Here is a 72,089-nt window from a genome sequence, read left to right on the forward strand (position 1 = left end):
GATAAGATTAATTGGAAAAATAAAATGTTAATCCAAAATGTTAATTTTCGTAACGCAACAGTGATTTTCTTTACAATTTCTTCAATGATTTGTTAAAATACCAGCAATCTACGCAATCGTTTCTAATTATTTTTACATATAGTCTATACTTGATACAAATTAGAAGAACATGTATGAAAATGAAGATATTTTTACAATAAACTTTCTTTGTTTGAATTTTTATATATTTTTTTTTAAATAATTTGACAACTTCATTTCCTAGGTAATTATCCTTTTCAAGTATTAAAATTGCTATCACGACGCTTATTTATGAACTGCTAGTATTCTCGTTAGTCGTAGTATTTTCGAGAGTCGGTCAGGTTGATGAAAGTGTTTGATGTCAGGCTATTTAGAGGCTTTTATCAACGATGAGAAAATCTACGACTGCGTCTTAGCAGGCTTGACTATCGTGGCCGCTCGTTTTCATAAGCTTTTCCCGCGATCCTCGGAACTGGGTCCGACCATAATCGTTCTGGAACTCCTAATACCGCTTCGCTCGCAAATCCCCATTGCCGCCGCTTTACCTCGTGCCTCTTTCGCTACGTCGTGAAAATATACGTCCTAGATAAATGCTGGAGTAAATGCGTTTTCGGCCCCCCCGTTTATTTCCGACGAAAATCGTTAAAAAAGCCTGCGGCTAGCAGATCGTAATTACGATTAACGATTATTAACGTTTCAACAAATCGCATTTATGCCGGTGCTTGATGCTGATAGCGTTCACGACTTGGTAATGACAAATGTGATAATATAAACAATGAAATTATTTAAACTTGAAATAAATAACTAAAAAAATTATATTAAATTAGCGAAGCTTGCAAATTTTGCTAATTGAAGTATATCAAATCATTATTTTCATTGTAAAATGAATCTTAATTTATATCAAAATTATATATTAGAAAAACTTATTTAACATATAAAATGTGTCGAAAATGTCAGGATTTTTAAATTTAATTTTATATTGATATTTATTATACACTAAATTAATAGCTATTAAATTAGTAGCATTATATACTAAATTAATAGCTAGAAGAGTAAAATACAAAATATATAAGTGTAGAAAAAAACGTATTGAATTTGAATAGGTTTAAAGTAACTTATTGTTAGATTATATATTGTTTCGTATATCGTATGACATCGTGCTTTAAATTAAACCAAGAATCATAGTTCTTTCGAAGTCATAAGTTGCAGCTTCCTGAGAAAAAGAATAATGTGATAAACTAAAAGGAAAAGTTCAGCCAAGCGACCGGAAGCACACTTATTTTTGTTCCTTAAAGCCCACGGTGGGGAAAGGTCGAGGCTAGAAGTCTTTGGCGCTTGTGCTCCAGTCATCTCTCAATAGAAAGACGACCGCAAGCTTTCTAAACATAGTTCTTTGCTCCAACCTCCTCGAGAAGAGGCCACTTCCCTGAGCTTCGGGGAAAGACGTAAAATAGAGACAAAAGGAGTGTCAGTGGCTCGTTTATTAGTTTTGCTTTCGTAAAATAATTTGCTTTGTCGCACTACTGGATACTTAAGTCCTTTCGACGTATTGTTTCGAAGTTTTCCTGAGATTGTTATATAAACGATAATTGGAGTCGTCTTCGAAAGTCAATATATTTACATCAATTTAAAAAAAGAATCAATATAAGCTATCAAACAATATTTAAAATATTTTATTGAATAATTCTTTCTTCAAGTTATCAAAATCTCCGAAATTGTGATCAAAATAAAAATAACTTGTCTAATCGATCCGGTGTATCTCTTCGTATTATTGTTAAAAAATAATTATTCATTACGTTCATTTTTTTAACCGAAAATTCGTGAAATGCTATTAACGGTATAGCTGCAAGCATGTTTGTATCTCACTTTAATTAAGATAATGAATCGTCGTTTATACGTTCATAATAGAATAAGTGAAGTACAGCGTAAATAGAGATCACGGGGCGATAGCTTGTCTGGTGACTATTTAGACTTTCAATAAAAAAAATTTTTTTACAGGTACGCGCGCGATTTGCCGCAACCTACGCTCCGCTGAAGCGATTCATGCGTTATTGCATAGTTGACATTCCCGTGAGATGCAGCGAGCAAGCGTGAATTCAACAAGAATATAATTAGCAGTGCGAGTTGTGAATGTTTCTATTTATACGCTACTGTCGTTTATTTTGGTGCCGCGGGATCGTCTCTCAGTGGTGTTCAACCATTTCTAATAGAATCTATTAATTCTTCGAAAACTTTTACTTGAAATGAACGAAATATTCCATTACTGCCACTCTGCCTCTTTCTCTTTTTTTCTCAATGAATTTTTTGATTAATTTCAAGATCAATTTTTCTTTAACAGACAAATAGCTTCTTATTTTAATTTAAAAATTTCCGAGAAAAAGAACAAATATCATTAAATACAAATGACACTTTGAACGTTATTTGACTTTTAATTAACATATTAAATTATGATTTGATTATAATGTTAAATGTATTAAAAATTAAAAAGAAAAAAGAAAGAGAATTACCATTGAAAGATAGAATTATTGGCTCTATAGTATTATTAACTCTTTCCATAGTTTTATAAAAATATTACTCTTTTTACCGATCTTTAATCGAAAAATAAAAAATCTATTGCTACAATAAAAAACCTTTTGCTACAATAAAAACTGTAGTGTTTTTAGATTTTGTTTATAAACTATTCTAGTCAGTGTCCGCATGAGCGCGTCTTTAAAATATATTCACGCACGGTACACGCGTGTCAACGACTAAAATTACAGCGCTGTCTGGACAAGTTGCAATTCCGCCTTGAGTAACATATTCTTCCTTTTTATTGGTATCGTCCCGTTATTACAATTCCCGTTATTACATATTTCCAGCGCGAAAAATTTGCAGCTCTTTCCCGAGCGCGGTTTAATTATTATACGTACATACATACATGATGTTCGATCAAATGTTCAATCGTTAAAGAACGATTTCCTGAAGTGATGTCACGCTGTAACTTCAATGGTTCTTCATTGCTGCAGAATTCTCAGGATGAAAAGGGACAACTGTAGTTAGATACCTCACTAATCGTGAGCTCTATTATACAGGCGCTAAAGAGCTACTCTCGCATCCTCGCAAATATTCTGACGTCGCTCTTAAACATAGCACTTCACGACTTGTTTTCATGTCATGGATCGATATCGCTGAGACGCGAATAGACATCTCATCCCATCAACGAAGAGAAGACGTTTGTGCTAAACATTTACGTTACAGAAAATTGCGAACACACAAATAACACCAAATTACAAAGCTTATAGTAGTAAATTGCATAATGACACATAGATCTGCTAACAATTACAGTTTTTTTATCTATTATAATTGCTTCTATGTTCACAATGGATTTTTTCTGATATTTAACAATTCATCAAGTATCATGTTTCGTCATGTTTTAATTTTTGATATTAAACAACCTGAACTGAAGTTGAAAATTATTAAAATTAAGGTTTCATATCTATAATCACAATCGTTTATCACTTAAAAATTATTGATATTTTAGCAACATATTTGAAAAAAATGTCATTCGTTTTGATTTTACAATACTTGATGCATTTAAATAGACAGTGAACAAGCCAGAATAATTAAAATTGGAAAGAGATACATATTGCTATATAATATATCGAAAATTTGAAATACAAGCGTCAAATATTCATCATATTTTTATTTTACCGATATAAATCACGTAATGATTTAAGCGTCTTTCAAAGAGGAAATAATTATTATCAGTTCAAAAGCAAAGTGATATAAATTTAATTCAAACATTCGAAGTGGTAAAATTCTGTTTTATGCGTAAATCTTTTTTTTTCTCGTAGCTTTTAACCAGTTTAATATGTTCTGCGATACATCGGTTATTTACGTCGAACTTTTGGAATATCGGAGGTTTTATCATCGTCGCGATCCCGTGGAATATTCGATGAAGCTCAAGTCATATGATATTCGTCGTATACGATCGTTTCTGTGCATAGTAAGCGGGTACGAATATCCGCATGGGGAATACGCATGGCCAACCTGAAGAAAATTATCGCGGATCTTCCATCCTTTCCTTTATATCTCCTTAGAGACGAATACTCGACTCTATTTCCACGCTTATGCCGATTGGATTCGATTTTTCTTACTCTATTAAGTAGAGGGTCTCTTATTATACATTTGAATGTTATTTAAATGCTGCGGGTAACATTAGAAGCTGCGCACATTCTATTTTACATAATATCTAGAATTTCCTTCATATATGGAATACAAGTTTCTCAAAAATACAATGCTTTTCCTCAAATTTTATTATTTTGTTAAATGTTATTAAAGTATAATTTATAAATCTATTGTGTTAATAAAAGATTATTGCTATACTACATTGTTTATTAATGCATAATAAATTAGATGCGTATATAACATTCAAACAATGTTATGATACATTTTTTTACGTGCAACTTTAATTTTTTCCACGCGGTAACTATAAAAGAAACTCGTTCCCGAATCACTAAAGAAATTTTACGTTTCAAAAAGAATTTTACGTTTCCGTAGATTTAAGCAAGCTACTTTTGATAAGTGTGTAGTGGTTTCTTGTAGCTTCGGAAAAATTGTAATACCACACGAAATGAAATTCCGTCGTCATTTTAAAATACGAAGAAAAAGAAACATCGTAAAAGGAAAATATTTCATGTTATTGCATTACACGCAATTATATATACTTTCACTACAATGTAATTTTCCGCATTCATTTTCCTTCACTATGACAATCGCTACTAGCTATTATATATCAGTAATTTGTTCCGTTCTCGTAAAGTAACTTTACCCGTTTTATCTACAATTTCTTAATTATAAGTTTTCTTACGACATTTCTTCAACTCCATACTAACTATTATGCAAATGTATAATTATTGCATTAAAAGAGAATTAGTTTCAAGTTTTTCTCTCAAATTAAAACTTGCATTTAATGCTGTAGAAAGTAATTTCTCTCAATTAAATCCGTATACATATACAACATTTTAGATACTGCGCAAGCAATAAAAGTTTAAAGCAATTTTATACTCGTTACTATAAATTTTATTTGTTTAGCTATTTTCAACTATTGCAGACGTTGTTTCCGTTCATTATATTATCAACGGAATCGTTCACCCTTCTCGCGTTCTCTGCGTATCATCATTAAAGGCGATAGCTACACAGGTGCTGTGCACGGATAAACGAGCATTACATATACCCGCATGCACGACCTGGTTTCCATGCAAACAGTTTCGCGAACGCACAAAGGCTGTGCGTGAACGCATAATATGTATGCGGAAACAAAGAAGGTGCAGCTTGTATATCTCTATAATGTGTAATTGCAATCGTGGTTGATTGTACTAATGGACCAATTTTGACACACGAAATAATAGAAATTGAAATAGATATCAGAAAACTATGGTTTACACATCATGTACAACATTTCTTCCCTTTTATAAATATATATTTATGTATGTGGAATATTTCTTTGAAATATAAAAATTTTTATATTAATCATAATTGAAGAATTTAAATGATTTATAAATGTTTATATAATTTGAACATTTTATTTAAAAAAGTCTATCTTATTTATACGCTACTATTAATTAGCTTCTGCCGATATAACTTCATTATATAAAATAAGATATTTTTTTAGTCATCATAGTGATTATGGTAATTCGCTACTTCTTTTTTTTTCAGGTGAGATTAAATTTTTATTTAAATATAAAATTTATCGAATATACGCGATATTTAGTTTAACGGAAAATTCCGTCAAACTAAATATCGTTATCCATTATCGTTTCTCGCCGTAAGTACCGGTTCATTCGCGTAAAGCAGTCGCTGGAAAACGTACCGTGAGTTTCGAGTATTACCAAGTAACGTCGTATTTTCTAGCAGAAGAATTTTCATAACAAGCACGGCAAAGTATCGAATTTTATCCCGGTTCTTCTGCGGATCTGCACGGGAATATAACGGGGATATTATCCGCAAGCAGCTTATGCTAGTTGCAACATGTTAACAATTTATACACGGGTGATCATAAATCTCCTTGTCGCACCTTGAACCAGTTATAGCCGCCTTACACGCCCTACACAGTGTCCCGCTCTGGAAATTAATATACGGTAACGCCGTGCTGTACAATAATAATACCGAAGTTTATCGGCTGAGAGATAAACTCATGTCGCTTTGAATATTCACAACAATTTTGAGTCTGTCTTGCAATATCCGAAGGGTATGCTGTTAATATGCGGATAAATTTGAAACAATGAAACTCGAGACAATGCTTATAAGGCAATGCTCATAAATGCTTATCGCTTAAAGAAATTATAATATTTCATACGATATTGAAGCTCGTGCAAAAATGTTCGAAAATATTATATATTTTCATCATTAAACATCAAATATAAAATACAATATGCATGCGCAATAGCCGTCGTCTTTCATGATGTTTCAAGTTCTTCGTGATTATTAACAGAAAGAACGTAATGTTGTTTACGCCGAGACATCGCCTGTAGCAACACGTTGGCCATTTATACCGGCGATCATTAATTTTCCTTGTTGTTCCTTGAATCAGTTATAGTCCCTTTTGCACATCTTACGATCTCTCGTGACGAGAATTAATATGCGGCCGTGTCGCAGCGTACTATGGTAATAACGAAGTTTCCGTTGAAGAAGATAAACCATGGACGCTTTAATGTCTCGTAGGAGATCTATCGTAATCGCACGATGCGGTGAACAAAATGTAGAACCACGTACAAATTGCGTTACGATAAATTAATTCATCTGTCGCAAAATTTATAGATAGAAATGCGCGTCATACTTTCAGAAAAAATGTAATTTATATAAAAATATGAACACACATGTGCGTTTAATAAAAAGACGTAATCACGAGATATATACGAGTGCATAACAAATCTTGTAAATTGCTGTTTAAAATAGATGAACGCGGATTACAATAGGAAGTATTTAAGATTTAAGGTTCCTGACCATTCCTGGATATTCAGATGACGTCAAAAGAAAATATATAATGAAATTTCTTACAAAATATATTAAAACAGAAATATTTTTCCATAAAACAATATTTGTATTTAATAATTACAAAATATGTCAAAACTCTCCTTTTTTTTATCTTGGATACAATCAAATCATAATTATCTCAATTCGACAAACAAACTGTCATACAGTTTATTTCGTTTTCTGGTTAGGCATAAATCAATTTCAAATATACGCGGTTATCTATTGATTACCGTATAACAACTCAAAGAGTTTTCGACTATTCTATTGATTGCAAATGTTATTTTATGAAATAAAAAAAATTTTCTTTATGTATTTCTTTATATTTTTCGCGTTTTTGATTATTACAATCCAAGATGGCTGCAATGAGTAGGCAGGAGTTTGCTTTCAAATTATTAGCCGGATACGAAGGTGTTAATCGATGATCGCAGTTTTATCGGTTCGTCGCGCACAAACCACGAGATCTCTTGTTTTCTCAGAGACAGTAAAGCGGAAGAATCGGGTAAAGGGAGACGATGTCGCAAGTTACAAAAAGGCGAGCCCCGTCTCGTAGTCGTGAAAGCTTCTTTTGCAGTCCTTACCGCTACGTAAGCCGTGCTGGGGGAGACCTCCCAAGTCTCTCGCAGAAGGCACGTCATATTTACGCATCGTGTTTGCCTCCGCTGATTACTGTTTGACGTGCTCGGTTGCCCTCTCGTGCTTCCGCGGCTCTGGTCCTGCGCTTCTCGTGTTCCGTCGCGTGTCTCCTGTTCCGTGCAGCGTACACATCACACATGCAAAGACATGTGTTCTTACGTTTGAACACATATGCGCGTACATGATGTATGATGTCCTTTTGGTATTCATTCGTGAGATCCTTATCGATTTTGGCGAATATCCACGATCGAAATCAAGTTGAGCAACAGCCATCGAATGAAAACTTGGCAAAATTACAATTGCGTGAATGTTCCGGAAATGCGTTCCTCCGATCATCATCCACTACTAGGAAATATCTCATAATCTGGTTGGAACATTACAAACAATTACACGATTCGACGAAGCTCTTGTATCGAGCCATGAGCTGATTACGCATCGAAGGTAGAAATGGTAACAGCCCTGTAGCTAATCAGAATAGATGATCGACTCTGTTCCAAAGATGGAAACTCGTTAGATCTAGAATATGTAGAATACCGATAATTTAATTATTTCTCGTTTCATGCATTCTCAATCAATTATAACGTCTATTTTCACGTGATTAAAATTATTTACTTCACGTTAAATTTATCATTATGCTATTTTTCATGCGTTGCCGTTTCAACCATGAAATTTACTTAATATAAGTCAATATTAGTTTGAAAATTGAGATAAATTAATGTAAAAATAAATAATGCTATATGAGCAAAATTATTAAAATTAATCAAAATTTTTATGAGACCGTTTACGATAAGTTGCGTAACAGATGTAAGGAATCATTTTCTGTCTCTAAGTTAATATAGTTATTTTCATAAAAATTATTTATAAAATTAAAACAAAGAGATTACAAAAATAATTTTTTGCGATTATTGTTATCGTATAAAACAAAGAAGCTTATTTTCGGTCAACACAAATGAGTGAAGAAGGCCATATTCGATCAAAGTGGGTCTTGGTGCCTATAATAATAGTAATAATAATGTGTGAATTTTTACAATTTCCAGTTCAATCTGCGCGTCGATTATTTATCGATCTTGAAACACAGTCTTGGACTGAAGCTGGAGTACGCAATATTACAAATTAAACTGTTGATAATTTAATTTGTTATATATGTACTCCATTTTCAGTCTAAATGCGAATTCGGTTCGACGCACTGGTGTGCACTGATGCATACTAAAGCTATTGCACGCTGATTTAACCTGAACATAAAAATTAAATGCAAATATTTCGAATTATAAAATACATATTTTATCTAACCGGTTTTTATGTTTATAATAAACACATATCTTTATTTATGTCAATTTGTGTACAATGGCTTTAATGTACACCAGCGCGCACTAAGTGCGTTCAGTCGAATTCGCTATAAGAGTTGCGTTTCAAGACTAATAATAGCGCAGTTTGAACTGAAAATTATAAAAATTCACAATATTAGTATTATTAGGCACCAAGACCCGCCTTAACCGAATATGGCCTTTATCCTTATTTGTGTTAAACATTTCTTGATCTATTTTCATATTGTTTATTATTATCAATATCTTTTATTATCAATTTCTTTATTATAATACTTAATACGTTTTCATTCATTAGGTACAGCGTTCTCGTTTCAAGTTTTGCCGATCTTTTTCAATTGACTATCACGTTGTAAAATATAAGCTTTTAGTGAGGTAAAACGAGATGCGGGATAGCATAAAGACGGCACGCAGAAAGCCTTTGGAAGGCACTGGAGCTTGTTGTAGATAGATCCGAGTATGATATGCAGACGCAATGAAAAGATTTTAAAAAGAGAAGAGTTCGTAAAAAGAATTTACATTCGCACTTATGTCGAGAAGCAACGTTGAAGAAAAACACACATAGTAATTCTGTAGGCTTTCATTGGGCTCAAGTACGCAGAACCTCACGTAAAGTTCGAGTTTGAAAAGAAGTTCGGTAATAAGTTACCACTTTGACTTATTTTTACGTTCTCCATATCGTTTCTATGGAGATCAAACGACTGACTCTGCCTACGTAATTAATTTGTCCTTTGAGGAGTATCAACTTCTTTAAATAAAAGAAAACGAAGAAAAAACAATCTCTAATCAAGCTATAATTACCAGACCTTTCCACATATTTCAACTAATTAATATTGAAAAATATTGAATATGTATTTATAACGCATGTGCCTTCTAATAGAAGTATAAAAGTCTATATTGATGAGTAGGACGAAAGTATAAAATACATATTGATGGAATTATAAATATTTAAAGCGAACATAACTTAAATATTTAAAGCGGTTTTTCATAGTTTTAGTTAACTTCCTAATAAACCATTTACATTCTTATTATTATAATTGTGTAATAACTCATTGAAAATTCTTTTTGTTTCAGGTGAGTGTGTATTATGGTTCTGATAAACATCTTTATTGGTTACTTATTTCTGGTGAGTGTTTTGTAATAAAAATATGTTTAAGTGATGTAATATGCTGTTAAAACGTTGAACGATATATAATATTTGGTTTCCATCTTGAAAACCTCAAAACTGCAATGACAATGAGACACGATTTCGGAACAAAATAGAATCAAGATTCAGGACGTACCGCCGAGAACGGGATTTTCATGACAATGAAAATCACGGAGAAAATCCGGGGAAAGACGCGTAAAGCCGCCGGGAGAGATTCGAATTCTGCTCGACGGCGACGCAACGACAGGAAGTCGATCGATCGAATTTTCACGTGGTGTGCGTCGCGCGCTGAATTTCGACGATGAATTTATTTATTCTATCTTGTTCGTCGCGCATGAACATTTTGAAATTCGTGATATGATCGTGTTTCCATGAGCGACATAAAACGTAAGTAGTTGTCAATTTAAATTGCGTATACGAAGAATTCTCGCGGAGCTTGTCTCTCTGGAACAAATTCTATATTGTTATACTACTTTCTGATTGAAAGATAGTGTTTTTTTCCTCCTTTTCGGACGTGCATTCTACCGAGCGTAATTCGAGTAAAAAAATCAATGCGACACGCCGTTAGGAAAGTAATATTTACCTGTACACGTGCTACACCACAACGTTGTCTGCACTTAATATGCATTACTATGCCAATGCCAATCCCTTGACACGCACACCCGCCACCCACGCCGCCCTCGCTCTTCCCACAACCACCTCGTTCGAGGGCCTCAATTCGTTCTCGTAAATATTTACGCGTCAGGCGTTCGATCGCATTTGCATGCGGCTTTTACCGCGACTTCTGAGCGTAAGTAGGTGAGTAAGCACGAATGCATATAATTGCCTTTGCGGAGGCCGCGCGGCGATAGATTTACCTGCAGAAGAAGTTACACAAGACGAGACTTTGATCTATTAGAGACGGCAAAAAGTTTATATAAAATTTAGTAAAACTTAAATTGTTATTCCTGCACGTTTATTGAGCCACTTTACGTAATAATTATAAAATAGTTACATAATATAATCGTTACGTAATTTTTTAAAGTTATGCATTTATTGAAGGAAATATTTTTACCTTTTTCCTTCTTTCTTTTTTAGTAGCTATAAGTAGAACGTATTCAACCAAATATTATTGAAAAAGATTTTATATAAAATCTTTTTCAATAATTATTAAAGATGTTTTACCAGATTTGTATATATTTTTTACAATATACAAATAATTGAGGAGTTGTTGGAGATAGAATATTGATTTTTTTTTGTTATACGGAGGTAGAATCGCCACAATCGATAACGAATTAAATCTAAATGTTCTTCGAAATCCGGCGGGCAATCGTTAATTACGAGTCGTAAATATTTACGAGCTGGCTGATCGCATTTGCATATCGGTCTCCGAGCAGGACTTTGTAATGCGAGCGTGACAATTGCGCGACCACGGAATTCATTGGTTATGCCGCTGCGAAGCCATTAGAAATTATACACCATCGAAATGCACTGAAAAGGTCGCGCGTATCCTAAAGCTCATAGTTTCCCTCGTGCGATGAACTCGTTTGCTTCGGGTAGTAAGCGAAATTAAATACCATTTTACTGATATTCGAAGTAATGGCATGCCTCGTCATTCTTAACGATCGCCGTAAACTTTACGTACAATAAAGCGTTTAGCTGGATATAATGGCGATAAATTATCCTCAACTCCCCACAAAGACCATGACTTGATATTGAATTTCGCAGAACGTCTTCGATTAAATTGATTTAAACCAATAATTGAGTTCGTTCGTATTAAAAAAAAAATATATATATATATCGTATCTGGAGGTCTGTGAATTAAATCTTAAATTAAAGTCTAAAAGATGTATAAAGAGAATAGCAGAAACTCGTAGTCATTCCTTATATATATGACATCCACTTCCAATTCTACACTGAGTTCGTAGAAATTGTATGTAATTGTTTTGATTGCTGCTTTATATCTACGACTCTATTGTTAGAAACGATTAAACGTATAAGTGCTGAACATTTGCAGAAATAGGAGTTTTGCATTACGTCGTGTGTATAAAGACGACAGGAATTTCAAGGCGGCAAGAATTTTAGGAATATTATACGTTCCAGCTTCGCATAAATTTAAATTGTTAAATAATTTCTTCAAATTAGCGTCTTAAAATTTCTTTTCTCTCCTCATTGTACTGATTGAATTCGAGTATTCGACAAAATTGACGAAGTGGGTCGAAGCGGAAATCCAACGTCCGTCCAACAAACCACATTCGCCGGGTGACCGGCGAAATCGCAGAATCGTTGAAACGTCCTCATTGGACTGGATGGCCCTCTTAATTAATATGCACGCGCTTTCAGCGTGGTGGAACTGTGCGAAAATTGATTTGTCGAAGCGAATGTTACCCGAGCGATCGAGTTTCTGGTTTACATTTCACATGAGATATATGATCGTCCGCATTTCGTTGTCAAGCAAACTCATTTAGTTCTTTACTTTTGTTTTTTTTTATCCAGGCAATATATCATCCAATTTGATAATCAAACTCGGATTTTACTAAAAATAGTGTTTTAATGTATTATTTTTAAATTTGATATATCACTTTAAACGTGACTCTCTCTTTCGCGTTTAATTTGTGCACTTATATTTTTAGTAAAAAAGACTAAAAATAAAAACTTTTATTATAAACATTTTTCAATAATTTATACAAAATACTATTTCTTCCATTTAAATTTGCTTTAATTGATTCAGTCAATTAAATCTCTATCCTTCACACGTATTTCGTTATTCTTTTCAAAATACGCATTCTTTTAAAATTTTTACGATTAAGATAGACCGTCCGGAAACACAATTGAATCGACATTACGCGATACGGAATTACAAAGTAAGTAGAAAAAAAAAATTGAAACTTCGGAAGTAAAAGACAAAAGTTACGCTTTCTTTTCCGTCAGCGACGGAGTTGGCGCGAGGAATGCAACATTTCCACTTGCAACAGCACGCGTCCGCTCGCTACAAAATCAGAGAAGAGAGATAAAGATAGAAAATGGTAGTCGGTGGTTGGTAGACGGCGGCGGACGACGTTTGAGGTCGGGGGCTAACTCGTAGAGAGTAACTCGCGGTGGTAGCACGACTCGGGCTCACGAGAGTACCTCTTCGGTGTAAGTAGGCATCCGAGTAGTACCGTCGCCCCGAGTAAGTACGCCCTCACCACTACCTGCTCACTTGGCTACCTGTTTGCCTGTGCACGGAACAGATTCGCCTTCCTGCGGGTACCGCAGCGGCCACCGCGGCCTCTTTCTCTCTCTATACGCATACCACGCGGTCGTATTTCACAGGCGTCGCACCCTCTTAAAATTCAGATTTTCACGACTACCCACGCTACCTCCGCTTCCTTTACAATTCTCTTCAAAAGCATCCCGCTTTCTCGCTCTCTCGCGTTCTCCTCTTCTCTCTCCCTTTTTTTTCTCTTATCGTATGAAATCATAAGGGACCTTCCTTTTAACCCTGATTTATATATTCCATTTTATAAAGAAAGAAAAGAGAACAAATGTGAACATGCCGATATTACATTCTTAAATTCTTGACTTTTCGACGTAATTATTAATTTTGGTTAATAAATGAAAGACTTCTTCCAAATCTCAAAATAGAATGATTTTAACTTGAGAAATATTCCGAAGGATTTCAAATCTTACTTGAAGTCAGAAAGATTGAAAAATTTTCGTAACTCTACCTTCTGATTTTAAGATGCGCGATCTCGAGTTCAAACGTTCCGTGATGCACTTTGCGTTAAAAAGGAACGTGTACCTGAGCGGTAGTCGGGCAAAGAGGAAAAGAGAGTGGCAGAAAAGACCGGGGGAGGGGGGAGGGGTGCACGGGAGAAGAGTTCAAGGCGCACGTACGTCGGAGAGACGTGATTCCGTCACCTGCGCGCGCGACTCGCCGCGCCATGTAAATCGCGCTCCCGCTCGCAGGCGGCAGCGAAACCGGCGAAAGAAAGGTCGACGAACGGCAGCCCTTGTCAATGGGCGCTCAATGGACGCCGGACATTACTTTCCCGGGCGCGAAACGAGAGGCGGAGGGAGAGAAGGAGACCCGACACGACAACTCGGCGCGCGCCGGCCTACGTCCGGGCGCGCGCCCGTCGCGAGTGGGATAAACGTGCAACCGTACACGCGCGATTCCTATGGTGGGTAGGTAAGCGTATGCGCGGGCGTATACGCGTGTATGTATGCACGGACAGGAGGAGCCCGGGTATTACCTGCCTGCCAGAGTCGAGACGCGACGGAGGTGACTCATCGCCGAGAAACGCGCATAATATCGCATGACCGGGCTCCAAAGCCCGTACCGCCCCTCTGCCGAGTGCACACGGGGTGTTCGCGAAAAATCTAATCAAAAAATATTTTTCGGCCCGCAGGATGTGTCAAAATTGTTCCTTTCGTTAATCCTTGTAGGATGGAAAAACTGCACTATAGAAAATATTTCTCGATCTAATGCTATTACTTTTCGATCTACCATAAAATAAGATCGACATACAATCATACTTATTATTGAAAAAGGAATATTTTACTCTTAAATAAAAAATTCTGAAATCTAGAATAAAATGATCCAGCATATTAATTTCGCCCTAAATGATAAGTCGTAACATCTACAGTTTAGAATAAAGATTTATTCTAAACGTAAAAATATATTTTAAATTTATGTTGCTTTTATCTCAAGGCAATAAGTCAGTCTTATTTAATTCGAGAAAAGAATAGGAATTTTAATTTTAATATTGTTTTATTTTCCCCTGGTCAAAAATACTTTTTCTTTCAGAAATCCTTTCTGTTAGAATAGTGGCGCTGAAACAGTGTCATATTTTGAGACAAGAAATAATAAATAATAAATTATAACAAATCTTACTCAAAGAGAGCTAAGATTTAAAAAATAGACCTTCGTCTTATTAAGCATCAATATTCTTTTTCTCGATTTCCATTTTTATTTTTCAAACCTAGACATTTTATTTCATCTATTATTGCTTTGAATCCTAGGCATATTTCAATGAAATGGTACGGAATTTGACGAAGAATTAAAAATTGAAATGTGAATTTACAAACTAAATTCCTTTTTTATCGAATTCTTATACCTGAATTTATTAGTAGTTTATCAGAGACTTCGGCACCGCCCTGTATGAGTACGTCACTCCACCCACGTGTTTGCAATCTAAACCCTCGTATAGTCTTGGCGTTCAACCGGCCTGTCGTGTCGCCATCGACAAAAATTCAACGTGACTGTAGATCGATAATGCTATTGTGCAATAGAGTCTATAGCCTACGTATTCGATTACAAAGTGTAACTTGTGTCTTTGATACAATCGATGGATAGCTAGATTGGTTTTCTATACCTGTTCCAGTGACTGTTTTATACCTAGTGCTGTTAAATAGAATCCTTTGTTATATTTTCTGTCGTATTACAAATATATACATATTTAAATCCTCCATGTTCCGAACGTGAAATATCATCGTTGTATCGATATTGATATTATAACCGATGCAAAACTTGAGTACCTACGACACAAAGTTTTTAAATTTTGACGTATGATATGGAGGATCTAAAAATTCCTTTCCTTTCTTTACTTGCCTTCTTTAAACAAAATGTAAAATTAGGAATTCATGTACGATCCTAATAATATACTCTGATATTAAAATCAATGATAAAAAACAGTTATTCTAGCGTGATTGCTGCGCATTATCAAGTGACATAAACGCATCACGTACAGAAAGTGATACAAAACTCATAAAATTAGAGTGACTCGCGTTCTCCAGACAGCAATGTCATAAAATGGTTCACGGCCGACATAAAACGGGACGATCGTCGCGTTCCCGTTCGACGACGTTATCCGCTTGTCGTCGTCGCGTGAGACAAATGCTCACGATTCGACGACGAGCATAAGTATGCGCGTTACGGTGGTGCTTCGTTTCCGGAGGAGCCGAGACCTCGCCTTCCGCGGGAAGTCGCGTGGGATACGCGAAGCGAAATAAGAAACGACCGTCGACACCGACGCCGCCGCTGTTGCCGTTGCCGCCTCCCCCGCGTTTCTGCCCTTCGCCGGCCGCTACCACGAGTTATGACTTCATGCTCGGGTGCACCCACGATTTATGAAGCCTAAGATCGAGGAGTCGAAAGTGCCGGGATGCATGAGTCTACGTATACATAACGGCGACATGCAACGGTCATAAAAGGATTAGTCGATCTGATGGTTTTCCAGCGTGCAAAACTTGAGAACGACACATAAAGTTTTGAAATTTTGATATGGTATGAAAAATTTAAAATTTTCTTCTTTTCTACAATTAGGAATTGGTTCATATACATATATATGATACTAACGATATACATATTCTGATACATATGTAGCTTTTTTCATTAGTCTGATATTCTAGTAATATTTTAGAAAATTTTTATCATAGATGCACTGAGAAAAATCTGGTTGGATTAAATAGTAATTTTGGTGGAAAATGGACGAATCAGAATTTTCTGGTTAAATTTACTAGAATTCTAGTTAAGATAACTAGAATTTTGATTGATATAGTTATTCTGATAAAAATACGAATTCTAGTAGATTTTACCAGAAATATTGTATCAACCAGAATTCCTATTATCTCAATTAGAATTCTAATAAATTTAACCAGAAAATTCTGATTCATCCATTTTCAATCAGAAATTTTTTTCAGTGTGCATTGTCAATAAATAATTACCGTTGCTGCGTGTTAAATTATTTAACCTTGCGTCGAAATTGCACGACTGCGAAGCTGAACAAGTAAATTAACAGGTCTGGAACCATTTATCGAGTTACGCATGACGTGCGCGCATTAATTCTGCCTTAATAAATTTCGTTGCAATATACGGAGTTAGAATCGATGCTTTCTGCATTGCGACTTTTTCCTTTGTTTTCGCAAGAATGCAAAACGCGAAAATTACATTTGCAAACACGTGAATGGTGATTCTCGATCTGTTTCGCAGTTGCGAAGATCGATAAGCAAATAGCGTAAAGTGCAACGATATGTATGTGCATGGTGCAGCTGGTAATAAATAACGATTAACGTGGCGCTAGACGGCCGAAGACCTGCAAAATTGGTCTTTCCACGGCACGAAAGCGAAACCCGATGTATCTTCGTTTGCCGCCAGATTGGTAAGGGCCAGGTAAGGATCAGAGTTGTTTGTCTTCCATCTTCCGAGCAATACGATTACCACGCTTGTTGCAAGCGAGAAACAAACACCATTTGCGAATCGATCGTCACATTTGCGTTTGCAATACCAGCTGAATTAACGAAAAGAAAACGTACATTCATCCTTCTCTTTCCTCCCTGCGAAGTCGCGATAATTAATTAGTGACATATGCCGATAATTTCTTATTCTCGTATCAGTTCCGCAATTAAGGCGGTACCCCAAAAGTTGTTTTATCGATACATGAATTTTGAAATAAAACGAGAAAGAAATTAGTAATGGATGAGATAAACGGAAGATTTTTAATTCTTATAATCAAGTCGAAACAAGATATATCCATTATAAAACGTAGATAATTTAACTGAAAGGATTGATTTCGCATTCCAGTAATTTTCTGAACTGTCTAAATGCATATTTACGATATAATAAGCTTGTCACGGCGAACAATATTGTCACTATTGTGCCGGTCATTACTCCGAAATATTATTCTAAATTATCCTTCTGCTTTACGACTTAATAATAGGATAGAGAAACAGGAAGACTGGCTGAAGGCGAAGAGAAACTCAGTGGACGAAGAGAGAGGGAGTAGAGGGAGAGAGAGAATGAGAGAGAATATGCCTTAGCTCGTGCAACGTGCTTTAATTAAACGGGATACGTTAGACGATGTAACCGCTGTGAACCACCACAGTATGTACGCTTATTAAGATAAAACAAGCAATTACCAGAGCACAAAGGTCAATCCCATTTCTTCTCTCTCTCTCACTTTCTCTCTCTTCCTCTCTTTTTTCCTTTTCTCTCACACCTTGCGCAGTTTCTAGGATACTTTCGTCACGTCTCATAAATAAAAGTAACCTCTACCGGTTACTCTATTTAGCTTTATCCGCGAATCGTGGTATTAAGTTGTAAATTTAAACAACGCAGTAAATACATTACTGCCGACTTTGCCATATTTTGCATAATCGTCTTTACATGCCCTGACTAACACACTTCGTTAGATAAATAGATAAGTAGATTCATTCTCTAATCTGTAGAATAAATTTCGTATAAACTATGAGAGATTATATAGAGTGTTCCAAAAGTAACGATAAATCTTTCGCACAGGAGAATCGACTAAATATTGAGAAGAAAAGTCCTCTACCATTTTGCAATTTTCGCAATAGTTAACAAGATATTAAAAATTGCCGAAAATTGGTCTTGAATAATTTTTTACTCAAATACTATCATAGAAAAAAATTTTAGATTTCTATGAGAAGAAAATAAACAATTTTTGTCTCTTACAGTTTTTCTGTAAAGTTGATAGTATTTGAGTAAAAAATTATTCAAGACCAATTTTCGGCAATTTTTAATATCTTGTTAACTATTGCGAAAATTGCAAAATGGTAGAGGACTTTTCTTCTCAATATTTAGTCGATTCTCCTGTGCGAAAGATTTATCGTTACTTTTGGAACACCCTGTATATATATATATACCAAGTATAAATATATTGTATTTCACAAACGAATATAATTGTGAATGTAGAAATTAAAATTTACATTTGTATATGATTAGGATTAAGTTTGTCATAAAAATGCATTTATAATTTAATAGACGTCATAAACATGTTATAAATCAAAATAAGTTAAGGATTAATAACTGGTAAAATGAAAATTATTATGTGTTCATGAATCATATAACCCTCTATGAAGTACCACAAATCTTCACTATGTAGAAAGATTGGGACTTCGGCATAATTATATTAATGGGCATAATGATAACACCAGGAAATTGTTAATATGAGCGGCAAACTCGTTTGAGAGCGTACGTTCAGACCGAGTCATTCAATTACATCCACCGGGTAACCACTTTAACTTCAACGACGGTCGGAAGTGCGTAGGTGCGACGAGTTTCTAGGAACGACGAAGTCATTGTGCTTCTCGGATTGGCAGCATCAAACCGCTCGTGCCTAAAGATAATTTAGCAAGAACGATCAATTATTTATTACATTGGAGTATTTGAGTGATGACTTTTGTTTAAGCAAACGATTATTATCAATTGTACAGGAAATTGTTGTTTCTATGTATCTTTTTATAATAGAGTTATTTATAATCATTATTAACTAAGCTTAGTTATAATAAAGCGAATAAACAGCGAGTTAAATTCATGCACGATCCCTCTGAAATAATTTGTTTGCAAAATCCAATTTTGCAAAATCAGAAATATCTTAGAGTGGCTATTAATAGGTGACGAAGGATCATAGTTTCAAGGAATTATTCATTTTAATGCGCTACGGGAATACGCGCTCGTAGCAATATTGTTTTAATTATACATCGTCGTCTATGAATACGAAACGAGAGCAGATACGAGACAGGATAACTTATAACTCGCGCTTGATTACAACACACCTACGCGCGGCCGCTAATCCATATCCGCATTAACAACCCAATTTGCAACTAGCTTGCTTTACGTGTCGCACACGCGAGGGACACAATAGGGAAAAGGGCCATTCCCTCATCGCAGGATATCTCGAACGTGCTCCGCGAATCGACAAATTTCGAGCGTTCCGAACGTAACTCTCGTGGAAGTCCTTCGTGCGTGCATTGTTAATACGTGCGCGATGACGAGACGCAGCACGTGCAACCTGCAAGTGACCCAACAACGTGAGTTTACGTGTTACTTGACGAGCACGTGGTCATAACTTCTTCCTCTCGCGATCTTTCCTTTACCTTCACTCGATACGGTAAGGAAATTGGCTGCAGTCACGTGCCCCACATTTCCACGTCCGGAAATACCGGGTGCATCCTGCCTGGCATACTACTGTGAGATAACGTCGTTTCAACATCGGTGCTCAGCATTCACTCAGCTGCGGACTAACGCGCAGCTTCTTCCCTCCTTTTTTAGCATGACCGTGCTCACCCGTGTGTGTTCGTAATACGCTCTAAACAATAACGTTATTTCTTGAACCGTTGTGCCTTGACCGGCGACGTTTCTCGCGTTCACCCGCCACACGAATTATCACGACGTGGAAAAACAAACTTCAACTTAATTAAAGCGTAGCTAAGCCAAGCGGAGCTCTTTAATCGAGACGACAATGGTCGAGAGATGCACGTTGTCGATGGGCGTTTCCACAGTTTTCCACAAGTTGAATACGGCAATCCTTCGCAAATGCATCTATCTATCCTCCAATTCGAGCTTCCGCTACACTTTCTTCTGCTCGTATAACAATTTTAGTTTTAGCGAGATGGTTATATTCATAGGATTAAACAATCCATAGGATTAAACAAATAGAAACAACCTTGACAGAGATAAACGAGCTTCCAGTAATAAAATTAGCAAAACTATTAATTGTTAGTATATAACGATCTTTTATGATTTTTAAACAAATATTTACTATTTTTGGATATTTTATTAACACTTGGTACACACGATTGGATCATTTATGTCATACCTATTTCTTTTTTTTTTTTTTAATATTAGAACTTGACTAATTGTAAATAATGGCCTCCCTTCTTTTTTTAAATAAACAACTTTATAAATATTTTCTAAAGATGTTAAAGTATATTCATACGAAAAAAGGATTTATTAAAACAACTAAAAATTGATTTAGGGTCTACAATCGTAATATATGGACAGCTACTCTCTAAAAATGAATCAGTGTATTATCACTGACTTCAGTGCTACAATTATAACTGATGTAATCAGTAATAATACACTAATTCACTTTTAGAAAGTAGTTTTCTAAGTAGGTAGTAAAGTTGTACAGTTGAATAAAATTAGATGATTATAGGTAATCATATTTGTTTTAATAGTACAGCAAAAAATTAGCTGAATCAGCACACTGATAATTGCTTACATAATTTCTTTGTTGAACCATCAAATCTTAGTTATAGATGTTGAATTCGCCCAGCAAACCATAGCTTTACTGAACCATCCAATCTATTTTTTTCTGGGCAGAATCATTTTCATATATTTATAAAAGTGATGAAAATTAACCCAAAACACGAACAATCCGTGTGTAGTAAATGACCGGAAAATCATCGTGTGTATTAAGGGTTAACAGCTATCAGTTTTATATCATTAAAAGCTCATTTTCATCCATTTATGGCGTCCTAGATTCATCTAATCGTCCTAATGGAGAATGCAACACCGTTAAATGATCTTACATTTGCCTGATATGTAGCTTACAGAGCGAGTATAGTATATACGCGATGTATTAAGTCTAATATTGCAGTACACGGCTATATACGAACACATTGCGTTTTACATAAAGCAACCTCGTGGCTTCCGCGCATAGCAATTCTGTTTCGCGTTTGCGTTCGTACAGCCCCTTCCTGTTCCTTCACCTGCATTGCCTATTCCCTATTCCTTCGTTCTGGCTTCATTCATCATGGGCCTCAACATTGACGTCTGCACGGACAACGACGCGCCACACCATGACGGTCATTCATGGCGCAGCCACGCGCACAATTGCGGCGTATGCACGCGTGCGAGGCGACCGACCGCGAAAAGGAAGAGTGGCGGTCGACGGGAGCAGCGGAGAAGACGGGGAAAGCCGTCTCGAAGCCGGTCAGAAATAGCGAGAGAGAACAAAGAGGTTGCACCGAGGCTGTCGCCTCTCTCTTTAGCGCGCCCGCCTTCGCCCGACTGTTTCGGCTTGCAATCGTGAGGGCCCCCCTTTGGCGCGCCGAATTTCTTTTCTCGCTCAAAGGCGCAGCGAAGAAATACACCGTCGCGATCTAGTTCCGTTTCGGAACGCGGAGAGACGCGTAAAAATAAATTATGCCGCGTTTCATCGTGGCGATATTTACGCGTCGACGAATTTCGAATGTTTTCACGATGAAAATCGCGATCCGCACGTGTTGCGTGTGGAGAATATCACAAAGATCGCGAACGACGTATACATCTGCGAACAGATATAGGATTCGGACAGTCTACTGCCCACTGTTTCGGCCTATCTGTGCAAGAAGAAAAATGAAAGATTTCAATTATGATATAAAAACATTTTATTAAATAATTATAAATTATAATTAATTTTAAATAAATGTATTCATATATGAGTGCGGTCTATTTTACGTGGGTGGTTCAAGTCCAACTGGGACTTTTATTCTTATGCTCATGAGAATAAAAGTCCCGGTTTGATTTGAGCCCCTCCGTCTACAATTTGACTTTTTTTTTGCATAAGCGAAATTTTACTCTTATATTTTTGCTTAAATTTCAACTTTTATTAAATAAAGGTTTTAACATTGGAATTAAAAAATTATTGGGTAATGTAATAGAGATGTTGAAAAGTAATCCTGAATTCATTTTAAAACTTAGAATAGTAAAAATTTGGACTGAATAAAAAGATTCAGATTATTAAACAGAAGAAATAAAAATATAATTGAAGACAAAGGGTTAAAAATCCGAAATATTTATATCTTCCAAAAGTTTCTGGTCTCACCGTTGATTCGCAATTACCATGATACTTTACGTATAAATTTATCAAACGGAAAGTATTGAACTAATGGTAAATACAGGCAATGACGTCGATTCTCGTATATAATTAAGATATTCCGTGCACAACCGCACAAAATAAAAGCCTATTGGCTCATGTTCGTCTGGCATGCTCCGAACATTCGGACGTTTACCCCATTTTCAGCATAGCGAGAGAAGACCGCACACCCTGAAGCGATGCGGTACATAAACGAGATAGCTGGGACGCGTGGCGCAGCTTGGGTTGCGTTACGATTCGAAATGCTGAGACAGAAATTCTTCGGAATTACCCGAGAATACTGGTATAACTAGTTGTATAATTCGCGAGTTAATTCTAGCGTGTATCTGGCTTTGAATCGCGCAAGCGTTGCATGAAAAAGAATCTCGTTCTATCGTCGTTCGTTTCTTTTTAATACCCATTAAAAGTTCCTTCCTTTAGATGCCTAATTTTTCCTCACTCGCGAGAAACATATTTCTGCAAGAAAGATGCAACTTGTAATGCGTAGAAGATAAGAGTTGCCCGAAAGTTGCATTCGTGACGGAATAAAGTGAAAAACGGATCCGCAAATGATCCGCCTATGGTGCTTTTTTAAATTCTTTTCCGAAGCAGAATTGAACTAAATGCAAAATCTGTAGGAAATCCGTTTTAAATACAAAACCGTTTCCAAAATAAAATTCACGAATTATACATGGTATTATTCTATTTTTGCTATAAAAGCTTCTATGTCTATATTGTATATCTTATCTATTTCTAAAAAATTTATTATCTTTATTCAAATATATTTTTATTTGCTTAAAATAATAGAACACACATTATACACATAATCTCGTCAATTAGCAATTAATAATTTTTTAATTCACCAATTTATAGCAATGGCTGCGTTCAGCAGAAAAAGCAGCTTTGCAATTGTTGTAAAATTATTTAATACAATTAGTCTTACCCTTAGGTCTGCATTCAAATGAATCCAAATGTATAAACCAATCATGTTAAAGAATTTTACAAAACTATTTTTTCTGTTAAACGCAACCAATGATATTTGATAATTTAAACGGAAAAAATATGTTTCGCCGGACCGGACATGCATACATCTCACAAAATCCGTGCGACACGGCCTATAAATAAACATCGTGTGTCGGTTTGTCGCTTATAAAGTGCCGCGAAGTAAAAATACATCTACTAGAAGAGTACGCGAGAGTCGCCGCAACCGTGGCGGCCGACGCGATATTCAATGGTACGGTAGCATGTATGGTGTATGGCGGCCTTTTTTTATCGTGTTACTCGAGCAAAGTTACAGCCGTCCGAAAATAAACTACGGAAGGTTTTATTAACTCATTCGATTTTCCATATCGAACTTTCCCTCGCCTCACTCGGAGTAAACAATACGTACAGAAAAAACAAGTCGATTACATCGTTGTGATATAATAATTGACTCGGTGATATTAAAGAATATTTTTACATATTTTTCCATGTACTCCGCTTTTTATTATCGGAAGTTTTAAATGTCGGAGAGAAGCTCTTTCACATCGCGAGACGGTGAAAAAAGGAGTAACAATGTGTGCATACACTGTTAAATCCATAATGTCAAATTACACTCAATTTGAATTATTTTTAATTATTTCTCTAAAATTTAAGTAAAACAATGGAATTAAACTCAAAAATTTTAACTCAAGAAAATGTATTAAATTTGACTGAAATTTAATTCATTATTTACTAACGCATACATTAATATAGGTATTGTTTACGTCGAAATTAATTGAAGAAATGGATTGATTTACATTGACATATATGGAAGTTAAAAATAACAAAACATTATTTAACTCAAAGGATCAGATTATCATTGATTGACCTTCATACCTGACAGTGTAAATTTCACAATTACATACACTCCGTTTTATGCTTTTACTTAATAAAATCAAATTTAATTAGCGCGTTATCTCTCTCTCTCTCTCTCTCTCTCTCTCTCTTTCTCTGCAATCTGGGCGTTTTTATATTGAAACTTATCATAAGGCCAGATATCAGATTGCTTTTCGACGACTACAACATTCGTCCAAAAAATTGCTCGCCGATTGCAATATTCGAAATTGTATTTTCTGGATACATTATTCTATCTGCAAATAGCATCTCTGGAAAATAATATGCCTATAGTGCATTCTCGAGAGGCGAGCCGCAATATGAAATATTGAGTTTGAGTGAGCCAATCGAGAAGTTCCACTCGTGAAATGGGACTGATGCTGTGTGTCCTACTAGAGTAATTCCCAATTGCAGGTCTTCGACCTCTTTTACGATTGGATTTGTCCGAGAGTTCGAGAGATTCATAGTCTTCGATCGATCAAAAACGTCTTTAAAAAATAGATAAGCGAACGAAAATCGATGTAAAAGTTATGCGATTGCGCCACGGTATTACACTGAATATAAGTTTCATTTTCACAGTGATTTTAAGTTGTTATGTATTAAAACTTGATTTTCTCAATGTTCATGCAATTGTTCAATATCGTATATAAATATGAAAAATGCACACACATTTTATATTATTAAATGCATTTGCCTAAATGTGTTTCGATCTCTTGCTTTAAAATGGAAATGGAATTCATATAATTAATAGGAAATATATACAATACGCGAAAAAATATACAGTAGCTGCAAAGTAATTTATGAAATGGCCATTTCAGAAAATAAATGAGATGAAAAATATACATATCAATGTTATAATAAATGAGAAACACTCCGGTAGGAATGCAGAAAAAAAACGAAAAAGAGAGAAGGAAAGAGAGAAAGTAATGTTAGCGATTTATTACATTTTTCGTAAAACACATGAGAAATATAAAACAAACCACCAAAATTGTTGACATTACTTAAAAATACCATTCTTATTATAAACAATTTTTAACTCAATGCTAACAGCGGAAATAAAGCATTATAAAACGAGAGAAATGTACAAAATGCCTGCAACATAAAGTGCAACAGGAGGAGTCACATGATATGAATTAATTTAAAATCGTGAAAAAAATAGAAATGATATATTTCTTAAGACATTATAAAGTGGATTATTCACGTCGCAATTATGTCCGATGACGTCGTTTATGCGGCATTTTCGTTTTACGATTTTTTTCGCACTCTGTTATTGCGCGACCAATTAGATTTTAACGATATTGCGGTGCAATTCTTTCTCTTTGCCGTGCTCTAAAAAATATTATTAAATATCGAGCGACGAAAAAAAGGGAAATAGAGAGAAAAGTAAAACGTGACTCCAACCAGGTAAATATTGCACCGAGTTTTAGTTTGCAGAACCTATCGATTCTGAATATCTCGTAACTGTATATTATATTGCGCGTGTTCCTCTGTTCTTGTACTTTACATGACTATTTCGATATATATTCTTAGTTTACCACTGCTAAACCAAAATTATTAAATATATTTTATATAATATATATTATAATTAATTCTTTACAAACACATGTGCGCTTTCTCGATATTTTATGAATACTACATAACTCTATAAATACCAAATAACTTCCTAAAAATTCAAACACGCTTTTTCTTTTAAAATTTACGTAGGAAACGCGTTTGGATTATAGTTATTAACTGAATTTTATACATTAAAAAGGATCCACATGAATAATATAAACTACAAAAATGGACATTGCGTTTTAAGATAGTGTCACAGAAAATTTTAAAATTATTCTCAGTCTCTGAAAGGGATATACCTAAAATATCGGGGTAATTCTAAAATATGTCATCTATTCGTCTTGTACATTGTAAAAATTTTATACTCGAGGATTCCCATTTCTCAAGCCTTCGCTCCTTTTCGGCCAGCATTGACGTACTTTATTTTCGAACAAAACGTCCTCGCAATAAATATATTTATTCTTGCCAAATATATTCATCAGACAACGCGTAAAAAAGCGAGAGCCTCTTCTAACACATTTTCGTCCAGAAAATCCGTTCAGGGCAGCTTGAGAAATGGCGCCGTCGTTTTCTCCCCCGTCGTACTATGAATGTCCTTTGCTGGTGAGTGAATCAAAAGGACCATATCACGCCTCCCACGTCGGGAGGCGGTTTTTCACCGACGAATCCGGATTATTAGGTAGACGAAAAATGCGTCGATGGCGTGGGTTGTTGCTTGAAAAACGAGCCTTCGGACGATGATCCGATATATTGATTGTTACAAATAACGCTCGAAGAGAGTGAAGGGAAGGAAGAAAAGGGCGCGGAGGATTACCCCTTTTATATCATGCCATTAATATTACTCTTCATGAATCTTACGAGTTCCGAGCTTACTCGGAAGGGGTAACCGACCTTTTTGTTTTTAGACGAAGGGTGGATTTCGTAGCGATAAATATATTGGACTATGCAACGGATTATACTCTCGTGAACTTTATTTTATTACGTCGACTTATTAATATGTAGCTTGTTAAACATCGATAGTGAAATCTTACAAAATCTATACATACATATAAGAGAAAGAGAAAAAAATGTTCGTCGACACAATATGTTCAAAATTCGTGATTTAATTGTTATATAATTGACAGAATTTTATTAATTTAATTTATTATATATTCAATAAAACTTTCGAAACGGAAAAATATTATTCTTTATTACCTTTATATCCCTTCCGACATGAGAGGCATGATATGGTCCTAACAAAACTTAGATATGAACCACGAATACTTTATAAAAATTTTATTTCGGAGTTTTAATATTTTTTCTCCAATATTCGAACTCTCTCAAGATTTATCTATTAATATTATTATTTAATTAAGAAATCTCTAGCTATATTTTATACAGAGAGAGAGAGAGTGTCCGTTAACTCTCGCATTAAGCGAGAGCTGCGTGGATTAACCCTTTCACGTCCCTTCCGTTCTACAGCTATTAATATTACTTTTTATAAATCCCGAACCATACTGGACTCATCTCTTGCTGGTAACCAGGATCGATAACACATCGAATGAAGATCTTGGACCAGGGATGTCGCAACGCTTAATCATCTACCATCGAGTTTCTTCTCTCTCTCTCTCTCTCTCTCTCTCTCTCTCTCTCTCCTCCATTCCTGAATTCACTTTACCTATTCAATAAGCTCCTTATTATTGATTGGTAGTTAATACCATCGCTCGTTCTGAAACGCGCGTAACGCTTAGTGCATCCGCGGCTTCTGATCCGATTAGATTTAGATTAAGTTGTTTGAGCTTCTTATTCTCTTCATATTATCACTTTCGGCTGTTATACTCTTATTGTCTTACAATTAGTAATGATGTACTTTTGACCACACATACGTACTTAAATAACTGTTCCTTAGCGTATGAAAGGAAATGTTGCTTGACACAAGGTTTCCTTCAGTTACCATCATGTTATTGTCACCGCAACAATAATAATTTCGTTTAGGACAACGGTTATCTGCACAAACGAGTGGAAATGTGTAGCATTTCCATACTTATTGCCGTAAGAATTGTCACAATCTGTTAGAAACCGTTTTCGTAAACTATTTAATCCACATTTCTATTGATTGAATGAAAATACGTATTCTTGTTCACTAAAATCATTCATCCGCGAGCAAAACGCGCCATTGTCACAAAATAGACGCAGTAAAGCTTAATTCTCGTAAGTAACAATCGTATAGGACAAAATAAAAGGCGTATTTTATTTTAATTATAAAAAACTATGTAGAAAATTATAGAGAGGCTTTGTTTAAATATTTATTTTTATTTTAATTAATCAAACGAGGTATCGAACACGACTATAATGCTTTCATTACTGTTGCCACAATTTACATCTTAATCGTAGTACTTCAATTATCCTCGCTAAAGAAAGTAAACGAAGCATTATGAACGTAAATTATGTTTCATTCAATTAATGAAACGCACCTTTTATTTTACTCTCTGTGGTTTTTTAAATACGAGAAGTTAAATTTCCACTACCTCCACCTCACAACGATGTCGCGTATTCCTCGTAAGTGACTTTAGTAAGAGTTTAGTTTTATGTCCGTTTACACAGTGCGAGTTGGTGTGCGAGTTGATAGTGTCAGTAGCTGAAGATCAGCTACTGGCTTCGTGTAAGTAGATTGGCCGAGTTACTGATCGTGCAAGTTGGATAGTATCTGGCAAGGCCAGCTACTTCGAATATTTTTGTTCTACTGTCCACTGGCCTTCTTCCACTATGCAAATAGGCTAACTATTAGCTCTTTGTGAACGCACAAATCAATATGCCCAGTAACTGTCCAAACAGTATGTATATAGGCGAGGACCTATAATTGAGATAACTAGCCATTTAGTTCGGAGGCCAGTACTACTGGTTTATACTATCAAGCTTGTATCGTAAATAACAAGGATTAATAATAAAGGCCGAGTAATTGACCATCCAGTTCGAAGGCTAGCTACTCTTTTACTAGCAAGCTGATAGCTCGCAATGTGAACCAAGCTATACATCTGTTAGCTAAGACAGCAAATTTTCAGGTCGTAATTGATGTGATCATAGCAGATAAGTTTTGTTAAGAAACTGATGTAATAACTGATGTAATAGCAAATTCTTTTGCTATAGCAAATACACTTTTAGCAAATCATGAGTTGCAACGTTGAAAATTTGTTTTCCATGCATAACTTAAGAAATAGAATATTTAACTGTCATTTATTGTATAGTTGAATTTGAGAACACTGGGGGAAAAAATTGTTAACTTGACTAAATGCATGTAGTTCATAATGATTATTTAGTTAGAGGTTTATTTATTTAGATTAACAAACTCTTATAATTTAAAACATATTATTTATTAATTTGTGTGTGTGTGTGTGTGTTGAATTAATAAATATTTATTTGTTTGAATCAACAAATATTTGCATGACAATTCGTGATCGTTACAGTTAAATCAACTAATATTTTTTTGAAACAACTTTTTTCTCAGTTTGGAAAATATTTAGAGGAAACAAGGTTTAAAAATAAAAATGGAATTACAATTTTCATACATGGCCGTAATATTTTTTTAAGTACATCCCGTGATTAGTGATGATATACCAAAAAACCGCCGTCATTTCTCGCTGCCACCGCGATAGCTTGTCTTTCAGCTCTCGAGGGATCTCCGCGAGTTTACCGAATGTCACGTGGTCATAGGTCCTCCGCGTGTCCCTCTCTCCGCTCCTCTTTATAATTCCATTAAAAGGAAACTTGGAAATTTCCCCGGAGACTCGTCACTCTCGGTAACTTTCTGTTTCGCGCGCTCTCACACGGGAAACAGTACGTACGTCCGTAGAGGAGATACACGATCTCGAGAGAAAGCCTCTCGTTGTCTGTGCGGGACGCCGAGTGCACCGAATAAATATCGAACGTAACGCACATTGTCGACCCTAACTTTCGCGATGAGATGTGTGAGCCGTTCAGAGGTTCGTTCTGGGACCGATCGCGAACTTGTATGCATATAAATGGGCACAGTGTTAAATTCGTCACCTGAGCTATTGTGACACCTGTAAAGATTCTCCTCGTAATTCTTACATAGCGCGTTGCCAGTTACTTGCTACATCCTTATAATTGACAAGAATACCTACTGCAAATTATTTAACTAGGCGAATTAATATTTATTATAAAAGAAGAGAGCGAGTAATGAGATACTATTTTATTTTATTGAAATAATTCACAATAAATAAATATTTAGAATACATACCCGTAAAACTGGCTGCTATATACCTCAGCTTTAACAACAATATAAAGATTAATGACCAGTGATCATTATAACGTCTAAGCAGACCGTGAAAAAGTAATTTTACACTGAACCAAAACTGTACGTAAATACAATAAAATGTTCATTGAATTAATGAAAATTAGTCCAATGAATTCTGATAATGATTTAGGTTATAAAACTATTACTAGAATTCATTGCAAGAATACATGAATGTGTTAACGAATCCAGTTATTGTATCAATGAATTAACTGGACATTAAGTTAGACATTGATTAATGATCATTCCAAAAATGACCAAAATTTTTTTCAATATAAGCGCAAACTATATCGTGTTTTCCATAAATCTCCTGTCCATTTTTTTTTATTATAATCAAATTTGTAATAATGTATGTAAGAATAACAGCTCATTAATTAATTTTTTTAGACAAACAGAAACCACATGTCTTAATTCTTCGATTATTTAATTGTTGCATTATAACATTATGGTAATTATAATCTTAAAGAATAAAAATTTTTTATAAAATTGAATATACCCTGTATACCCTGAGATCTGTATTAAGATAAATTTATATACCATTTGTCTATTTCCTTCCAATAACTTATCTTGCTATCGCAATTAAATCGATATAAGACGGGTGATTATTCGTGAAGATCGAGAATCTCTTCGGGAACAGTAATTGCAGATTAGAACGGGGCGCGTGCCGCTCAGAAACGCATAAAACGCGAAGTGGATTTAACGCCCAGACAACTTTGCACTATAAATGCTAATGGGCCAGGCTCGCAGTTAGTTAACCACCCTGAGCTCGTAGTTCGACGCGTCTTTGCTTAGAGCGTCGGCGGGGAACGAGGAGGAAGGACGGAAAGGATCTTCTCGTTCTCCTCGGAAACTGGGCTTGGGGTTAGGTAAACTCCGGAATCCGAAGTGTCTGCGCGGAAGAGACGGCGAGTGCCGCGAAAGGATTTGCACGTGTTCTCTCGCGTGTCGCAGATGTAATCGCCTGACCCAACCGCCTTGAATGCTATCAGGTGCACGAGTGTTATCGAGAGTATCGCATGCATGGAGTTTATATTATGAGGGAAATACGTGGCAGCGTTATCGCGGGAATCCGATGAAAGAATGTTCATTGCACGTTTACGAGAAATTCTTTCTTGTTTTCGCAAATATATTTGAAGAAGCATATTAATTTAAAAAATATATTTAACGACCTTCCTCTTCATTTTCTTTTTTCTTTTCAGTCTCTTCTTCATTTTTCTTCTTCCTATAATTTGTCCTCATACTTTTTCCTCTTCTTTCTATATGGAAAGAATGATTTTGCTGAAGTATCTAAAAGTTTAGCTAGATACAGATCTGAAAATAATTTTGTTGAATCATCAAAATAATTTTGTAGAAATTTCAAGTATGATGAGCAATACTCTCTCTTCAAAAAGTTTGGACATTCTAGCAAACAATTTGAACGATCTACATATACTTATTTTCAGTTACAACTCTAACAAAACGCTTCATATTTCTATATTAAAATAAAAACTAGAACTAAAATAATTTATATTTATTTTTCTGTAATAACATTTTGTTATTTGATTATTACAAAATAATTTTAAAAGATACAATCTTTACTAAGAGAAGTATATATATCTACTATCTGTTTTTTATTTCTCTTACGTTTTTATTAATTTAATATAGAGTTTATCACAGAAACAATTTATTAACCGTTATATTTGTCAATTCACCGCACTTATCAGAGCAAGTTGACTATGATGTAGAAAGTTCGTATTTCACTTACTACAAAGAAACTATACAATTTACAGAACCGTTTCTGAAAGGAAAATGTAGAGGAAGGTTCTCTTTATCACTTACATTTTAATTATAATTACACGTTCCGTGCCAACGTTGGTCACCAGTGAGCTACATTGAAATTTTCGTTCAGGTTGTTTTTTATAAATATAATTTTTAATGAAATACGTTATAAGATACATATTTTAATTAACAAATGTAATAAATAATTATTTATAAATATAATTTGATAAAATACGAAAAATATTTTATTTCACAAATATAATAAATATAAATAAAAATACCGTGTTTATCGATGACTCACGCGGCGTGATGGACAAATTACTTAAAATTGACACGGTATGGAACGTGTTAATGAATGCCATTGCCCTGTTTGCCATTTCCATTAAGTTGTTGCTCGCCCCAAACGTGACTTCAAATCTTAGATGATCAGACGTAGAGTTGGACACACTTTACGGTATTTACTTACAATTGGCGTATGTACTGTATATAATAACATAATAATGTAATAATAATATAATACTGCAATAAAATAATAATATATAATAATACAATATTATATAATATTATATTATTATATTATATGTAATAACTGATTATAATAATTGTTGATTTAGTAATAATAATAAAAAAATTTAGTCTTTTTTAGTAATAAAATTAGTGTCATATTTAACATCGTATATAATTTTTATAAGATTATTATTCAAGATAGTCGGAAAAGAAATACAAATAGGATAAGATCTTAAATTGTGCAAGTATAGATAATACTTTATGGGAACAGACTTTTTAGCGATTAATGAGAGAGAGATCATATGAAGTGAATAAAAGAATTCTTTTCATCGATCTCAAATTGTAATACTGCGGACTCTGGATCGAAAATCCATTATCGAAAAGAAGAAATAAAGAAGACAGCGATTTCTAGCATCTAGTAGCAAGTCTAGTAAAGTACAAGTCGGCTCTGTGAACGAATACGCGTACATTAGGCGTATTGCCTAAGCACTCTCTTGAGAGGGAAATAAGGTGGTCGAGTGCGTGTGTAATCTTCCGCAGGTGCGCGATAGAAGACAATAGCGCATTAACCCAATGCTTGGCATAATGTATGTGTGTGTGCATGCATGACAAGATGCTTCCAATGGGAGAGCGCATCCACTCATGCTCATTGTCAAGTCGGGTGCCGTTACCATTGTGTCGGACTACGTTGCGTACTCACGCTCTGTCGCGTTTCGCATGTCTACGCGCGCGATTCCACTGTCTGCCGCGTGGCGTCGCGTGACAATTTCAACGTATATATCGTGGCTATTATACGCAACCAAGAGCGAATACGCGCTTGTCCTTTACGTTAGTTTCACTTCCATAGTTGTAGATATCGTCGACATGTACGGAGCATTTACGTCCTAATAGTAAGCACTTGTTTCTTATCTATTAGTGATTTAATATTAGAAATTAAAATATAATAACCGTACATTAATAATGCAATAGCAATATTAAAAGGTGACAATAAAGATAGTTTTAATTTTCCATTAGCAAAGTTGAACTTTAAAGGCACAGTCGATTGATTGTGAATTTTGATAGATAATTTAAATGTATAAGAAATAAATAGAATACAATCCAACATCTATAAATGATAGTAAAAACTTATTATTAAAGCTTTCATAAGTATGTAAGAAATTTTTTTAGATTTTTATACATGCCGAAACAATATAAAAATCTGAATTGAAGTTCGAAGATCTAAGTTGCGAACGAAGAGTGAAGACATTACTGACGGAGGATTAAAAATTATATATAATAATATGACACTATTTTATATTAATGTCTTGTGATATAAAAGAAGATTGCACGTATATACACCGAGGAAGCATTTCTACGTTATTTCCAATAAGTTCTAGAATAAGCTGTTCGTTATATTTGAGAAACGCGTGAAGTTAGCGAAAAGCGCCAACGTGAAACTGTCGTCTTCAATACCAAAAGAGTTTAAGTGTCATACTTAGCGAACTTGCTGAACAAATACGCCGCTGGTTGCGCACGTCGTGGCGACAAATTTGTCGTTTGTTTATTTGCGGATGTCAAGCCGGCGAACCGGAAGTTAAGCGAACGGAGAACGAATTTCGCCTAACTTTCGCTAACAAGAGGAATTCCGCAGATCTTTTCCCCTCTCACTCTCTCCCTCCCTCTCTCTTCCCCTATACTTCTGTCAACAACGCTGACTTTCTTACGAAGGTCTAACGATGCAGATTTGAGTGAGTCGTATACAAAAAAAGTGCGAGTTCTTCCGTCAGTTCTCTTAATGACGCAGACTCTAAAAACGTCTAATAATAAGACCCCATCTTATTACTTCCTTTCTTACCTGAGACCTCTCTGTTCGTTACAGAGCTCAGAAATAAAATGTTTCCAACATTGGTCGGATATATAACTAAAGTCCCTTTAAAATAATGATCCGGCGTTCATTACTTCCTCATACATCTAATTTTCGTTATTAGTTTTCTGAATGATACACTTAACATTTTTATTTGTTGAAATAATATCCTACTTCCTCTAAAAATATAAAAGTAATATTAATATAAAAACGCGACGAAACATAAAGATAAAACTGACAAAGTTATACAACTGTTATTATCGCGTGTAAATTTACGAAGTAATAGTCGCCCGAATAACATGTTGAAAGAATGGATTTTTTAAAAATTATTTTTCATAAAGTAACCGAAACCATATATGGTATGACCTACTTAATCTTGTGATTTTTTTCTAATTTTTTGCTGAATCAAAAATTGAAAACTGATAGTCTCAGATTCAAAACAGAAAAGATTTCTGAATATTAATAAAAAAATGTAAAATATTTTCAAATATTTACATGAATGCAGTAATGATTTTAAGAAAAAATAGCATTTAACTATATAATTATCTAATATCCGCTTCTAGTATGTTAATTTTAATCTCGGATTAATTTAATCTTTATCTTCTTCTAATTTGTAGAACTAGAGATTAAAGTTAATCTACATTAATAGAAGCGGGCATAAAACACATAATGTTATGTCTGGTAATTATCAAATAATTTATAGACACAAATACAATCATTTTTCGTAATCCACATTTTTTACTCATATATGTCCTCTATTATTTCTTTGACTTTCTAGTAGTTCATCCGAACTTAACTCGCCCTTTGAAGAAAAGAATATAAGAATACGTCGCAATGCGGCTCGAGTGATGCCCCCGAACGAATTCATTCTCGTTCAGTCAGGTAGAACCTTTCGCGGCTACCTGTCAGAGGGTTAGCTAATGAAAGAGCAACGACGTCTCGCGTTAATGGCCAGGACTTATCCCCGAGATAATCTCTCGCATACAACGTGGTATTGTACGAAGGGACACGCGATTGTTCTTCACAACACGCCCACACGATACTATTTCGGATCCGTTGATTTATGTGACGGCAATTTGAATTTCTTTTGCAGATTTAAGTACTAAAATTGTGACTCTGATCTTAAAAAGTATGCGAAAGAAAATATGAAATATATAAATGTAATTTAATCTTCTGAGAGTTGATCTGAAAGAATTATTTTCTTCAATTATATATATTTTTGTCTTGCTTTTTTTCTTTTCACATATAGAAACTTTTCTATTTAGCTGCGGAAAAAATTCTACTTTTAACTTTGAGACTTTTGTGACGGTTTTTTAAATAGATAGACTTTTTTCTTAAATTTTTCTTTAAATAGTTTAATATTATAGATCTTCCTTGTATCTTTTTATGTGTAGTGGAGACTTTTATTTAAAAAAATATAGATTCGTACATGAAATAGTCCGTTGTACAATAGAATATATGTAGAAAAAAACATCAATATGTTTTTTATTGATTCTAAGATAAAAGGATTCATAATATTATATTGTGTCAGACATGTGATACAAGAACGTAGAATAAATAAAATATTAGAAATTTATTTTAAACGATCATCTCGTATAAGCGTACATAGAAGTCAGCTAATGAAGACGTATTAATAATGAGGATTAAAATTAGAGTCTACGCCGTAATATTTACTCTGTATATTCGGTTAATGGATCGATCGTAAGAGTGTCACGTGACTCCTAATTATCGGTTTCCATCCTCGAACTGTATTAATCCGACTTCGATTAGAACTTCGAGCAAAGTTAGAGAAAGTTTGCGATTGACGAGGTCGATTATACGTGCGATCGGAGAGAAGCTTGAGGCACAATGTACACCGTCTGTTCTCGTTAAATTGGCTTATAACAAATATATGTGCACCTCCATAATAACTAATGTACGCTGTTAACTGCTGGATCCTCGTATGTACCATCCTGTGTCAACCAAGTTCCAAAATAGCGTGTAATTTCAGCGTTATCTTAAGGATACATTAAATCAATTAGGATTATTTTCTAGTAACACAATATTCAAACAAAAATCTTTCTATAGAAATAGCTTGCAAAAAAGGTTTATATTACATTTTGTACGTTTTTTAAATCTTTTTAACAATATGTTGCATAATGTAATTGATAAACTGATAAACGTATACTCTAATATTTTGGATATGGAAAGAAAAAGAGAAATCCAACATTATTGTTAACCTTTAAACGCCGTACTACGGGAACAATGCTCACAACTTTCATAAAAATGAACACATTGTGAACAATTTTTTTTCAATTGAAGTAACATTAAGGAATATAATGGTACTACGCAAACATATGCATCTTTATTAATAAAAAAATTATAAGCGATGGAAAAAGCATCGGAACAAAAATAGTTCGGTATGACATATCGAAAATGCATTTAATATGCTAAAAAAGTAAAAAAAAACTTATGCGTTTATAAGCATTTGTGCAATACATAGCTGCAAATAGAGATTCTCAAAATGACACTTGTTTCACATCAATTTGCATTTGTGACTCTGAAGACTTTAATTCACCTGGTTCGCAATTGGAACAAAGTTATATCGACATGAAATGTCATCGGCGGCTGGCCAGACAAATCTATGTTAGTTCCCACTAGCCACCTGTTTGTCTTCTCTCCCCTCTTTTTCTCTTTTTCTCTCTCTCTCTCTCTCTTTGTCTATCTGTCTCTCATAGCAACTAATTCAACCGTATATTTCAAGCACCCAACTCGCGCGGCAGCCACCGTTACGTTACACGGCGGTCGCGATATAATACGCGCGCTGTCGTAGTAGTTTTCTCCATTAAATTCCCGACATTCATAATGCTGAAGATCTACATAGTCGGTATGGTATAAATGTCGCTGTTTCAAATCTGCGCCCGTTTCTCTTCCTCCTCTCCGCTAGCGGCTTGTTTACCCGCTATCATCTTCCGTTTCATTTTAAGCGATTTCTCACGTGTTGGATAAACGGGTTAAGGAACCGATTAAGGAATACCGCCTGCATCATTCTACGAGATCCATTCTGGCGATGAGAAATAGACTGCTGGGAAACAACAATACGGCGGGAAAAGAGCGTCTGTGATTAGCGATGACAGAAAGAAACTATTTATTTGTTTCACTTCAGAGATGAATTATCTGTGGCAGATACGTAAAGTCTACAAGTAATAATTAGGAAGGGAAAAGTAGCAAGTTTGAAATTAATATAGATTTATGTTATTTTACGTATTAATTAGATAAGTGAAATTTAATTTTAATCCGAAGATAGAGAGAGAAGGTATAAAATCAATTTAAAGAATTCCAATTTATGCCTATTCTGTCAATGTAGATTAACTTTAATCTCGGTTCAACTTACTCTTCATCTTTTTTAATTCTTAGAACTAGAAAAAAATGAAGAGTTAATTAAAGATTAAAATTAAACTATTTTGATAAAAACGGGCATTATTCGTAACTTGTTTCCCAGAGATAACTATTTGTGAAAAATTCGAAGTGCATCACACGTCTCCTTTCAAGTCGCGTGTCGCCGATGATTAAAATGCATACATCATCCCTAGATTCTCATTCAACGACCCATCAGCAGAGGTTGGTCTTCGCGTGGCGCGATAGAAAATACACGAAGTATCCACGTGCCATATCGCGACGCTTTTTCTCATAATTGAATTACCACGTTTCGATTTCTGCCGTATTGCTACGCATGATGGTAGTACATACAATATATCGGTTATCGGTTTTCAATTCTTCTGTTTCTATCCGCGCCAGCGCGGTTCTTCATCGGCATGTTTCTGCGTTGCACACATTTTCGGTCCGATGCATTTCTCTATCAGTGCTCTCGTATCGACGCACCCCATATCATCGCCACTAGAAAAATGATGTTTCATCCTTGTTGCAGATACGATCTCGTTCGCGGACATGCGGCGTGAATGAAAATACCAAACTCGCTCTATTTAATTTCACGCATCGAATATAGTTCAGAACATTAAGCTCTGGAGTTATAGTATACTCTTTCCTCCTCTCCCCTCTCTCTCCTCTCTTTTCTCTTTCCTAGAGCTAATCTTCCTTATAGGAAATTATAATAGAAAACTGCGAAAACTCGTGCTGACACACTGAAAAAAATTTTGTTCATTTTTAATCCAACGAATGATCGTTAATCAATGTCCAACTTAATATCCGACTTAATGTAGTTAATTCATTGATACAATAACTGGATTCATTTATACAACTATATATTCATTTTTGTAATTCTAGTAATAATTTTATAATCTAAATCATTATGAGAATTCATTGGACCAATTTTCATTATTTTTTCATAATTCAATGAATATTTTATTGTATTTACGTACAGTTTTGGTTCAGTGCAGAGAAAAAGAATCCAAACAGCACACACCAAGGATGTCCTGAAGATTTCCAGAGGACAGTCTATGTTCTAAAGACATTCCCAGGATGTCCCTTGAATAAAATGTTGTATGGAAAAGCATACAAATACTTGTCTTTCTTAGAGGCTCTCAAGTAAGAGTTTGGACACTCGAGACAAATATAGCAGCAATATTTGACTCTTTCTTGTAAAGTACAAAAGCTTCTTTAAACTTTACGTGATTCATCCTATACTTTCTACAATGCCACCATATTTGTCTCGTGAAAAGATTACTGACTAGTCTAGACTTTTACTTGAGATTTTACTCTGCTTTCTCTTTCCAACTTGCGGTAGTAAAACAACATTAGTCAATCCAGTAAATCCTTGATAAAGAAAATAATGCAATCTTTACATCACCAGTATCATTGTCTAGGAATTGGGACATTCTCCATTCCTCGATGACTCATTTCAGTATACTGTAGGGTTCATTGATTCAGAACGGTAGTGTTCATTTCGCGAAGGGCCGCGGACAATGAATGCTCTCGAGAAAAGGATCTCATCGGGGAGGTTAGAGAAAGCAAGTATTCGCGTTAATGAAGGAGATAATGGATAGTAATGCTGATGAGGTTTAACATGAGCCGTCTTTCTCTCTCTTCTTCTTCTTCTCCCTCTGCCTCTATAGGCATTGTAATTTATCCGACCGGTGTTTTCTACGGCGCGAGCGAACAGCGGTACGGCGAATGATTGATGAAACTTTATTCGGTGGCTTTCCGAGCCACGGAGTTAAAGCAGATATTTATAATGGAGTTAGTGAAACGCGCGTAGTTTCGCCGCCGCCGCGTGGTTTTGATATTAATGTAACGCGGCGGTCGTTTGAATTTATGAACCACTCCCGCTTTCATAAAGCGCAATTAGGAACGGCCGGACTTTTCTTCGAACACGTTCGGCTGGAAGGAGATACAAGTGCGAAATTGTTTTTGCTCTGTCGCGAAACATGAAATCAACGTATTCTTCAACATATCAAAAAACGAATTTAACAAACGAATTAAATTCCAATTTTATTTTAATTCATATTTATCTTAACGAACGAATTAAATTTAAATTTTATGTTTGTTTGTATTTGTAGCTATGTTTATCAGTATTTTATAAATTTTCTATAAACTTTTATTTAGATTTAGACGAAAAGACGATTTCCTATTTTTAAAACATCAGCGCACGAGTACTTCTTATCTCTTGCTCTGGTCTGGCATCTTAAGACGTTCTTTCATCCTGCAGCTCCTATTTCCTTCAACTTTGACATATTTCTTCGTTGGCTACGTCGACGAGCGTACATTTCTACACACTCGCTCGACTGATTTCGTTGAACATGGAAGTAACTATAGAAGCCTCTCCAGCGCGCGGCGTGTGCTCGTCGGGCCCTTCGCCAGAATGCTCTTCCCTCTCCGACCGTACGTGCTGTGGGATCCAAATATTTGGACACCGCGTGGGATCATCGGCATTCATCGCGGGCGTCTTAAAGCGCTTCTTGCAGGAAGGAAGAAAAAGAGAAACGAAGGAAGTAAGAGAGGAAAGGCGGAAGGAAGGAAGGAACGAAGTAAGTTCGTTCGTATGAACGACTTCTACCACTATTGACTCATAATACGGCAGTCTACCGGAAAGAACCCTCGGGTTTGAATAATCGAATGGATCCTTCTGCATTTATTTCACCGTCGGAATAATAGCCAGCCCGCGGCTGGAATAAAGAAGTAATGGTTTCGCCGATACGCCGCCACCACCGTCGCCACCGAATCGGAGCATCTTGTTCGTCCATTACCGGCATTTCATCGTAAATAATCGTGAGAAACGTCGCTTATGTCGAAATACTCGTTTCTCGACTGAAAATGCGACGCGAAAGAATTTTTCTTCCTTCTTTTCGTTAACGTCGTCGCCTAGTCAGTCGGTGAAAATTTAACAACTCATCCACGCGATAAAAACGAACTCGGTCTTGAAATAAGAATGAAACTGCGGGAAGCAAAGCAGCCTCGGTTAAGAATGCACATACGATCTTTCGATGGATTCTCCATTTTTAATCCGCTACTCAGGTTAAGAGAGCCGTGCCTCTAAACTATTTATGCGCAAACACGCAATACGGAATGTTGCGAGTATTTAATATTTAAATACCATACTTGGCGTGCAGGCCTGGCAAAGACGAACGAAAAATGAAAACGGAAGCCTGGAAATTAAGCGGTGCCTTCAGGAAAACGTGATGTTGCGATATCTCGAAACAAAAAAAAATTAAAAATTAAAAATATATGCCTCTCTCGATTTCCATTGTCTTCCTACGTTTCTAAATACTTGATATTATCCTGTTGCTTTAGAGTTCTACTTCTCTAAACTTTTATAAAATAAAAAATTAAACAAGTATCGAATTTTTCTTTCTTCTTGTGTTATAAAAATTGAGTATTCTTCCTCTGAAAATTGAAGCGAATTGGAAGTCAGTACATCGAGAAATCAAATAGAAATGGGAATAAAAAACCATGCACTTTTACCACGCGGCTTCGAGTCCAGGCGATCCAATTCATCCAATAAATAAATAAATGTCTAAAACTTTTCGCTTTGCATAAAAAGAATGTATATTGTGGATATCGTGGTATGCTGGTTTGTATCCTAATGGATACAAACCAACATACCACGATATCCACAATATACATTCGCGATTCGCGTGGTAATCATTGATCGTCTCTTCTCTCTTTTTGTTGCGATGAGTTGTTTTGCGCGATACAGAGAGAAAGAGACTTTCTGTAAATAGATATCTGTAACCATATACTGCCAGTACGATATACTCGCATATTGTATGTTGTTCCATGCGATACGTTTACACTTGTCTTGCAACACTTACAAGTTAAACAAACTTTAACCTGTAACCTGTGTAATACGAATATTTTGACGAAATCAATATTTCAAATTATCAAATTTTAGAAAATATTACTTATTGAAATATCAGATAAATAGATCAATTATATAAATTAGACAAAATTAGACTTTTATCTAATTGTGTACACGAAAAGGACAGTTTTGCTGAAGTATCTAATAATTTAGCTATTGACACAAATCTAAAAATAATTTTAAACCATCTAAAAATAATGTTAGACTATTAAAAAATAATTATGTAAGACGCGTAAACTGGTTGGTAAATTGTCAAAACTTTTTGCAGCATTACTTATCATGCTTAAGATTTCTACATAATTATTTTGATAGTCTAATAAAATTATTTTCAGATCTGTATCTAGCTAAATTTTTAAATTTTTCAAAAAAATCGTTATTTCCGTGTAAGTATATAGGACTCTGTCAGCCATAAATTTGCGAAAACATAAGAATTTTTTCATCATTATATCAAATGCATAGAACAATTTATCCATTTTATTTGCTATTCCAGCAATAAACATCGTAACATGAAACTCGAAATGTAGAAGCGGTCTGGTCTCTCCGTCTCTCTCTCTCCCTCTCATCGTGCAACGATTTCAAAGTCAATTAAAAATATTTGTGTTTGAAAAAACAAATATACATCTCCATTCGTATGCGTAACATCGGTATCGACGTATATACGATTTGACTTTGTGCTCACCGAACTTTGCGAAGCAAAAATCGTGTCGCTTTTACATTCGCGTACTATCATTTTATACCTCGTGTGCGGTCGTTGATATTTGTCGCACGTGTCCAAGCGAAATGTATCGTGCGCAATTTACAAAACGCGCCGTCCGACGTATCGATCACGATTCTACGGTCACGACCGGCCGTGCATCGTGTTGTGGCAGCGCGCTGTTAATAGTTACAGAAAATTAATTCAAGATAATTATCGCGATGAAACGTTGAAGCATATTAATTGTTGGCGAGTGCTGTCGCGTTGTACCCCGCTTTTGTCGCAATGCACGATATTGCAACGTGTCGCGCACGCGAATTACTAAATCGCTTGTCGCAATTCTCATAAATGCTGCAAATATTTCGTTTCGACTATCGCCGCTATTATTATCCCGACGCATCCGCTTTTAATCTTCCTAATTGCTCGAAAAATATGGGAATATCGAACATATAATTAATGAAACTATTATATGAACAATTGTAATGGTATTCTATGATTTTCATTACTTTATTCAGTTGTATTACTTCGGTCTATTCTACTCATTTTTATTTCTTTGTGACGATAAATTTCGCAATTTTAGTAAATTATTACTAATCCGTTAATTATTAAGAATTAATTAATAAAATGACGGAAAATTGATTTCTGTTCCGATCCATTATAAATATAGTAACTTGAACGCTGCGCTGCGCGACAAAAATGCGATTGGACTTATGCCCAATTTCTTCATCTAACTTTATCCAAGAAATATCTCCCAGAATACAATGGAGATATCTCTTGGATAAGGTTATCCGCAACTTATCTGGAAGTGAAGAAATTAGATCAAAATGCATGTTACGGATTATGTCCCAACATATGGTACACCGTGCGAATGCGCAAGATGACGAAGACGAATCGAAGGGCTTGAAATGTGATGATAGGCTGACAGCGCGAACTTACGCGTCGAGTTCATGCGTGATCTTGTGGGACTTCATCGGATGGATTATATAACCGGTCGGTCTGCCGTTCACCCTAATTCATTTACGAGTGCCATCACTTTTGATCGGACGATGGTCAGGATTAATGTATTGCCGGAATGACGAAGATTGATGACGAAAATCTACAACTACATACAATCAATATGTACGCAACATGAATACAGGCGAAGTAATATCATTTTAGGATTATCAAATACATTGCTATAAAGTAAAAAAAAAAATTTTTTTTTAAGATAAAGACAATGCAGAACGATTATAACACAGTTATTAGAAGGAAATTAGTCTCTAATTTTATCGTTGAAGGTCACATACTTTGTTTCTGTACTTATCTAAAAGTTCCAGTAATTCTCTTCATGTTATAATAACGTTTCATATGATTTTTCAAGTGAAGTGTATTAGAATAATATATTTACAGAGAATAATCGGCGATTTTAAAGAAACACAACCTGTGCTCCTGTATCTTCGTTTATAGACAGAAAGGATGATTTTGCTGAAGTATGGTATATAGTATCTAAAAATTTAGCTAAATGCAGATCTGAAAATAATTTTACTGGATTATAAAAATGATTGTGTTGGACACTCAAACTGGTTGCTAGAATATCAAAACTTTTTGCAGCATTGCTCACCTTGCTTAAGATTGCTACGTAATAATTCTGATGGTTCAATAATATTATTTTCAGATCTTCATTTAGGTAAATTTTTTAATACTTCAGTAAAATCGTTCTTTCCGTATATCTCACGCAAGGATGTCTCCGATCGTTCATCCGTTTTAACGATACGCTTATATTGTTAAATACGACGCAAGTTTCGTCGGTAATAAAGTCGGTATCATGCGTTACTCGGTGTGCTTTTGCATCTTTTTTTCCCCTCTTTTTTCACAACCGTATATCACAGCCACGTGACGCGAGACGTGCATCTTTTATTAACCGCGTTACATTATAAAGCATTTCCATATCCCCCGGCGTGTCCATTAATTATTTTTTAATCCCATTTTTACGCCCGACATGCACGGCCGTCTCGCGTGGAAAATGGAGCAAAGGAAGCAACGTTTTACCTACGAAACACCCTTTATTATCGTGTTCCTCCTACGGACGAATTGACACTCCTCTCGACGGACGGGGTGAGCCGGGGAGCGTACAATAATGCGTATGATGGTAATGCGTTTTCGCGTGACGCATTGACAACGAAGACATAGCACGCGATAACATTGCGGAAATTAGCGGTAACGTTATGCAGAAATGGAGGAGGGGACGTTCCTTTGAAATGGCGCCGACTACGTTGAGACGTTATCTCGGTATTGTTACGTGCGCGCGACCTGTTGGATTTGAGTAAAATATAATTGGATAATTGTGCAATTAATTAGCTACCGAGCGTACAATTACTTAGCTTTGCATTGTTATCGGCCTGACTATTGTCATTTGATAACAGGAAAATTACATGTTCCCGCCGTGCACTCTAACTGATGTATGAAGATTAATCGCGAGGTCGTGGGCAACGTACGAGTATCAAGATCGTAAGTTATTTGAGTATTTCGCATCGTTATTACGAATTCAATACGTATATTTATTAAAACACATCGGTGTGATGTAGATAGGGAAGAATTATTTAATAATTCATCGATATTTATATACTTGTACGACTTACTGTCGTCATCATTGTCATATAGGATGCGTACGATGACGATCGTATCAGCGGCACGTAAAGCAATCACGAACTCGAGCACGAACATCACGGACGTTAGCTTCGGTTATTAAATACTCCGAGGGTATTTTTAACTCAATGGCAAAGTGTCAGTGGGATACTTACGAGCAGGGTGCGAATAATAGATTTAAAAAAGGAAAAAATCACTATTGCCACGCGATGCATTTTGCTTTCTTTCCCGATATCCTGTCTCTATTAATTAATCGTCTCATGTCTTCGTTAAAATAACACATTTTGTAAATTAAGAGAAATAAATATAAATCTATGTTTAATGTAAGAATAATCGTATAGAGTCGAGACCTTATATATAATTAAGTTTGGACACGAGCGATTTTGCCAAAATTCTACAAGAGAAAAACACGTATATATAACTTAATTTCTTCCTATACATAAAATAGATATATACTATCTCATTTTAAATTAATAATAATAAAAAAGAAGGGCTACGAGCCAAACAATATTTTAACGAGCTAAATAATCTTTTTTATTATTATTAATTTAATTTTATTGAGCCATATTATTATTTATATCTCTCATTTTAAGTTATACTATCTCGTTCTATAATATTAGTTAAAATTATCGAATGAAATAGTATAAGTTAAAGTAAGATAATCTATATAAGAGAAAGAAATATACATATATCTTTCTCTCTCATAGAATTTTGACAACATCGCTAATAGCCAGACTTCGTTATAGGGTCGTTAATATATATATGTGTGTGTGCATCTATGTCAGGCTTTTTCATTCGGTGTGCCATGACACACTAATGCACCGCATACAAAGAGTCTCCAAGTATGCCACGAAAATTTTAGAGAAGGTAAAAAGAAGCGAACCAATTTAGAAATACGTAAAAAAGAAGTAAGAGAATTGTGAAAATGATTTAAATTATATCGTGTTTACTCTTATTTTAATCAAAACGATATCATTATTGGAATAAAATCATTCTTTTAAAACGATAAAATAAAAAATAAAAATTTTAGAAGTTCATTTATTACTTTTAAATGTTGTGTTAACGGTATCTGATAAAAGATCTATGTAAAGCATTAAAGTTTATGCACCTTGAGAAATTTAGTTCATTGTTTAATATGCCGAAAAGTTCGAACGTTAATTTATGCAAGCCTGCGCGAAAATTGCAGGAATCATGTAGGTGCATATGCCGTACTTTTGAATAAATGCTATATACTAATGAAGAGATATAAATATCTGCCTACGTATTATAGCGTTCATTATTTATAGGATAATCACTTGATGAAATATACGGGTTGCATTGCTTTTTAAATTTATTGCATTGCATTTTATTCGTTTTCGCGTGGTAACCAATAATTTTCTGACACAATAAAGCGATATTAATGTCAATATTGCATGCGATTTGCGTTTTAAATTGCATACAAACAAATCGCGATGTTTTTCTTGCATCGAATCGCGCTGTTTCGCATTAATTACGAGCGTTTTTTAAGAGCTGAGCTATTATTGGAAAGCTGCTTTCCGTCCGATAACAGTTATTTTTATCTCGCGACGAATATCAATATGTTATTACGATCCCAGCGTAATAATCACGTACAAATAACAGACAGGACGCGAAACTATTTTCGCGTGAATTATTTTTTTTCCCTCAGAACGAACGTATGATGAAACCACAGGACGTTATTTTCGAACATCAAGAATTTTTTAATTAAATTATTATTTGATAACTAATCAAATTTTACTTATTTTCTTCGTCGCAGAAAAATTGAACGATGTATTAACACAAATGTTACTAACAAATATTTCAAACAATGTTTATGGTTTTACAAATAGTATGGTCTTTGGGGAAATTATATTATAAGAACGGTAGATGGAAAATGTCGTTGGAAGATTTTTTCCTCCCAACGGCATACAACGTTCGTCAAACAAAATGCATTTGATTTATGCATATATCACTGCTAGATTAATATTATGTCAAATTAATCCTTTAAGAAAATAATATATATCTATTGTGCTGTATAATTATGAAATGTACAAACTAATTTTATAACCCAATTAAAAAGTAACATATAAAATAAATGTAGAAGAAAAGGTATCATGGCACCCCAGTTATATTTTACACAATAACTTTGTTAATAATCAATATTTAGTCAAGTTTAAAACTTGACAATTATATTCGTTAAAATGTTGTTGAACCGATTCTGGACTCAAAGTTACGAAATATTAATTACTTAGGATACTATTAATAAAAATGTGGCGACATTGCATAATGACTCGAAGAAAAAAATGGGTGGTAATGTGGCCTTCCATAAAAATAGCCTTAAAATATTAGTTTTGTCTAGAAAACAGTATTTGATTACAAAATTAACAAAAAAGTAAAACATTTTAAAATGTATGCAAATGAATGTATATACATTCACATAACTTCTACATATAAGATGCTCAGTACTAAAAATCTCTGTACTAAAAATAGTACACGCAATATAAACTATAGATTAACAGTAAAGCTACAATCGATTATCAAATAATTATTTTGGTATGAAAAAAAGAGGTCGTGAGTAATTAATATCCATAGAAGGCCGCATTAACAAAATGCCATGGTATTGTTTAAATTTGCATAACTCAAAATATATACAGTCAAATAAAATATTAAATAGCAAATAACACACTCAAACATACATATATTCGTGTGATAATACGCTCAAGTTTAAGAAAAATGAGGAAGTAAGCGTAATTAAATGCTAAAGTGTACCTCAGAAACGTTTCGAAATACATGAAAGTAAAAATGCGTTATAATAAGTGTTGGTTATTGAGTATTGGTAATATTATCATGGTGTAACGGCGAGCCGCTGAACTAATAATTCCATAATCATTAGGATTCGGTACATAGTAGCGGAGATATTAAGAGAGGCCACAATATATACGCTGGCCACCTTCTCCTCTATGTGCATAGCGAAAGTGCGTTGGAAACATTGCGGTGAGATAAAAAATAATTTAAAGATTACATAATACAATAACAATTACATATAGAAATATCTTTCATATCTATATAATGTAAGAATTCACACTCAATACTTCTCTAATCGTTGCAATTACACTCGAGTTGTAATGTGACATTAAGAAGAATATCCCCTTTCGCATACTTGGGGCGGAAGTGGCCGTGTCAGTGAGATTTTATACAGTGGTAAACGTATTACGTGCCAACTGCTGGGAAGAGGGATGGACTCGCGGGGGTGAGCGGTGGTGTAGCGGGGTAGGAGGGAAACATTCATACTATGCAGCTTTAAGAAAGGATTGCCGCGGGAGACTGCCGTTTATCAGAGGCAAGCACGGTGCGGCTGACAAGCTATTACTGCACGTGAGATCGCCTTTGCATCGAGATTGAATAGATCGAGACTCCCGGAAAATAGGTAAGCGAAGAATGGGACGCGAAGAGGAGGGAATGCGCGGAGAAGGGAAGGACAGAAAGAAGAACGACTGCCGTGCCGAGATGATGTTAAACTCGTACTACGTGGATTACCTACAAGCGTGCGAGTTGTCCCGCTCAGTACATCCGATATTTTTCGACTTGCTACGAAGATCGATATGATACTATCGCACACACAGTCGCCACGTGTATACGTATAATCTACGAGATATAACACTTTCGGATATCAATCTTTTTCTAAGGAATATATTGCGACAAAAATTTAAATATTATATAAGGATCTGCTTTGTTATAGGTGTTGTAAAATAACAATTTTTTTATTATCTAATTAATTAGTATAGCGGTTTCATTATACATTCTATATTGTTATTGTGTAAAGTAGTTAAGAATTAATAATATATACATATTTATACATAATATTGTTTCTTTTAGCGTATTTTATTTTTTATTTAGTATATTGTTATTATCGCGTATTTATATAACTACTAATTTTTTTAACATTTTAATTGCGATTTGAGCACCAAGAGATCTAAAAGAACCAACTAATTTTCTAGATCTTGTTTAAATATTAACTATGCTTATAGAAAATGTAAAAAACCATTCTAAATTAGTGTCGAGTAACCGAGTCTGAAATTAAAGGATCGCGAATTATGATGAGACGAAAAGCGTTTGATGGATAAACGGCGCATTAAAATATTCGGTGCTTTCAGATGATGAGACTATGCTCCTTCAGAATTACATCACCTTATTTTAGCACATCGTTTCCCATAATGTCCCCGTCCATCTCACTTGCGACTCGTCATCTTGTCTGTTAGACTCGTTCCGAAAGACGCTGCGCCAAGAGAATCCAACACGTGACGACGGTTTACGAGCCGAGAGCCGTACGTTGTTTCGTGCTTTTACGGCCGTTAGTTACTCACGCTTCGTTAGTCAGCTACTTTCCGCAAACGTGCCTTCATTTTCTGACATCCTATATCCTGTCCGAAGTCGCGTGTCACCTTATACGATGTCATCTTGCAAAATCGTTTCTAGGTGGCGATATACCTTTTCATCGCGTCATTTCTACACGAAGAAAAAAAATTCGTAAATCCCGATTAATATAATTTATGAAACGTTTATGGAATTATATTATTCATTTATTAATTAATTAAATTGTAATTTCTTAACACCTTGTTTGCTCGTTTTGGTCGTTACTAAGAAAATTGATTGCTTTACAAATTGTTCGAGCGTTTATTACACACACACATTATTTATTTTAATATAATTTATACTAAATCATTATATTTAAAAAATGGCAATAAAAATAATTATATTAAAATCATATAGAATGAACTTATGTGCTACTTTCTTTGCTCAAATTTTAAGAATTTTCAGAGAGTCTCAGCTTCGATCCTAGAATTTTATCTAATACTTATTTCCATTACATCAATTTTAAAGATCTTTTTTACTTTGCATCTTGGAACATTCACATTTTTTTTCTGTAAAAATTCTTTTACGAGATAGAATTATATTTCGGGGAAGCGTGTAAGCGTGTAAGCGTATAAACGTGTGTGTTCGAAGGGTGGCAGTGTTCTCCCACGTACGCGACATCTGCGCGCGAAAAGCACAGAGACGGTGTCTCGCGCTCGACGATGCATCTCTTCTCACTGCACGTTCCACATGGTTGAACGTTCATTTCCTCTCGTGTCGATAGTTTCGCATTTTTCAGTCGGTCTTTCTCGCCCGTCCCGTGCGAAATCTCTTCCATGCCTTCGGCGTATTACGTATCCACCTGTGTTTTTCTCGCACCTGCGTTTTATTCCGCATATACGTATAAATTCACTGTTTGTAACGAATATTTTGTCAATGTTATTGATCTCGAGTTTCACGCAAGGTTTTTATACTAGAACCGTGATTATATTTATTAACACACACAATTATAGGCATCTAAAAAAATAGTAACGAGAAAATATGAAAAAAATGAAGCGTGTTAATGACTCTTTAAAGTAATTCAAACCGATCAATTTACAACCAATCATTCTCGATGTACGATGCCGATCGTCGTTATTCTCTCTGGTCCGACCTCAACAAGTGGTATCAAGCTTCTATGTGCGTGCCGACGAAACGTATGCAGATTCATCGAACGCTGTAGTAAAACTTCGTTATCGTATCGTATTGCATTGTTAGACCGAGACGACTTGAAAATCAATACATGTTGAATGTTCCGATAGATAGATCTATAATCGAATAATATCGTTGTTCTTGTTCGTAATTTCACTTTATCCGATCATTCTACACGAAAAGGACGGTTTTCCTATCTATAAAAAGTTTAGCCTAGATATTATGAATTTAACAGTATATTTTGAGCGTCCTGTATAATTATTTTGATAACTTTCTCAGACATGCAAAAATGTTAAAATTAACACAAAAATGTCTCAGAAGGTTCACTAAACGTCTGTAAGTTAAAATTAACATTTTATTTTTTACAGTGTATTTTCCAGTCTCTGTATCTAGATAAATTTTTAGACACTTCAACAAAATCGTTTTTTCTTTATATTTCTTCATTAAAATATGATTCCCTTATTCTTTGTTAATGTAGATGAAATATCAGATATATTCTGAAAACGAATTATTTATTCAACACTCTTAACATAAAACAAATTATACAGTCATGTTAATTTAATTAATTAATTGTTATTATAACTTTAGCAATTATTCTGCATTATTAAGAATCTGCTTTATGATAAATGATGTGCTACATTTACAAGAAGCAAAAAAATCGTATTTCTGTAAACTTGAAAAATATCTAGAGATTCTTAGATATTTTTGTGCATCGACGCACATGCAAAAGTTAAATCGTGAAATGTACGGCGTGCATGACGAGAGAGTATCGGAAGCTCCGCGGTGAGCTTTCGGCGTATAACCGCGCGAACCTAAATCGCGGTACATTGTTGTCGTAGAAACGAGGGAGTCAAGACGTAAATCGGTGTAATAATCGGAGTCGAACGTAAACTTTACCGCGCTGCAGACTCAACGTCGCCGAGAACGTAAGCGCATTACATACACCGCCTCCAGTGAGACCATTCGGGTGCATGTCGCCGCATAATTTCGTACACCGGTGCTTTGACCACGGTGTCATCAACGGGTAACAATTGAATCAAGCAATTAAATCCCCTTAGTGCAACCGTTCGTGTTTGCGAGCTGATCCGGCGTTTTCTTATGTTGCATGTTTGCTTCGCGCCAAGTGCATAAACCCTCGCGCGAATGAATTTGCGGAGTAATGCCCGCGATATGTACGTGTTGAATTAAGCATTAACTATAGTGCATGGATTTACTCGTACCAATTGTAAATGTGGATTTCTGAGAATTCCATGACACACTTCGATACAAATGTATGCACCGCACTGAAAAAAATTTTTGTTCATTTTTGGTCCAATGAACGATCGTTAATCAATGTCCGACTTAATGTCCGACTTAATGTAGTTAATTCATTGATACAATAACTGGATTCATTTATACAACTAATATATTCATTCTTGCAATGAATTCTAGGAATAGTTTTATGATCTAAATCATTATGAGAATTCATTGGACCAATTTTCATTATTTTTTCATAATTCAATGAATATTTTATTGTATTTACGTACAATTTTGGTTCAGTGCGATTAATGTGTAAATAAATTAGCATAATTTACAATTTACACAAGAGGTGTTTTCATTGTTTGCGATATCTTTCCCATGTAAATGTTCGTATTTTCTGAAAAATATGGATTTTATGGAATCTTTCTAAATAAAATAACTAAAAAGCTGATCCAATTATATAATAATTTGCACACATACACGGAAAGAACAGTTTTGCTGAAGTATCTAAAAATTTAGCTGGATACAAGTCTGAAAATAATTTTGTTGGATTATCGAAATAATTATGCAGAACGCTCAAGCTGATTGCTAAAATATCAAAACTTTTTATAGCATTGCTCATCATGCTTAAATATATTTCCCATATAATTATTTTACAATCCAAGATAAAATTATTTTCAGAGAATTATATTTATAGCTACATTTTTAGATACTTCAGCAAAATCATTCTTTCCGTGTGCACTCTATGTTTTCCTTTAATCGAATCAGAGTTTGTTAAAATTATTACTATCCGTTAATATCTGTTGCTAACGAATAGTTCATATAATGGATATTTTATAAGAAAACAACTCGATGGATAAAATTACCGAACTGTTGTTGCCGAAGTAAATAATACGATTTGCAAAATAACATGAAACCGCGTCGAATGGACATTGCAGCGGATCATATAGCTGTAGATGACACGTACTTTCGCATGTGCACTTGTGCACAGGTGCACAGTTGGCGCGTGTTTGGTGACAGCGTCTATTTACTAACGTGCTTCTATGCATTTGTGCGAAGATGAAAGGATAAGATAAAGGAGACAGCGCAACTTGGTCGAACAGCTGAAACGCCCTAAGTCGTTCACTTAACTTGGTTTACTTGTGTGCGTGCTATATCAAGTTAGTCTATTAGATACTCAACACTAAGCAACGGTTTGTCGACGATAAATTGCCAAATCGACACTTAGACCTGTATTTATATCCACGTATTTAAGATCTCGGTTTCAATTTTGAAATGTTATACAATCATTTTATTGGCCGGATTAAATATTAGGATTATTTAGGACTTAATATGATCTTGTTAAGATCGGATTACATGACTACTGCTATATAAATATATAATAGATCTTGTATTAAAAACTTACAATCATTGAGATACTCAAAATTTCATGTCTTAAATTAACTGTAAAAGATTAACACTGATAATGTAGTTAACTGATTGCGAAAAATGGAATGATTATCTTCGTAAAATCTAACTGCTACTTTATATATATACACACACAATATTATATGAGACTTTTGTGAAACATTTCACGATGGTCTCTGTATATTATTTTTACTATAATATTTAATTTTAAAAGTGTGTATAGAGACTTTTTAATATTTTTTGAAAAAAAAATAAAACAACATAATTAAATTAACAATTTTCCCTATTTGTTTTACCGTATAAATTTTTTAATAAAAAGGCTATACATTTTATTTTAAACATTTTTGAAAAAAGAAAAATGAAGTAATATAACGAAAATTAACAATTTTTTCTATATATTTTGTTTTCTATATTCTGTAATTTTTTTTTTAAATAGCAATATGAAAAACAATTTAAATATTCTAAAAATTCTACAAACCGTGAAAAGCTAAATTTGAAAATAAAATTCTAGCTACAGTCAAATGTATCGAAGAAATTAAGCTTTTATATTTAATAACGAATTAATTTGATGAATATTGCTGGAAATATGCAATTTTCGATGCAATTTATGTATACGTAACTCGCTAAACTTGTTCGCGAATCTCGGTCGAACATGGTACTGTATCGGCCGTACTCCGGTGTCTCTAGGAACGACTTGTGCTCGAGGCTGCTGGTGTTCCTAACGGTGAACAGCCAAAATACTTTATGCTAAACTTAGTTTATGCTGCGAGCGTTATTGAAACTCCGAGTAGGATTACGCGGGCCGGGGTGGAGATACGAGGCGCACCCCTTAAGGTCAGAAGCGAAACACAATATCTGCAGGCTTATTTATCACTCAGCGCACCTTATACTCCTTCTTTCCCTCCCTGCCGGCTCCGTTTCCACCCTCGTACAACACCGCCGTCTCTGTTACCACCACGGACTGCTTTTCATTTCGGAACTTAAGGCTCGCATCATTCAAGCGATCCTGGCAGCTCTCGCCAACCTGGTTCGCGAAATTTCCTTCATACTTAATCCGAGGCACAGACATATTAAGCTGCGCAATGAGAAAATACTACAGTTTCGCGTCAACATTTTTCCTCACTTCATTTCTCTCCGGTTCTACGTATTTTTATAGTTATTATTCTTGGTGAAACTTGCGGGATTCAAATTTCAGTTACCGATGTTTTGATATTATGTTATCCTTGCAGAATTATTTAGTCTTCTTCTATCTTGTGAAAATATCTCCGAAAGCATAGTCACTGCTTAGTAAGAAATTTTAATTTGTAATTTTTTTAACAACTTCCTAATTTCCACTATTAATTCTATCTCGGTAATTAAATCTCGAAATCTTAGAAAAACTCAATCTATCAAAAATTAACAAAAATTTTTATCGTTTAATTAATATTTCTTGAAAGTTCTGCGAACTTCTTTAAATTTCCATGTTAAACAGCTCGCTAATTAAGACACTTGCGTCAAATTACTAAAGAAAAATTTAGACGCAATTTAAACTCGGAATAAATTCTTGACATATATGCATAAAACATTTCTGCGTTTACCATAGTAAGACTAGCGTATATCGATTAAAATGAGCTCGTGGAAGAGAAATGGTACTGTGTTAACAGTCGGTCGCAAAAGCCACGAGATATCGAGCTATAAGCAAAACCCGATGAAGGTGTATATCGAGGGGCAAAAAAAAACAATGAAAAAAGGGGAGCTGAATTGGTTCGATATGGAAAATGTCCGCGAATGCTGAAGAGACGACATAGGTATACGAACGAGCTTTTATAAAGCTAGATAAAAAAACCGCTTCCTTCCGGGTGTTGGCTATTAAAACCATACCATTACGGGATCCGGATATAATGTACTTATATATATAGCTATATATACGTGTATTATATTATATCCCTTGGTCGACTCTTTTATTTTATTAGGTCGTTTGCGCAGCTAACCAAATTACTACAATTTCGCGACTCGCCTCATTGTCGTAATGGAATCGCACAGCATCTCTCTGCATCCATGTGAATAGCTCGAGAAGACACAAAATCATCGCGAATCTCTAAAATCTGTTTATTATCTTCTTCGATAATTTATTCATGAAAACGGTCGTAAAATAGTAAAGATTTTTTAATCACACAAAAAGAAAGATATTGCTGTATCTAAAACTTTAGATACAAATCTGAAAATTATTTTATCGGACTATCAAAATATTCACCTAGAAAAGTATATGATGAGTAATGCTACAAAAAAATGTGAGATATTTTAGCAATCAACTTAATACTACGCAATTATTTTGATAATCCAACAAAATTATTTTTAGATCTGTATATATTAAAGGAGCAATCAAATCTCTTGAATTAATTAATATTATTTTTAACTTTCATGTGTGTTAAAATGTAAATCATTTCTGTGGTTTCAAAATAAATGACTTCCATTAATGTATACATAGAAATTATTAAAAATAACTTAAATCGCGGATAATTTGATATGAATTTGACAATATATCTGACTAAATTTTAGATATTTTAATAAAACCGTTCTTTCCGTGCATTAACATTCTGTAGATTCGAATTTCTATAATTCTGCTAAAAAGTATCCCGAGTATCAAAGTGTGGGCTTTACGTACGTGATGATGACGATGAGGAAAGTAGATACGCATAGCGCCGAGAATGCAATATGCATTCATAAACGATTATACAATTTGTACACAAAAACACGAAGGATTTAATCAACGCGTCCTATGTTCGTAGGTTGTATCCTCTTTTTCCACGGAATTGTTTCTCCTCTCCGCTTGCTAATTCCGAGCATTGCTACATCGTGATTTCAGCGTAATAATTGCAACTCGTCCGGATTCCCATCCGCCGCGAGAGCATCATCTGAAACCGTCGCGTTATCTCTCACATAAAAGCATTCCGTGCACTCGCTACCGGGGGTGCGATATGCAGCAGGTCGATTCACGCGACCGTAACTCGTACGAGCGGCTCGAATATGAAAGAATATAAATTATAGGAACATTGGAAGCCCTGGCGCGGGTCGAAACGAATCGCCGAAAAGGTTTTGCTGACTCGCGGCCGAGCTCGCAAAAGCCCCATAGGACTTTTAATATGGCGCCGTGCATCTACAGAGTCTGCGGGAAATTAGTTTTTCCTCATCCGACCGACGAACCGGCTCCCTTTCCCCGCTCTGACGTATTACCCTTCGACCTTTTGTCGCACGACCTCCTTTCTTTTTTCTGCCTCGAAATATCGCCGTCGGTATTTCGCCCTTTTTACCCACGTCCAATCTATTATACGTCCTATAAAAATTGTGCTCCACGCAAACGCGTCTGGGAAATGCAAATCAACTCGAGCTTCTATCAAACTCGGCAATTTCGAAACAACATACATATGTTTCATCTTTGAGGTTGATTAAAAATTCCATCCTTATGATTCATAATTTTTTTTTTAATTTATGGTAAAAGATAATAACGGAATGAGATGGTAATATTATATATTGAATATTAAGTGAAAATCGACCGCAAAGTGTTCAACACGAATGAGTAAAGGTCATATTCGAGACTGCGGTCTTCGTGTCTGATAATATTATTATATAAATTTTACAATTTTATGATTTTACAATTTTAAGTTCAAGTAAACTACAGACCGATTATTTATTGATCTCGAAACACAGTCCGGTAATATGTCTTTTATCCGAATTGGCTCTCGACATTAATTAATTATCCGATATATAAGAAAAGTATAATTATGGAAAAGGATGATTATTGCATTTAATTTCGATAAGAATCATGCTCTTATCTTTGCTATAGATACTATTTCTACAATTTATAAAGTATGCAATACCTTGATTTACTGCAGTAAAATAATTGCAAATTCAATATACTCGTTTATTGCGTATGAAGTTTAGTGTGCTGTATACATCACTGAAGGAGGAAGTGATAGCCGTACCGTTCCTGGACGATGAGGCTATCTGAGCATCGTTATCCTCTTCTTGTTGTCCTGTCACCTCTACTATCGTCGCTGTTGTCGTCGCTGTCGTAGCCATTGTCGTCATCGCTGTCCTTATAGCCCCTACATTACGTCCCCGTTGTCGTCATCGTGATTATCATTGTACCGTGCTCGTAATCCCCTCACCATATCGTCAAACTTGAAACAGACGGGGAAAAGGCAGTTTCTACGACGCTGAAGTTTCTAATTACTGCCATCCCGATAATTGTAGGTCTTACGAAGGGGTAAATTCGATAAACAGGGGAAAAAGACCTTTCTAAAAGAGAAAGTATGACACCAGCAGACTCAACATCGCATCTATTTACGAATTGCATGAGCTAATAAAATTTACAACGTGCTAATAGGATTTGCAACGAACAAGGAATTCTTGTCTCTATTTTTAACAATGTTCCTCTCACAAAAGACTGGTTCGCTAAAATAGAAATAAAGTTCTTGTCATGTATAAATGTCATGTATAAAAAATAGAAAAATATTTTATTTGGTTTTATGGCAGCTAGAGAGAGAGAGAGAATAAAATTATCTTATTTTTTCTCCATTATTAAATATCAAAGGAGCAATGGTAAATCCTTTGAGTTAAATAACGTTTTATTATTTTTAATTTCCATATGTCAAAATGTAAATTAATCTATTTTCGTGATTAATTTCAAGTAAAGAACATTCATATGATTTTCACATATATACTTAGTAAATAATAAAGTAAATTTGAATCAAATTTAATATATTTTCTTGAATTATAATTTGTTTAACTTCATTGTTCACAGTTAAATTAACGATATTGAGTAGGAGAGCAGTGACGACGATCGAAATTATTAAAAATAATTCTAATTGAATATAATTTGACATTATGAATTTAATTTAAGTGTCGTTACACTAGAAATATTTGATTTCATTAAAATAAAAAAATTTCGCTCGAATGAATATGCTGTTTCCTTAAATTTCTTTCGTCAAATTATATTCTTACAATGACTTTTACGAAACAATTTTATTTTTAATTCGGTGTTATCCAAAAAGATATAGTTGGCTATAACAGTAAGTAGTCACAATACAGTCCAAATAGAAGTTTCTGTTAGAAAATAACAAAATTTTTGTAACAAAAAGGTACCTTTTTCCAAGAAGTAATACGAGAAAAATGCTATCAACCTAGAATCAAATAATCAGGCAATGTTTGAAAAATGGCACAATGGCGAAATACATGAAAGGCCTGACCTCAATGGAGGGACATAAATCGTCAGGCACCCAGGATTAGGCGCGGCTCGGAATTGCATCAAGTAGATTGAGACGGGAACTACCTCTGAAGGGACTCGGAAAAAGATATCGGTCGTCGTGGCGCTCTACTTGCGGATAAAAACTGTTGAAACTTCGAGTCGAAACGACTCAAGGAATAGCGAGTAATTTCATAGAGTGCACCCGAATCGTGCCGATAAGGAAAGGACATGTATATACGTGATATAGCTGACAAGTCATAAATCATTTGACAGCGCGACTTGCTCTCTGTCTGTCATACTGACGAGAACTAAAGTTCGATCTACATAAAACGAAGAACGCGGGTCACAGGTTGCAAAACTAGAAACTAACCTAACGTATTTTAATTATAATAGGTTGCAAAACGCAGAAGACAGGACGTAGGAAGTTGGGTGAACTTCTACTTTTGCATCTTGCGTTCTATGTATTGCAATCTGTGACCTGTTATAATCTGAAATATCAAAATAAGTTTCACTTGCGACCTGCGACCTGCGTTCTGCGTGTTATGTAGATCGGACTTATTAATAGTCTACAGGGTGTCGTGAAAATAGCACAATGCATCATGTTTATCTTATGATCAGAGCGAACGAACTTGATTGTAAAAAGATAAAAAAAATATATGCGTGTTGTATAAAATATTTTAAATAAAGTATATCATCTCTTTCTCAAAACAGAAAGAAAGGCAGAGAAACGGAGAGAGAGGGAGAGAAAACAAATTTTGATTAATTCTTTGAGAAATAGTTTCATACAAAAATCATAAACTTTCCTATAAAGAAGATTGTAAATCAATTTGTTTTTATATTTACAATCAGATTTATATAAATTGAATGTAATATTTAAAAAAATGTTTCGAAAAAATATGTTTTTTTAATATGAGAAATATTATTTTTTACAAGAAAAATATATTTTTTAAATTGAAATAAACTCAAATACACTTGATGAGATTAAAGGGTTGTTAGCTGATGAAACTTTGAAAAGAAGCTATATTAGTCATGGTTTTTACTCAAAACATTTGCTAATTGAACTTGTAAAAACAAATTTTTTAACGAATATTGTTGTTTATACCGTAAATTTTTTTTCCTCGTGACATTATCGCGGCGACAATTTCCCGATAATTTTGGAATGCAGCATTTCATCATCCTTAATAGGGATTATCGAAGATATCGAGAATAATACACGTTAAATGTGTATGTAGCAATGATATACGCACACATATATAAAGGAAGCTTAATGCTTCCGAGGTCATTGTATTCACTGAAAAACTCTATCGATCCGCAGATATTGCAATATTGCAAGTATTGTTTATCTCGGATTTTCCCAGGAGAAAAGAGAATATCAAAATTGATTTAACACAGTTTGGCTCGAACGTTAAGGATTAGAGAAAAAAATTTTTCCCGGCAGCTTCCATATTCTCTCTCTTTCTCTCTCTCTCTCTCTCCCTCTCTCTCTTCCTATATTTTAATTCCTTTTTTAAATGTACGATATATGAAAATTTTAAGAAATGATCTTAATTCCATACGATATTATGATGTACTCGTATAGTGTAATTTGAAATATGCATGTGATAACAACAGCATTGTTTCAACATTAGTGCGGGAAAATATTGCAAACGCGAGACGCCCTTTCGTGACTATGCAAATCACAAAATCGAGTAGTGCGGAGTGGCGCACCGTGTTTCCCTTCTCCGAAGTTAAAAAGTTCCGGACATATAATGGCTCATCCGTCTAACGTGACATGTAATTTTTTCCACCGTAACAACAAAGATGCAGGACCAATTTCGTTGCGAAAATTGCTAAAACGATGTCTTTAGCATACGATATCGTTCCGAAAGAAATATTCCAGCGGCCTGTAAGTTCTTTGCGATTTCATGCTTTGTTTTTACTATATATATATATATAAGTTCACGTCGTATATTTTTACTGCGCAAGTTACATTTTGCGATGTACATGTCGCATGTAAATTTTTATACTAGGATAGTAAAGTGAACACATTTCGATTGAATTCAAGAAAAATCGCGGATATAAAAGAGCATAGGTATTCCACAAGATATGAGAATTTAACCCATAATCAATTTTAGATATCGGTTAAAATATTGATAAAGCATTTTTCCAAATAATTCACAAGTATTTAAAGCGTAAATGGCGCGATTGTTATTCGAGTAATGAAGCGGAAAAACGATTAAAAAATTAAAACTGATGAATGAAGAGTCATCGAAGGGATCGTTTGAGAGAAAATAATTTGATGGAGGTTCTATTGCTAGAGCAATATTGTCTACATTCACAGTTGTGCTTAAAATATTGCTATCGATCAAATAGAGTACGAGGCACAATAACGAGTGGATTCAAACAGCCGAAATGTACAAAGCAACGATCTGCTCGGTGAGTCTATAGTCAATCGGCTCGATCAATAGACCTGGTTTTGAGAGCCCGCTGGCAAAATTGCGATCTTTTGAGCGATGTCAAGTCGCACGAAGGAGGATTGCATATGCCGCGCAGCTATACCGTGAGTATATCAATCGTTGAAAGCCCAGTGATCCCAATTTCGATTCACTCAGCTCTCGGGACCGCTCGGGAGCGCCACATTGTCCCTGGAGCTCGAGGGTCCTTTGTATTCGTCGACCTTCTATCGATGACCGTCGCCTACGTCGTCGTCCCCCTTGTTGTCGTCGCGGTGTAATAACCGTCCTAGTTGTCGTACTTACTTGTAATAACGAAGACGAATGGTCGGACACGGTGCAATGGTTGCGAAATATACCAGTGACGGAAGATGATTAAGACGGGGCGCGGCGATATTAATTGTCCAGGAATGCTTAAATATTAATTCGTCTCGGAGCTGCACGATAAGGTGGTCGACATGCGAGTATATAACTGAATTTTACATTTGTTGAGTGTTGAGAATTCAATTCTGTTTTGGACTCGAATTTTTATTTATTAATGTGAGCATCTACTGTATATTATTTTTGCAGATATTATGCAGTTAACTTCAAAAAAATTTCAAAAATACATTTTAAATAAAATTTCAGATAAAATTTAAATAAGTTCTTAAAGAAGGTATTCATAATTATACCGATTATATCTATTTAAGTACAGTTTTAAGATGTCATAAACTAATCACAGAGCTATATATATTAAGAGCATCTTAAAACATTTAAAACTATCTTGAAATAAGGAGGAATTGCACTGAAAAAAATTATTAGTGAAATAAATGAAATTTTATTAAAAAACAAGAGCATAAGTATTTGTTTCATTAATGGTGTTATTGTAAATTAACAAAATTATTTTCAATTAAAATAATGCTGTTGGTACATCATTTTCTTCAGTGTGTGAATAACGACCTAAGATCTATTTAAAGTTTCTCAATAATTTCTCAATAAAAGGAATAAATCAAAAGTAATTTTTGTGATTATTACGCTTCTTCATAATACCTACTTAATATATTTTTAGAGAGAAAATGGAAATTACTTTTTAAAAGTAACTAGTTACCGTTATTCGTTATCAAGTCAAAATGGTAATTAAATACTGTTACTGATAACTTTAAAAGTAACTCGTTATTATTACCGTTACTTTTCCGTTACTTTTTTAATGCTGAAATAAGATCAGTCTAAAAACCTTCGCACAACATTTTTTGTTTAAATATTTAAAAAAAGTAATAAGACGCAATGCCTATATCGGACAAAGCTAGATCTTGAGTGCTTTAAATAATTTTATGCGAATATTTACATACCCAGCAGATAATTCACATGAAATAATTTAAAGCACTCAAGATCCAACTTCGACCGGTATAGACATTGCTTTTTATTATGTATTCACATTATACAGAGTCCTAATAAATCGTTCATTATTATTTAAGAAAGCAAGTAACGCGTTACTTCCATTCCCTGCATATTTTATAGCCTATACTTTTGCAATTTTTTACAACGAATATATTTGTAATGCGAAAATATTATCGCTCCTATCGCGATAGTTAGATAGAGTGATGGACACATCCGTATTTATATTTTAGGAAATGTCGGATGTGCGAGATTTAATGGCCAACGATAACTGACGGAAAAGAGCAGAAATTTCAACGGAGATGGAGATATAGACTCATTCTGACAGGAAAGTGTCTCTGAAAGTCTATGATTTATTGCATGGTCATTTATTAGGAAGTTTCATAAAGGTCTGCGTATTACCGGCTGACGTATGACGTAGGATAGAATACCTGTACTTATGCCGACGAAATCGAAATCAGAGCGATGTTGCACGGCGACAGATGCCACGGCTCTGCACGAATTCGTTAAACTTAATCAATTCTTTTCCGCAATAACGGCGAATTGAATTCACGTTTTTCCGATAACCGATAGAGCCACCGCGTCCTATTACGTCGCCCACGAGCGTTCAATCGATGTGTCGGCAAACATTTATATTAATAATTCAGTCACCGCTGCGAATACGCGATCGCATAAAAATTTTATACAATACGGATGTGAAATTAGAATTTTTCTCATCTGTAATCTATAGATGAAGAATCGATGGAGAGAAATAGGATCATCATACATTTTTTTGTGAGAATAAAGAAAAATAATTTTTAAAGATTTTATGGGACATGATATAGTAGAAAAATCAAAAAGAGAGAACACACTGTTAAATTTATAATGTCCAATTATACCCAATTTGAATTATTTTTAATTATTTCTCGCCACTGTTCCTATTCAATATGTCATTGATTTAATATGAAGTTAAGAACTGTATTAAATTTGACTCAAATTTAGTTTATTATTTACTTGTAAGTGTATGTTAATAATAACGTTGCTTACTTTGAAACTAACCACAGAAATGGATTGCTTTACATTTTGACTTTTAACACACATAGAAGTTAAAAATAACAAAATATTATTTAACTGAAAGGAACCATTACTCCTTTCATATTTAACAGAGTAATATTATATTTCATTTATTTCTATTACATTTCTGTTACATTATATTATATTTCTTGCAATAATCGTGACGCATTAAAGTTCTACGTGAAATGTTCACGTCACAGATATTAATATAAACGTCAAAACTAAAATAAGAAAGCGGAAAAGAATCGTGTTTACTTGAAGATTCGATCTTCTGTCCTCTGATATCGACGATAATAGGCAACTTTGTAGATTGGATATAAATCCACACAGCCGGCTGTGGAACTTCATCCACGGTGGTAATCTGGTAGTGACGGCGTGTCGACGAGCTGCCAGAAAGAGGAACGTGCGAAAATCAAAAAATGAGCGATCGTCGAAAGTCCGTTAATCTTTCCGGGGGGTGAAAACGTAACACCGACGAGAAAGAGAGCGAGGGAAGGTGAGAGGCACATCGTCATTAATCACTTTCGGCGCTGCTTCTTATCGGACGCGCGGCGCCGTAACGGATTCAATAAGCGGCGAGCGTAATTTCGCGGGGTTATTAGGGACGCCTAAGGGGCAGCAACCCCTTAGAAATCGTTAATCGAACCCTCGCCGAAGGGGTGTTACCAGACGAGAGGCCGAACGTTGTCGACGTCGATCCGTCGTTCCGACTATAACGGAACGCCTTGGTTTCTTCTCTTCGCGCCGATCGAGCTGAAAATTGCTGACAACCGCATATAGCGCTCTCGATCACGTAGATCGTTCTTATGATGGCGTAGATTGAAAAGCACCCACGATGCGGTATCCTTTTTTCCCAATTAAGGACGGCGAGAGAATGAATGGCGTGTGCAGTACAATATTTGTCGTACACTTTTTACTTTTAACTGTTATTAAAGTAAATTGATTCAATATTAAAATACTTTTTCTTTTTACTATTATTTATGCGAAGAAATGATTTTATCTGATTATATGATTTTGCGTTATATCACGATAAAATTCGAACGAATTTTCTTTGCTTATTAATTTATTAGCAAGATGACTTTCTAATTGGGATATTATTGTTATTATTATGATTTGTGATGATTAAAGGTCCGTCTACAATACACGTAGTAAGCTTGGTTTAAGAAGTAAAAGTAGGTGTAAGAGTTTAGAGTAGATGTAGATGTAGACGTAAGCGAAATAAATTAATTTTATTTCTTACTTTTACTTCTTAAACCAAGCTTACTACTGTATCGTAGACGGGCCTTAATAATATACAAATGTTTGCAATAATGACATTACTAACTATGGCTATTACACTAAAATGAAGTCATCTCATTTCATTGGAGTTCCAAGCGCGAAAGGTTAAAATTTATTAGATCACTCGTATCCATCGGACGATTGGTGACCGCGTTTTCTCGAAAGCCGCTCTAAACTTCTCGCCGGTTGGCGAAGAACATTCTGTGATTCCTTCCCGAGGAAGGAAGTCGGTATAAGGGGAGCCAATTTGTACTTCGGTCGCCACTCCTCCCACTTCTCCGTCCACCTTTTTCCACCTCTGGGCATTCTTGGCCTTTTTATTATCGGCGTCTCTTTCTCCGCTTTTCTCGTAAAAACCAATCGAGTCTGAAAGCCAGCTCCCGATGATCCTCCGAGATAGCTGGATGGAGTGCAACTCGTGGCGGATGAAAACTATTTGCGGCTCGATCGGAACTCAGAACTTAGAGAATGAAAATCTGCTTAAACTTCGGCGGGAGACGACGATCGCGCCTTTTCTCGATCCTTTCAATAAGTAATAATATCGCTGTAATCTTTACAATGCGACGCCGAGGTTATCAAGATAAATCCAAAGTTGCATCGCCGCGGCGAACATGCAATAAAATCTGAAGACTCCCACGTAAAACATTGATTACACATCGCATTATCCCGCAGAAATCCAATAAACTTTCATCGATTGCGAGAAATTACGGAATTCAAAAGGAAATTAATTTTTACGATAGACATTCCATTTAACGCTGCCAGAGATTAAATGTTACCATTGAATAATTCTTTGAACTTCTTAATGCATCATTTAGATAGGTATCTTTCTTAAAAAATCGTGAATTTAAAATAATTGATCTCAGTGCTTAATAATATATTGTGTGAATGTTTACAATTTCCAGTTCCAATCTCCATTTCTAGATACAATCTCCTGCTTCAGTCTAAGACTATGTTTCAAGGCCGACAAATAATCGGCACTTTAATTGTAAACTTCATATACAAAAATATTATTAAACACCACACAAGACCCGCTTTGATCGGATTGTAGCCTTCTTTTCATTAATGTTGAACATTTCCTAATCGATTTTCATTTAATAATTGTTTAAAATTCTAAATTTGCCAAAGAATTAAAGCCAATATCGAGAATTTGGAACACCATGTATAGAGCAATTCAGTCGAAAGTCGCAAAGATATACCGCAATAAGAAGTCTCGCGAACGGAAGCAGGAAGTAGTGGTCGCGTTTCTCTTTCTCTCTTTTTCTTCTCGTCAGTTGGATCATCATCGTGGTCAACAGACTCGGTGCGCTGTTTCGGGGTGGTTTCCATGCTGGAGGAGACGAAGGGACTCCCCGGTGAGAAATGCGGTCGACGATCGCACGCCGGTGTTCTATTCCCGTGGAAAATGCGACAGGAAATAGCCGAGACGAAAGCGGCCTTTCTCCTTCTTTCTCTCTCCCTCTTTTCCTTTCTTTTCCTCTTGATCTCAGCTATGCAAATCGACGAAAATGCACGGCGTCGAAAGAGTAGAAAGAGTCCGCGAATGCAGCGCATCCAGACGAAACGCACCGATTAGACTAGACGACGAGGGCCAATGCCAAGTATCTTGGGATCCGTTTGGAGACGGTTGACATTGCTTAACAACCTCGAGAGGTAGCGAGGAAGCATACACCGATGCAGAATTATTTCGTCATCGCATCACATCGTCGCAACATAACGCGTGATGGAGAACAATTGGAGAACGCGAGTCACGTCGAATGCAACAATCATCAATTGATAGAATGGTAATGAAAATTGAATAAATCATTTACGTGAATAACGTTTCGGAAAACGCCAGCAATTTATAGAAAGCTGTACAAATTAGTGATTCATAAAGTGCATAAATTTTTTTCTCAGAGATATAGTAGAGAAAAGAAAGAGCAAGGAGAAAAGGTTTTGTATTTATTACAGTTGTATTGCGTGTAACTAATTAGTAAGACCCAGGATTATACGAGAATATAAATGTATAATCGCGTTGTATTATACATGTATCTGTTTTGAAATAACGAAAATAGTAACAAAGTAAATTTAAAAACACACTGAAAGTTAGATTTTATGTGATTTATAATATGTAACACTGTAGGGCTGTACGATATGTTAATAATTATATCATTTCTATTTTGCCTCTATAAGCTCCTATTGTATTCCATTATAATTAGATTATAGATTTTGAATTGTCTTTTCATGCAAAATGTAGATATCAAAATTGAGAACTAACATCTAACCTAATAAAATATAGATATCAAAATTAAGTATTGACATCTAACCTAATATTAAACAAAAATTTTACTGTAAATAGATGCAAATTTTAGAATTTGATGGAAATATCTGTCTCTCCGTGACTCCTAAAATATCTAATTATTGCTAGAAATAAATAAATTCGAACTGAGAACAAAAATGGTTTCTATTTGAAGAACAGAACTGAAAAAGACTAGACGTATACTTCTTTCGTGGTAACGAGGGATCGGATGGGGAATAGAGGAGGGACTAGACCAGATGACAAGGGCCAATGCCAAATCCCCAGCACAGTTGACAACCCCGCCCGAAAGACGAAGAGAAAGACGAACGGATGTACGGAGAAAGTTTTAAGCCTGATTCACACCGCGACAGTTTGCGCCGACGAATGAGACATCTGTGAGGACGAAGGGAACAGGAAGAAGAGGAAAATGTCGAGAATGAAGGACCTCGATGTCAGAGAACTTTTCTTGAACGTTTCGAGACGCGGCGACCATCGTCAAGCGAAAGAAACCGGCAAAAGAAACGAGCGTGCGAAGCAAACGCGCGACGTCCGGACGAAGCTTCGACCATCTGGGAAATGAAATGCCGGGGAATTGGAAAAGTTTAAATGCGCCCGTTTGTGAAGACGCTTACGGAAATCGCTGCTGTTCTGCTTCGCCCTTCGCAAAGCCGCTTCCGTTTCGCCCTTCCCCCCTTTCTTTCTTCGTCCTCCGACGACGAATTTTGCGTTCGCATTATCATGATTTTAAATCGCGTCAATTTACACTCTCAAATACGGAATCGTATATCTCAAATTTATTATAATCTCGGAGAATTGAGGTTTAATGTCGTCGGTATGAGATAATGTAGTTCATCAATTGTCACATACATATTTAATAGTCTCTGTCACAAATTTCTATAACTAAACTGCTAATTTCAATTATTTTGTATGTTCTAGAAAAAGACAAAGGCGATGCAAAAAAGTCCTTGTCTACAGTTATTTATATGTCATGTATACATACACTGTTAGAAACATAAGAATAATATACCTATATCTTTCACTTTCTACAGACTGAAATTATGTTTGACGTTTTTGAATTTCCTTAGCAAAGGTATATATAGATTGAGATCAATTAAGATTACTAATCACTCTAAAAAAATGGTTACCATGATTGATCATGGTGTGGCGAGAGCCGAGAAGTCAACGAGAGTAGTCTCTAATCGTCCCAGTTTTATACAGGTACACAATAAAAAAATTTGTGTATTTGTGTTGGAAACGGTCCATTCACGTTTGTGTTAACAGTTTGTGTTGAATTTTTTAACATATTCGAGTGTTAATTTAACATAATGTGATTATGTTATTTAAAGATTTTTTGTGAAATTGATATTCAATGTTTCTTAGTGTTAAAATGACACAATTTATGAGTAAGTGAACAAGTAACATAAAAATAATGTGTTTTAAAACGTAAATTCTAAGACAAATGAATGAAATATGTGTTAATTTAACATATCATAAATGTTAATTTTCTGAAAAAAAATATGTTCCCACGGTATGTTTACAAACTGTGTCGATGTTATCTTTCTTTGTATTTATTCTCTTACATAATATTTGTGTTATCTTCTAACATATTCATCTTGTATAAAATTAACTCAAAAATTTGAGTGGACCGTTTGGGACATGCGATTTATGTTAAATTCAACACATTTTTTCCAACTGTGTAGACGTCGAATTTCTCTTATGAAGACACGCCATTTCTGACAGCTCCGCGAAACGTTCCTCGCTCTACCATAGTGGATTATTTTGTTGAAATTAATAAAAGAATATTCATTTTGTAATGGCAGCTAAATTTTACAATGTTATTTACAAAACGTAAGTAACCAAATAAATTTGTACTGTTATATAAAAAAATTTTGTTCATCTAACAAAAAATATTGTATTTTGTAATTTTAACAAAATAATCCAATGATAATCGGCCATTTGTGAATAATTCTCTTTTTTTGTTACCAATACTATATCTTTTTTCTCAGTGTTCTTATTTAAAATCTTTTATTTAGAAATATGTTGAATGAGAATTAGTCGTATTCGTATTTTCATCAATTTACTTTACCTATCAATTTACATTCCAACATCGATATTATCGAATTCAGTATTTGTAATTGTTCCAAAATTAAATTTTTGATATTATAATGTCCATGATATTAATAACATATTACTATCTGCATAATAACAATTCATAATTTTCCAAGAGACTGCTAATAAACACGATGATCATTTTCATTCGTTTGTAGTCCCGGTATTGAGAATTTCGAAAATTATGCCGCTTATGTTAAATTGTAACAAACAGAGCGAGGATGTTTTATTCGCACTATTCGTGGCGTAATAATCACGCTTATGTTAACTGTTAATTTTGGTCGCGCGTTGTAAACGCAACGCAATGGTCTGTGATCGTGATGTTTATTCGAGGAAATTGTGTTACAATTGACACTGACATCGCCAAATATGATAATAGCAAGATAACAAAGTTGAATTATTAATATTATAGGCTCATTTGTGTTTGCTAAACTAGCAATCCGCATCAAAAACGAGAATAAATTACTACTGAATACTGGTCGTCATACACAACTTCTACAATTTCACGTTTACGAGACGACGATAACGCTTTTTATATCTTTCAAATCTAACTTTTCTTGTTTATTGCTTGTTTATTTACGACTGTTATTTTGTATTCCACTTGTACAATATAGCTACGTCGAAATCGAATGGTCAAATATAGTTGATAAACTCCAAATTCATGTTATATGCTTGCTGATCGAAAAACACCGACATAGGAATTACGATACAAGTCATCTACTTGGATTTAGCTATTCTACTCGATTTTAAATCATAGTTTCTTAATACTTTCCATCGAAATTTTAAATCTACTCCCTAAACATTAAATACAGATTCGGGATTAAATATTGTAAGGATTTTTTAAACTTCTTTAAGACGTAGCTTAAGGTATACGAGAGCATAAAACGAAAACGTGGAGAGAAAGAAAGAGATTCGCCGAGAACAGCTGATGGGCTGGCGAGAGTGCGAGTTCCCAGACAGAATCCTCGCATCTGACTCAGAGTCCACGACTAAGTCGCCGACTATATAAGCGCGGGTTTCTATTCCTGGCGGACCCAGCCGCGGACCCCCATGGACTCTCACTTTGCGCGTTCTCGTTATGTGCGGTACGTTGATCCAGCAGCTCTTTTGCCGCAGCGATCGCTGCGACTTCTCAAACTTTTTTCGTGTAGTATCTCCCATCTCTCTCTCTCTCTCTCTCTCTCTCTCTCTCTCTCTCTCTCTACCGCCGCCTCATCGCTTAATTCAAACAAATTTACATTTTTAATCAAATGTAGATAGTAAAAAACTGAATAAAGTTCAAGAAGCTTCGATTAAAATTAATTAATGTTTTCGCCGTCAAACTCTTCTTGGAATTCTTCTTAAAACTCTGATTCTTAGAACGCTTCTCTTCTTCAGAAACTTTTCTTTTCAACTTGTATTCTTAAGAATTCCGTATATATATTTAAATTAGTCGGCTTAGATAAAATTAGGCCGATGTATCCAAGACTTTTCTTCGTATAGAAAGTTTGTTAACAAAGTAGAATTCGCAAAGAAAAAGGAAGTTAACAAACGAAATTCGATTTAAGATGAACTTCATATCCCGAGAATTTTTTACTTCTCTTTGTGAATGGTACTTCAAACTTAGAGATTCTTCGATACGGAAATTTCAACTGTCGCTTATTTATATCCTCTTCATTTGCAGATCATTGAAATAGATTTAGAACACTGATATATAAAATGTCTACGATATTATGAAAAGTGATCTGAATAATTTAGAATATTTTCCTTTATTTTTCTATAAATCAATGCTACACGAAACGAACGGTTTGATAAAGTATCTAAAAATGTAGCTAATTACAGATCTGAAAATAATTTTATTGAACTATCGAAATTAATTTTAAATCTGTATCTATAACTACGTTTTTAGATATTTCAGCAAAATCGTTTCTTCTGAATAGAAAAGACAAATATTCCCTTATTACGCAAGTAAATTATCACTTATTCCCCAATCGATTAATTTTAAAATACTTTTTATTTAGATAAATTTTCCAAAATTTAGTATAAATCTACTTTAAAACAGAGCGCAGCGGCATATACGTGACGACGAGCGATAATGTCGAAAATGTTTTCCGTCGTGGAAGAAGATAAATGTCGTTCAGCCACCAATGGAGTTACGCACTCGAGAAGGTTCAACTCGATTGGCAGCCACTTGGCCAAGTTTGATCGATGGTGCCCACTCCAATGAGAGTTACGCCGACGAATTCTACGAATTCCATCGATAGAACGCGAAAGTAACTCGTATAATTTGAAAAAAAAATCGAAGCTATAGTTTTTAAATTTAAGTAATCTAATGTAAAACTAATGTAAATCTAATGTAATTTTTCTCTTTAATAAATTAAACAGTGTAACAGTAGTACGATACTATTATGCAAGTTTTCGCAAACGTTATTGACGTTTAAAAATAATAATAAAAATATTAAATATATAGTAACGACAGTAATTTATAGTAACATATTAATCATCGTGTAATGTGTATGTAGAATAAAATATTTTAGAAATTTTTTCTACAAATGCAACATTCTTAATATTTTTCATACAGTTTCACTTTATACTCTTTGTTGATATTATATGTGATACTATTATATGTGGGTGAATTCCCCCTAAATGTTCTATCTATAACTATAATATCGAAAAAATGATGCATTATTGTTCTAACAAGATCGACTTCAAGTTTCAGTTCGACGCCGTAGTTTCTGAGCTTATGCTTTTGTTACTTTATTCATCAAGTTTCGTCCCGCGGCGCTTCACGTCGGATGTACAGCTTAGAAGAAGCTTAATCTCTTGCCTCTCGCGTTTATTTTTAACGGGCAGATTCTTTCCTCGACTGAAAGAGACTACCAGTGCTTTCATGGATACGCGCAGTAGTACGAGATTTTCTGATGTTTGCACTGATATCAGAAAACAATCATTGCTCCTCGTAGCAAGAGCACATTTCTTCGGATATTCAGAGGAAAAGATATGTGATTTATTTTAA

The sequence above is a fragment of the Mycetomoellerius zeteki genome, unplaced genomic scaffold (assembly GCF_001594055.1).
Source record: "Mycetomoellerius zeteki isolate Tzet28-1 unplaced genomic scaffold, Tzet1.0 scaffold31, whole genome shotgun sequence".
In the NCBI taxonomy this organism is placed as follows: Eukaryota; Metazoa; Arthropoda; class Insecta; order Hymenoptera; family Formicidae; genus Mycetomoellerius; species Mycetomoellerius zeteki.